The following is a 72,089-nucleotide window of genomic DNA, read 5'->3' as shown; positions in this document are numbered from 1 at the left end:
CTTTGAGTGAAAAAGAAAAATGAATGAGAGAGAGAGAGAGAGAGAAACATTCGTTGAGAGAGGTATAAACTTTTCTCACACTTTACTGGAGATTTGGGCATGAATTTACATTAAAACCCTGGAGGGCTACAGTCTGTGGGGTTGAAAAGAGTAGGACATGGCTGAGTGACTAACACTTTACATTATAAGATGCATCTCTAAACCTAGATGAAGTGCGCTATATGTTGGTAATGACCTCAGAACCCATGTTTTATTTGCTTCCTCTTCATTCTGTTGGTGAATAAGAGTTTTCTACCTTAGGGATATGAGGGTGGTTGAACATAGGACACTCAACACTGGACATGAAGATGGGTAGCCACATATATTCACAGCCTTGGGGAGGAGAACACCGTGTCATGCAGGCTCACTCAGAGGTTGCCCTTACAAACAGAGTGAACATACAGGGGATATGAGAGGCCATCTCTAAGGTATTAAGAGGCTAAGGGGACCCTTGGTTTTTGTGGGAGGATACCTCAGATATCCAGATGACACCACCGTTATGGCAGAAAGTGAAAAGGAACTAAAGAGCCTCTTGATGAAAGTGAAAGAGGAGAGTTAAAAAAGTTGGCTTAAAGCTCAACATTCAGAAAACGAAGATTATGGCATCTGGTCCCATCACTTCATGGCAAATAGATGGGGAAACAATGGAAACAGTGAGAGACTATTTTGGGGGGCTCCAAAATCACTGCAGATGGTGACTGCAACCATGAAATTAAACGACACTTGCTCCTTGGAAGAAAACTATGACCAACCTAGACAGCATTACTTGGCCAACAAAGATCTGTCTAGTCAGAGCTATGGTTTTTCCAGCAGTCATGTACAGATGTGAGAGTTGGACCATAAAGAAGACTAAGCACTGAAGAATTGATGCTTTTGAACTGTGGTGTTGGAGAAGACTCTTGAGAGTCCCTTGGACTGCAAGGAGATCAAATCCTAAAGGAAATCAGTCCTGAATATTCATTGGAGGGACTGATGCTAAGACTGAAACTCCAGTACTTTGGCCACCTGATGCAAAGAGCCAACTCATTGGAAAAGCCCCTGATGCTGGGAAAGATAGAAGGCAGGAGGAGAAGGGGCAGCAGAGGATGAGATGGTTGGGTGACATCACTGACTCAATGGACATGCGTTTGAGCAAGCTCCAGGAGTTGGTGGTGGACAGGGAAGCCTGGTGTGCTTCAGTCCATGGGGTCGCTAAGATTTGGACAGGACTGAGCAACTGAATTGAATTGATGATTGGCTTGTTTGAATAATTCTGCAGGCTGGTGGGAAACGTAAGCTGCTTTTCAGGGATCAATAAGCACTGTGCCTGGTCTCCATCATAAGGAGGGTTGTTTAGCTAGAGAACCTTTTCTAGACAGTAGAGAGGGAAGGTGAGTTGTGATTCGTCCATTTAATGCCCTCCAGTCTCAGATGTTAAGGCAGTATATACTACTGAATCTTAATTTCAGACTTTAACCATTTCCAGACAAAGCAAAAGCAAATCATCTCTAGAAAAATACAGCTAAAACTAGCCCCAGGGACCACCCACAGCTGAAATTCCAAAAGTATTAATATATCTAGAAACCGGAGAAACCAAGCTATCTAAATGAAGTCATATTAAACAAAGAACTACAGAATCAAATCCTTAATCTCTAAACATTAGAATTATCTGATAGAAATATAAAACAATGTCTTTTAAAAGATAGCATAGAAATATGACAGAGGAATAAGAGATTATGAAAACTAACCAGGGAAATTTGATAAATAAAGTAAATAGAGATTCTAGAAATGAAATTAGAAACTGAATGAACTGAGTAAACAGTGATTTAGAAACAGTTGTAGAAGGAATTCACAAACTGGAAGAGCTCGCTGAAAAAATGAGAGGTTAAGAGACTTGTATGATAGAGTGAGATACTCCAATAAATATGTCGTCAAGCTTTCAAAATCTAACAGGAAGAACAAAGGAAAAGAACTATTTAAATGTATAAATGAAACAGATTCAGAAAATTCAATGGCTCCCAGTGACTCATAAGAAAAAGAGGTTTAAAAGATTTTTTAAAAAGACTTAAAAAGCCAAACAAAGAAAGATTGCTTAACACGAGCCAGACAGAATTCAAAACAATTTGCATGTATTAACTCTGTCCTCACAATGTGGGAGATTATTTAGGCACAGAAAATTTAATTAATATAGCCAAGGTTTAATAGCTCACAAATTGTAGGAGCAATCTGGCTGCTGAGTTCATGCTATTAATCCTTATATGAGACTGTCTCTTGAAGAGGTCTTCAAGTAGGAACATCTTAATGTGATGACAAAACACAAAAAGTAGTGAGGCCTTAAAAGCGGCAGGAGAGAAAAGTCAGATCACCTACAAAGGAAAGATGACTAGATAACTGTCTTTTCAATGGAAACAGAAACCAAAACAAAAATGCTTGGAAAAAATAACCCTCAGTCTGGAATTATCTTTCAAGAGTGAAGGTAAAATAAGACATTCAGGCTAATAAAAATGAAGCGAATTTATTACTAACAAGTATACAACACACACACACACACACAAAGGCCCAAACAACAACACATTCTTCAAGATGGATCAAGGACAATGATGAAAGATGGTATATTTCTAAACTAGCATAAGGAAAACATGGGGTGAGGGCAGATAATTCAAAAAAACTCGATAAATCTAAAATAACCACATGAAAAAACATTTAAAGATACAAACATTCATTCAGGGATTATCAGACCAACAAAAAAACAAAATTATAGGCAATATAGGATATTGCAAGAAAAAAAAAAAGTCAGCATCTTAATCAGAAGGCACAGAAAGATGAAAGGATGGAAAAATATATGCCGGGCAAGCCTAACGGTGCCAAGAGACAGCTTGCTTGCTCTCACATCTGCTCCTCACTCTGTTGCCCTGCTGTTTATCACACAGCCACTATTCCCAGGTTCCCTTGCCCTCTGGTTTTGTGTAGTTTTGGCCAGTGTGAAGCTTGACAGGACAAAAGGGTAGAAAGAATGGGGAGAGAGTTATTTCTCACCTGTGCTCTAGCAGCTTTCTCTTCTCAGCAACTTCCTTTGGAAAGCCTCTCCCTCTGTGTTTTCATCTCCTGATGGGCAGCTCCTGCTGTGATCTAGCTACTGCTCTGATAGAACCAGCTTCTGGGCTCCAGAGCACCTGCTCCTCTCCTTGTCCTTCCAGCCCTGGGGATGCTAACACCTTCCTGCTGATGCTGCCCTAAGCTGCCTCACTGGCCCCTCTTTGCTGCTCAGTTCTTCAATCACATGTGTAAACAATTTTAAAGATTAAATATTGCCTGATTGGAATAACAAGAATGTTTTTGTTTGCTCATAAAAATCATGGAGAGTAGCTTTGTTAACAGGAAATAAAAGTTTAAGGCCAGAAATGAAGAAATGATAACTAGTGATAGCTACTAAATTTGATTTAAGTAAATTGACTTGAAATAAAAATTACATTTGTATGCACCTAATAAAACAGGAGTCCCTTGGACTGCAAGGAGATCCAACCAGTCCATTCTACAGGAGATCAGTCCTGGGTGTTCTTTGGAAGGACTGATGCTAAAGCTGAAACTCCAATACTTTGGCCACCTCATGCAAAGAGTTGACTCACTGGAAAAGACTCTGATGCTGGGAGGGATTGGGGGCAGGAGGAGAAGGGGACGATAGAGGATGAGATGGCTGGATGGCATCACCGACTCGATGGACATGAGTTTGGGTGAACTCTGGGAGTTGGTGATGGACAGGGAGGCCTGGCGTGCTGCAGTTCATGGGGTCCCAAAGAGTCGGACACGACTGAGTGACTGAACTGAACTGAATAAAACAGCGGGCTTCCCTGGTAGCTCAGCTGGTAAAGAATCTGGCTGCAATGCAGGAGACCCTGATTCAATTCCTGAGTTGGGAAGATTCCCTGGAGAAGGGATAGGCAACCACTCCAGTATTCTTGTGCTTCTCTGGTGATTCAGTTGGTAAAGAATCTGCCTACAATGCAGAAGACCTGGGTTTGGTCCCTGGGTTGGGAAGATCCCCTGGAGGAGGGCATGGCAACCCACTCTAGTATTCTTGCCTGGAGAATCCCTTGGACAGAGGAGTCTGGCAGACTGCAGTCCATGGGGTCGCAAAGAGTTGGACATGACTGACAGCACAATAAAACAGCATCAAGTGAAATCAAATAAAAATCAACAGTACCTCAAGGAAAAAGTGCAAATCAATTGTTATAATGGGAAATTTTAACACCCATCTTTCACAATTGGCCAAAACAAAAATTGGGGATATAGAAGATTTATTTTTATTTATTTATTTTTTTTGATATAGAAGATTTAAACAACATTAAGTCACAAGCTTGAATGAATGAACATTTAAAGATCAAACCATGGAGAACAATTACAAAATTTAAGCATGTATTATGCTAAAAAACATGCTTTTGTAAATTTTAAACACCATCTTTTCCTCTCATTTTATAGTTCTGCCTCAATTTACAGTTTTACTTATTTAAATATTTCTGGAATTAATTGAAATTTCAAAATTTTGTTCACTTCCTTAATAATTTGTAGAGAATCCGTGGACTTTTTAAAACAAAATATAATATTTGAAGAGCACAAAATTTAACACAGACATTCGCTACAAAGGCAAATTCTGTATCACATCAGTTTCATTTGTTTCCTTTGTTTTTTGATCTCTCAGAGACCAAGAGACGCGGTTAAAGTCTTCCACTAAATTCATTTTTCAGATTTTTTTTCCTCTGAGACAAAAGTCTTACTCTGAAGTGGGATCTGTGGGGAGAGGGTCTGGGTCAGGAGGGGGCGGGGTCTACTTATTGAATTGTGGTACAATTCTATTTAATATATAGTGTATCTTGTGCATAGGTTTTAATATTATGGTCAAGGAGGCCCTCTTGGAAGAGGTGCTGTCTGAAATGAGATATGGGTCATGCAAAGAAGGCAATCACGTGAGGATCTGAGAGAAAGGGGTCAAAGCCAAGATCATAATTAGGGAGAGAATTGGGGAAGTTTAAGGAAATGAATGAAACAATGAATCTAGGAATGAAGCGAAGTCCTACCCTCTTGAAGTTGCCATTGGAGTCATGACCTACTATAGAACATGACCTTTTCCGGTCTGTATTAGTGGACTCTCTCCAAAGGCAACTCCAAGAGGGTAGGACTTCGCTTCATTTCTAGCTGTATGTCCAGTACCCAGAACAGTACCTGACATATAATATTTCAGTAAATAAATATCAATAGATATGCATCAAATTGACAAATAAAAGAATGATAGTTTAGGAGCCCTGATTTTTTTTCCTATGACTAGTGTGGACTGGGAATATAAGAGTTAATATCATTTTTGAAATGAAGATTCTTCTTTAATTTAGCTACAGGGTTCCAGATTGTCAATATGTGTATAAGGCACAGCCAACTCTTTCTTTCTTTCCAGTCATATCTTATCAGTATCACTTCAACACAAAGCCCTATTGTTGAGATATTTTTCAAGACAGTTTGCTTCTAGTGATAACAAAAACATGAAAAGGAGAATTCTATCAACTTCAAGACTTTTCTTTGTGAAAACGCATCAAAGTCTAAGCTTTGTTTCAGTATAATTATTAATTAAAACTTCCAACCAAGGAAATAATTTTTCCCTTGTTAACCATGATTGAATTAGGAAGCATAAGGAAAGCACTTAAACCATAATAAGAATGTCATTTGGTAGTTTATTAAGCTTTGGACTCTGATGTGAAGCTCCAAGAAGTCATTGTCTTCATGGATGAAAGGACTGGAACTGACAGAATTCATGAGCATGAATGGGTCTGTATCATGCTTTGAGGAAGGCCAGTTACTTTGTCCAATTTCTAGCACTTTTAGGCAGTAGAAGGTAATCATTTTGAGTACCTACAAGCACTCAGCCCTCTGTTCTTAGTATATGCCTGCACTGACCTGTTGTTCAGTCGCTCAGTCATGTCTGATTCTTTGCGGCCCCATGGATTGCAGCACGCCAGGCTTTCCTGTCCTTCACCATCTCGCGGAGCTTGCTCAAACTCATGTCCATTGAATCGATGATGCCATTCAACCATCTCATCCTCTGTCATCCCCTTCTCCTCCTGCCTTCTATCTTTCCCAGTTAGGAAAGATAGCACGTGACCTAGAAGGAAGTAGAGACAATCTCCACTCTTGGTCTAAGAAGAGTTACATGCCCAAACCTTAAGAAACACCTTGTTGTTCAATAAGATCACACTGTTGTTCAATAATATTTTTAGCACTTTTGTCTTCAGCCAGATCACTTACAAAATCTTATGCTGCCCAGTTGGCGGAGGTGGTAAAGAACCCACATATCAATGTAGGAAACACAAGAGATGTGGGTTCAATCCCTGAGTCAGGAAGATTCGCTGGAGTAGGAAATGGCAGCCCACTCCAGTATTCTTGCCTGGAGAATGCCACGGATAGAGGAGTGTAGCGAACTACAGTCCATGGGGCTGCAAAGAGTCAGACAGGACTGAGCACACGCACACACTCACACACATACACATGCTGTCAAAACCCAAAGTACTCCATTAATGACTGACATTTAAAAGATTTTAGTATTATTTTCAGCACAGCTAGTGTTCACTGTGAATCTGCTTTAAAATCATAGTTTTGATGCATTTAAAATAATTTCTGTTAATTCTTTTTATTTATACAGATGCCAAGTGAACATGAAATAAATCTTTGTTGATAAGGATAAAACCAAAAAAATTTTTAGATGTGAAAAACACTGTCATGACTGTGATGTTAGTTTTAGCATATGAAATTCTACCTGAGAATTAAGATGAAAACTAAACAACCCAACTGGAAAAAAGCAAATGTTTCCAAAAACATACAGACTTGGTAAAAGCAAACTTTTTCAACTTAAATTGAGTGCTGAAATTGGTATAGATGTGAAATGTTCTTCCAAGCATTTTGGGACGTTTTCTTTTGTAATAATAAATGTGGTTCCTATTACATTGCTTCTCTTTTGGGACTGTATCACTATGACTCATGATGAAGTCAAGAAAATACATAATAACTACAGATGGAAAAACACAGAAGCACTCATTATACTGTTAGCAAGTCTATACTGAGAATAAAAGCTTAGCAGTGGAATCTCTTATTCTAAATTTTAATGTTGAGGTAAGAAGTTATCACTTGTCAAAATTTATTTGAATATAATTTTCTCTACTTCTGCAGCCAAGAGTCTCTACCACCTCCACAGCAAGAGTCATTCAACTTGTCTTTTCCTCCACTCTTGTCTTTCTACTGTCCACTCTCCAATAGCAACCATGTGGTGGCCATTTAGTCCCTCAGTCGTATCTCTTTGCAACCCCATGAACTGTAGCCAGCCGGGCTCCTCTGTCCTTGGGATCTCCCAGACAAGAATACAAACAAGTGGGTTGCCATTTCCTCCTCCAGAGGATCTTGCTGACCCAGAAATTGAACCTGTGTCTGCTGCATCTCCTGCTTGGCATGTGGATTCTTTACCTCTGAGCCACCTGGAAGCCGACTTTTTGCGATTCCATGGGCTATAGTCCACCAGGTCCTCTGTCCATAGGATTCTCCATGCCAGAGTACTGGAGTGGGTTGCCATTCCCTTCTCCAGGGGATCTTCCTGACCCAGGGATCGAACCCAGATCTCCTGCATTGCAGGCAGATTCTTTACCAACTGAGCTACTAGGGAACCTCTGTTAGCAACCCTAGTGGTCATCTAAACACATGGTTTGGAACAAGTCACTTTCCTGCTTCAAACTTCCCCTAATATCCCTTTTACACCAAAACGCAAGCTCATATTCCTGCCCCTGGCCTGGAAAGTCTCATCTGATCTGGCCCCTGGTGAACTTTCTTACCAGCCAGCATCTCCTGCTCACTAGACTCCAGTCACACCTACCTTCTAATCCTAAAACACACCAAGCTCTTCTATGCCTCAGGGCCTTTTCACTAACCCCCACCCCTGCCTGAGAGATTCTCCTTCTGTCCAGAGATTCTCAGAACTGTCTCTTTCTCTCCATTTAGCTCTCAGCTTAAACATCAACACTGCACAGGGGTCTCCTGTCTTCTCCATCTCAAGTCACTGCTTTGTCACTGTCTCACATCACCTGGAAATATTTTCATCATAGCCAGAGTTCTACCTGATTATTTCTTGCTTCTTAACCAGTTAGCTTGTTTACTGTGTAACCCATAAGACAGAATGAACTCTGTAAGTCCAGGGACATAGTATTCTCTTATAAATCTTCTCAAGGTTGCAAGACTGGTAGTGATATCCTCTATTTAATTCCTGATGCTGGGAATTTATATCTTCTTCGGTTTTGGTGTTGATAGTCTTGCTAGAGACTTTGCTTTTCATTGATTTTTTCCCCCCAAAAATCAGCTTTTAGTTTCCCTGATTCTTTGTTATATTCTTATAATAGAGGATTTCCTATTCCTAATAGGAAATTTTCAGTTTCCCTAACTTCTGCTTTAATCTATGCTCTTTCCTTTTCCTTTCTTTGAGTTTATTTTGCTCTTTTTCTAGTTTCTCAGTAGGAACTTGGGTTATTGATATAGTTTTCCTTTGTTTTAAACACTTTGTGTAAACACTCACTGCTATAAATTTCCCTCTCAGCACCACTAGAGTTACATTCCATATATTTTGATAAATTTTGTTTTCATTTTCATTTCATTCTATGTATTTTTAAATTTCTTTTGAGACTCCCTCTTTGACTGGGGACTGGAAGTGTGTCTTTGATTTCCAGGGGTTAAAAAATGTCCTCCTGTATCTCTAGTTATTGATGTCTAGTTTCATCCTACCGTGATCAGAAAACACATGCTTTTTGGTTTCAGTTTAAATTTGAGGTGTGTTTTATGGCCCAGGCTATGGTCTAACTCAGTGAATGTTCCATGGGCTCTTGGGGAAAAATATGTATTCTGTTGCTGTTTGGTGAAGTGTTCTATATATTTTAACTAGACACTGTTGGTTGATTGTATTGTTAATATCTTTTGTACCTTTGCTGATGATCTGTCTAGCAGTTCTCTCAGTGGCTAAGAGTGGGTTGGGAAGACTTAGAATTGTGGATTCATGTGTTTCTCCTTTGAGTTCTATCTGGTTTTGCTTTCTGTATTTATTTAAAGATTTTTTTTTTAAATGTGAGATTTACTTTTAAAGACTTTGTTGAGTTTGTTACAACATTGCTTCTGTTTGTATGTTTTGGTCTTTTGGCCATGAGGCATGTTAGATCTTAGTTTCCTGACCAAGGATCGAACCTGTACCCCATGCTCTGGAAGGCAACGTCCTAACCACTGGACCACCAGGGAAGTCCCTGCTTCTTGTTTTTCAAAGCTCTTTTTTTCAGTACCTACACAGGATCATTCGGAGAAGGCAATGGCACCCCACTCCAGTACTCTTGCCTGGAAAATCATATGGATGGAGGAGCCTGGAAGGCTGCAGTCCATGGGGTCGCTGAGGGTTGGACACGACTGAGCGTCTTCACTTTCACTTTTCACTTTCATGCATTGGAGAAGGAAATGGCAACCCACTCCAGTGTTCTTGCCTGGAGAATCCCAGGGACGGGGAAGCCTGGTGGGCTGTCGTCTAAAGGGTCACACAGAGTCAGACACAACTGAAGTGACTTAGCAAAATAGCACACAGGATCATTATGTTTTCCTGGTGGGTTAAACTTTTTATCATTGTGTAATGTTCCTCTGTATCTAGTTATTCTCTCTGTTCTGGGATCTATTTTATTATAGATCAGTGTAGCCACTTCTGGTTTTTTTTTCTTCCTTTTTTGCTAATTGTTCTAAGAGATGTAATTCATACATCATGCAATTCATTTGATTCAATAGTTTTTGGTATAAACTGTTGTACAGACATCACCACAATCATCTCCAGAACATTTTCGCAGTTCCAAAAGGAAATCCCATATCTTTTAGACATCACCACTCAGTAGAAAACCCTTAGTAGAAAACATGGATAAATCTTCGTGACCATGGATTTAGCTCATCTTTCTCTTATCATCTTTTAGAGTTCTCCTCTGGTTGTCTCTTGCACTGTATCAAGGATTTATACTTATGCTTAGCAGAGAGGAGCAGGGGAACCTGGTTTAATGTTATCTAGTCTAAACTGAAAGTTCTACCTGGTAAATACTTCTAAAGTGACCTAATAAATTCATCTAATCTTTGGATCTACTTACCTGAGCAGTCTGGGCTGGGTCATTTCAATGTAGTTCTGGGGGCTTGATCCATCCCATTTATCTTCTGCTTAATGGACTTTATCTCAGGTCATGAATGGGGGTAGCAATGAGTTATTAAGAAACATCTCATTTCTAGGTTCCAATCCAGTTAGATTCCTTCGACAAAGGGAAGTGTCATCAGTCGCCACTTTGTCAGGCGCATGGGGAGGGGAAAGCAGTGACACTCACTCTAGAATGAGAACTAGGGTTTCCCAATGCTGTGGCTCTTCTCAGGTCCCCGTTACAATTGTTAGGAATCTGCACTGCCAGTCAGTGTACAGATTCCCAGGAAGGTGTTTGTCAGAGAATCCATTGCCTTAAATTTTGCTGGGCTGTGAATCCCTTATATGCAATGCGGAAATCTAGTAATATGGGTGAGTATTCATTGTATGTGTATTTGACAGAAAAGGATGAGACAGGCGTGTTTGAAATATAAAGACATTATCTTTGCATTATCTGCAGATTAGCACTGTATTCGAAGTGGACATTTTGTGCTATCTTAGGCTTATGCTTCATTTGGAAAAGTGATATCCCAGTGCAGGATAAAACATTTATTCCTTAGTGTACAAAGGCTTTTGTAATCTAGACTGAGCATATCTCTCCAGCCTCTACTTGTTCATAATCCTACTTTCAGGAACTGTTTGCATTTCCCACACTCTTCTTTAACCTCAATCTTTCCCCCATCCTATACCATTTCCCTGAAATATCCATCCACACATCTTTATTCAGTCTCAAAAAGGATCTATCTTGCTTTGTATATATTTTGTGTAATTTCCTCATTAACCAGTACATTAACTATCAAAACTTAGAACTTTTTTAGTGAAATTTTTTTCTTGGATGACTTTTAGAATCTGAATCATTAATGTGATCAACACTGGCTTATTATACAATGATATGGGGTCATCTTCAGGCAATGGCTACAGCAGACTATCAAATGTCGGTATAATATCTGATGGTTTTCATTCTAATATATGAGCCAAAAGGAGAAACTGAAGTCTAACAATTCATGGGAAGTCATGAAATTGTATCTGTTTTATGGTAGACTGCATAGATGCTCGCCAAATCCATTACTTCTTTTTGAGCACATCATATCAGATTAGATCAGTCGCTCAGTCGTGTCCGACTCTTTTCGACCCCATGAATCGCAGCACGTCAGGCCTCCCTGTCCATCACCAACTCCCGGAGTTCACTCAGACTCACGTCCATCGAGTCAGTGATGCCATCCCGCTATGTCATCCTCTGTCGTCCCCTTCTCCTCCTGCCCCCAATCCCTCCCTGCATCAGAGTCTTTTCCAACGAGTCAACTCTTCGCATGAGGTGGCCAAAGTACTGGAGTTTCAGCTTTAGCATCATTCCTTCCAAAGAAATCCCAGGGCTGATGTCCTTCAGAATGGACTGGTTGGATCTCCTTGCAGTCCAAGGGACTCTCAAGAGTCTTCTCCAACACCACAGTTCAAAAGCATCAATTCTTTGGCGCTCAGCCTTCTTCACAGTCCAACTCTCATATCCATACATGACCAAAGGAAAAACCATAACCTTGACCAGACGAACCTTTGTTGGCAAAGTAATGTCTCTGTTTTTGAATATGCTATCTAGGTTGGTCATAACTTTCCTTCCAAGGAGTAAGTGTCTTTTAATTTCATGGCTGCAGTCACCATCTGTAGTGATTTTGGAGCCCAGAAAAATAAAGTCTGACACTGTTTCCACTGTTTCCCCATCTATTTCCCATGAAGTGGTGGGACCGGACACCATGATCTTCGTTTTCTGAATGTTGAGCTTTAAGCCAACTTTTTCACTCTCCACTTTCACTTTCATCAAGAGGCTTTTGAGATCCTCTTCATTTTCTGCCATAAGGGTGGTGTCATCTGCATATCTGAGGTTATTGATATTTCTCCGGGCAATCTTGATTCCAGTTTGTGTTTCTTCCAGTCCAGCGTTTCTCATGATGTACTCTGCATATAAGTTAAATAAACAGGGTGACAATATACAGCCTTGAAGAACTCCTTTTCCTATTTGGAACCAGTCTGTTGTTCCATGTCCAGTTCTAACTGTTGCTTCCTGACCTGCATACAAATTTCTCAAGAGGCAGATCAGGTGGTCTGGTATTCCCATCTCTTTCAGAATTTTCCACAGTTTATTGTGATCCACACAGTCAAAGGCTTTGGCATAGTCAATAAAGCAGAAATAGATGTTTTTCTGGAACTCTCTTGCTTTTTCGATGATCCAGCGGATGTTGGCAATTTGATCTCTGGTTACTCTGCCTTTTCTAAAACCAGCTTGAACATCAGGAAGTTCACGGTTCACATATTGCTGAAGCCTGGCTTGGAGAATTTTGAGCATTACTTTACTAGCGTGTGAGATGAGTGCAATTGTGCGGTAGTTTGAGCACACGGTTGACTGTTAAACTGCACTTCCTAGCTTCCTAACATTTGGGAGGGGGAGCATATGAATAGTTCTGACCAACAGAGTTTGAGAAGTGACATAAATCACTTCTAGACGGAGGGAGATAACAGTGATGGTCCCCACCCCCCACCCCCCCCAATCAACTCTGCTCCCACCACTTTCCAGCTTACTGAAAAGAGGCCAGCTTTTAAACTATATGATGAAGATAGTGAAGATACAATGTGAAACAACCTTGAACGGATTGGATCGCCCATCCCCCATCCTTTCAGTCCACACTGAAATACAGTGAGTTGGTTATTTTCAGCTATTACCAGATTTTAACTAATACATGTTTATTATTTAGCCAAGTACCCTCATGATTACTATCTCCCTGGGCATATAACATGATTTGAAGAATGATGAATAACCAACAATTCTCTTATTCTTATTTTATAATCTCTACATGAATGAAGCCATAAATATTTATTAATTTGTAATTCTATGTGGGATAACCAAACTCCGTGTAGTGGGTATGTATTCTCTAAGGAGTTCTTAACTTCTAAATAATAGTGAAAATGTCATAGAAATCTATGTGTGCTCATTAATTTTACCCAGACTTCTCTGAAAATGCCAAAAGTTGCCTGGAACAAGTGACACACAGCATTTTGAGTCTTTTAGAAAAGTCTCTTGCACTAGACCCCATTTCCTGTTCCCAACTCATGGATACTCTCCCACCAATTCTCTCCTTTCTCTTTGCATCATCAATATTTTTGGACTTGATGGACCTTCCTATCACTATACCAACATGCTAAATTATATTCCCATATTTCAGCTCTTTTGGGAGAGAGAACTTTTCAAAGAGTTGCTTATATATGTTTTCCTTCATTTATCCTGATCTCATTTTCTTTTAAGCTCCCACCAGTCAGGCTTTTGTTCCTACCTGCCCATTGAGCTCTTGTCAAGGTTAGTAATATCCGTGTAACTAAATTCAGTTGTCAGCTCTCTGTGCTGTGATTCCCTTCCTAACTGATACACTTGTATGGTTTTGAGGACATCAGTCTTTTTTTATTTTCTTGCTAAATTATTGGCTTTGTTGTTCAGCCTCTCAGTTGTGTCTGCCTCTCTGCAACTCCATGGACTGCAGCACATGAGGTTTTCCTGTCCTTCACCATCTCCTGGAGTTTGCTCAAACTCATGTCCATTGTGTCGGTGTTGCCATCCAATCATCTTGTCCAACCATATCCTTTTTTAATTTTTATTTTCTTCCCACAGAGTGAGAGTCAATCTTTTTAAAACTAATACAATTATGTAAAGTTTAAAAATGAAATAAAATTAAAAAATAAATAAATAAAAAAACTTTTTAGTTTGTATTGGGATACAGAATCCACCTGCCAATGCAGGAGACATAAGAGATGTGGGTTGGATCCTTGGGTCAGGAAGATCTGGAGTAGGAAATGGCAACCCACTCCAGTATTCCTGCCTGGAAAATTCCATGAACAGAGGAGCCTGGCGGGCTACAGTCCATGGGGTAGAAAAGAGTCAGATATGACGGAGCAAACACATGCACAGAGTCATTTAACAGTGTTGTGATAGTTTCAGTTGACCAGTGAAGGGACTCAGCCAAAATATACATGTGTCCATTCTCACCCACACTCCGCTCTCATCCAGGCTACTGGCTACTCCCTTTTAGTCTTAGCTGTTCCCCAGTGGGCTCTATAATGTCTTGGTAGCACAGTACCTTAGTTTTAGTTCTTGATATTCTTTCCTTCTCCATTTACACTCACATATTTACTCACATATTTGTTGTTCTCACCTAGTCTCATGTCTTTAAAACCACCTAAATGTTGAGGCTTCCCAGGTGGCACTAGCAGTCAGGAATCTGTCAGCCAGTGCAGGAGATGCCGGAGACAAGTGTTCAATCCCTGGGTCGGGAAGGTTCCCTGGAGGAGGAAATGGCAACCCACTCCAGTATTCTTGCCTGGAAAATTCTTGAACTTTTAATCTTGTAATATACTCTATAATATATACTCTATAATTTGTCCGTTTAGTATATGTATTTGGAGAAGGCGATGGCACCCCACTCCAGTGTTCTTGCCCGGAAAATCCCATGGATGGAGGAGCCTGGTGGGCTGCAGTCCATGGGGTCGCTAAGAGTCAGACACAACTGCGCGACTTCATTTTTACTTTTCACTTTCATGCATTGGAGAAGGAAGTGGCAACCCACTCCAGTGTTCTTGCCTGGAGAATCCCAGGGACGGGGGAGTCTGGTGGGCTGCCGTCTCTGGGGTCGCACAGAGTCAGACACGACTGAAGTGACTTAGCAGCAGCAGTATATATATTATTTATTGACAGCCTCCCCTTCTTCCCATCTCCACTAGAAATATAATTTCTACAAGAGCAGAAATTTTAGCGTGTTTTGTTCACTGGTGCATTCAAGAACCCGAGACAATGCCTGGCACAAAATACATGCTAAATATATATTTCTTAAATGAGTAAATAAATGAATCTTCCATTTGAAAAAATTAAAATCATCATCAGAGATACCAAAAATGATAACTTCTAATTGTTACAAATTAGTGACTTTGATCTTGTTTATACAAAAAATAATAATAATAATAATTCATCATCTAACAGATCATAGAAAGATTCAGAAAACAATAAAATATGTAGACTGACAATAAACTTGTGAACGGCCAGCATTATTTTTCCAATCTAAATCAGAGGAACTGTACTGAAAATAGAAGGTCTTTGATGCTGAGACATAAATAAAAGCCAACACTCCAGCCTAATTATATTTTGCAATTCAGAATATAAGCAAATCAAGTCTTTGTGACTATTTTCAATGGTTATTAAAATACATTATTCATATTAATGTCATAAATCATACTTGGAATGTATTCTTGATTTGCTTTATTAGTCCTGTGGTTGCATAAATGTAACTATTGATTGCTTTTAAATTATTATCTGAAAATTGCTTAAACTTGTAGCTACTAAGCTCATGTTTCTCAAAATGTTCCAAGAAATGTTAACAGGCATTTCGTGAAAATGTGGAGTCCAAGCTCATGTAAGTTTGGGAGCTTCTGAATAAAGCAGGTTTCTTTATTATGGGATTGCATCATGGGTTTCAATTTTCAAATTTGGGGCACAGAATTTCCTAAATGTACTTGATCACAGAGCCTTTTAATCAATGATCAGTTAAACTTTGGGAAATCATGCTACCCACAGGTAATGCTGCCATCAAGGATCAGCTTGTGGTCATTTATGATTGAGTCATTAATTTTTTCTCAGAGAATTACTTGCCTGCTTGCTAAACTGCTTTACTTGTGTCCGACTCTTTGCAACCTTATGGACCCTAGCCCGCCAGGCTCCTCTGTCCAGGGAAGAATATTGAAGTGGGCTGTCATGTCCTCCTCCAGGGGATCTCCCGACCCAGGGATTAAACCCGTATCTCCTGCAGCTTCTGTATTGGCGGGCAGGTTCTTTACCACTAACGCCACCCGGGAAACCCTAATGATTACTTAGTGATAGCAAACTGTAGAATATCAGCAGAATGAGTGGAAAAGATTGAGGATGTCTGGATAGAAGACATGTAACCTAGGTGGAAAAATAAACACTTAAATACACTAAAGAAGAGGGCCTGGGGTGTCATGACAGACAAAATTTGAAGGAAATGGTAAATAGAGAAGGAATAGAGATTGAGGAAACGATGGAGAGAGGGTTAAGAAAAAAACATAATTAATGCTTTCCTTTCTGATATGCACCCAGAATCCAGATTTGTGTCTTATTGCAAGGGAACAAGAGTGGGAGCCCCTACTCTATTCCTTCCTACACTTGTATGGAAATGATTGAGAGTAAGCAAAATGTGCATTTCATACAATACAGTTGCTTTTTTTCCCCTAAGGAAAGAGAATAAAGCCTTAAGAAATCAGATTCTTTTGACATTTGTTCTTCTTTATCACTGAAATAGTGTGCATTCTCAGATTTTAAAGGCCATCCGATTAACAACACATGGATGACATCATTGAAAAAGCACAACTTATGGGTCATGAAACATTTCTTGAAAACAGTAACAGAAAAGATGAGTATTTTTCATTTGGAGAAAGATGTCAATAAATCTTAGTTACTAGTTGCATTTATTGGCAAAAAGGGACACAATTTTTCTAGTTTTATTTTGATTTCATTTTAGTTTGATTTAGCTTTATTCAGTATTGAATAATTTTGTTTGGGGCTATAAAATCACACAGCATTGAGATATCACTTAGCTTTTGAAAACGATCACTTGTCTTTGACTACGTTGCTAAATGATCTGTAAATAATTATATAAATTTGATGTTTAATATGTTCAATTAACTAACCCTGTTTGTTGCATGTGTGCTAAGTCACTACAGTCATGTCTGAATCTTTTCCACCCTATGAATGGTAGCCCACCAGGCTCTCTTGTCCATGGGATTCTCCAGGTAAGAATACTAGGGTGCGTTGCCACTTCCTCCTCCAGGGGATCGTCCCAACCCAGGAATCGAACCCCACTCTCTCATGTCTCCTGCATTGGTTCTTCACCATGTTCCTTAGGATGATCCATTTTAAGCAGTTGTGCTCAATATTTATGGAGAGAGATTGTTTAGGAGTGAGGTGTATCATTTGAATGGGAGTTCTACTCTGATCAATTGATTCTCTCATCATCAACCTATAGTCAACTATTGTAGTTTAGAAGGTTATTTACTTAGTTTTGATGTCTATTTTTGGTTTAATATCTTCAGCACTCTGTGTAGATACTAGGGGAGATAGAGTCAGTTGGGTGCCTTTTCCTGCTTGGGTGCTAGTCTTGACAGTAGCTTCTGCAAAGTCAGAGCTTGCAATGGAATGGAGCGTTTTTCCAGCCCACTGGCTTCTGCTGGGTTGTAAACTGTCGGCTTGCTTTTAAGGGAGGGAGCAGAGCCTATAATGAGGACACTAGTCCCAGCTTAGTTCATTGCTTCTGCCACCTGCCTTCTGGCTTAATGTTGGAAGCAAGAAGCATGCAATTAAGTATGAGGAAATGAAAATAAATGACACCGTTCATTGCACATTACAAAGTGCCTGGCAGAAAGAATGCTGTTTGTAGCGACCCAGTGGCCCTACAGAAAATGCAATTCTGCCTGAGAAAATGCTGGGGACTGAAAAGTAACCCAGGTTCTTCCTGTTACCTATTGTGACCATAAACCAAATACACTACAGGTGCAACTCTTTAAATGCCCAGGACATTCACTGTTTAATGATTTGCAGACAGTCAATAATTAAATTTGAGTATAAGGGGATATACTCACAGTGACACGTTTCAGCTGATTTTGTAAGGTAACTCCTATAAAAGTAATGACTTTGAGGTAAATAATTGATTCCTCTTGGAAGACCAATCACTTGGAAATTGTTTTATAAAATAACAAATACTTGTTATTGAAGCCCAATTTGTTTTCGAAATCATTTCCTTTTCTTCGAATTTACTGATTTTATTTTTGATTGTGCTGAGTCATGGTTGCCGTGCACAGGCTTTCTCTATTTGTGGCGCAAGTGGGGGTTGCTGTTCATTGTGGTGCTCGGGCTACTCATTGTGGTGGCTTCTCTCGCTGCAGAGCACAGGCTCTAGAGCTTGGACTCAGTAGTTTTGGTGCAGGAGCTTGGTTGCTCCCAGGCATGTGGAGTCTTCTTGGACCAGGGCTCAAACCTGTGTCTCCTGCATTGGCAGGTGGATTCTTATCCACTGGATCACCAGGAAAGTTCCTCAAAATTGTCTCTTAAAAAGCATTTAAGTAAGCTGTATTGAGCTCACTGAGTAAAGGAACACACGGTTCATTCGTGCTAAATGGACATCAAAGAATAGGTTCAGGATATTGTCCATGGTCACTTCTACCCCCTTTCCAATGAAGAGTTGAGAATAGAAGGCACTCGCTCTTGGACACGGAGCTTAGGAGAGTACCACTGAGCTGGCTGAGAATCTCAGAAGCCTTCAGTTTTGTACTAAGATTTAATCTAGTTAATAAAGGCATCTTTCAGATGTGTATATCATTTCAAAGAAGAGAATAGTGTTACAAATCATTCCACCATACACGTTTAGTACATGCTGCAGAGAAACTGCAGAGCAATCTATTATGTGTGATATTTTAAAAACACCATGAGGGTTGGGGGAATTTGCTGAGTATTCAAGAAGCTGAGGGATGGTTCTTACAATAAGCCAGCCCATCATTGCTATCTGGAAGAAGCCCAGGTGACAAGAATGGAGCTGGTAGGTCTTTTCATTTTGTAGAAATCTGCCAATGGTGGGGTGGGCGGGGCAGGGTGGTGGTGGTCGGAAGGCTGGAAAATAAGCTCTGGCCAGCATTCCAGTGATGATTGGCATGGGAGACTGAGCAACATAAGAGGATAAGAATTACAGGAATTAACTGATACCTGACTTAAAAAATTTTTTTTTATAATTCAAATCGCTGATGTTGACCTTGTTCGTATAAATAGCAACTTAATAATTTATGTTAAATATTGTTTCTTCGAATTCTCATTTTCATGTCAAATTGCTCAGCAATTAGTGTTAAGGATCTAGATGGTGGATGCCATGATGGCCTGGGATGCACTGCCCCGACCCGACCCCTTCATCAATGAAGAACTTATTCCCTCGGCTGCTAGGAATGCTGCAGGAAGAGGGCTCTCTGTATAGCTCCTCATTGGGGTTGCCTTGGTTCAAGACAATGGCCTCCCTGAAGAACACGTCTCCTTCCAATGACTAATCAACATCGGTGCACAAAGGCCTGGCTTTCTCACCCTAAGGCAGATCTAGGGATTTGGAAGGAAGGCAGTTAGAAAATTGGTGACAACAATGTTTGGGAAAATATGTGGATAAATATCTCCAAGTGGTCCCAAAGTGTAAAGACAGCTGTGTCCCACATGATGTCGGCTAAAGCGGACAACAGGTTTGGTTTTGCTGCTGTCAGTCATCTTTCCCTAGCTACTCCCATCACTGCCCATTGGCTCATGAACAAAATGGCCATGGTAGAAGGGATCAAGGGTACTCATGGGCACAGCAACATAGGTGTCTACTCATCAAAGCTAACCTGGCCATGGCCACTGCTGAGCACTCTGTCTGCCAGCAGCAGAGGCCAGCACAGAGCCTGCAATGTGGCACCACTCCCCAGGTGACAGCCAGCTACTCAGGTGCAGGATGGTGATGCTGGAGTTCCTCCATCACAGAAGGGGCAGCATTTTGTTCTTGCTGGAATAGATTCTTACTCTGGTTATAGATTTGCTTCCTCTGCTGCAATGCTTCTGCCAAACCCACCTTTTGTGAATGGAATGTCTTATTCACTGTGATAGCATGACACACGTTTTCACTTCCCAACAAGGAACTAATTTGCAGCAAAAAAAGGATGCCAGTGGGCCCATGATCTGGGCTTTTCTGGTCTTACCATCTTCCCCACCTTCCTGGAGCAGTTGGCTTGATCAGATGGTGGAGTAACCTTTACTAGACTGAGTGATGGCATCAAGTACGTGACAATGTTGGGGGAGGGGCAGTGTCCTACAAGAGGTGATATATGACCTAAATTGGCATCCAGTACATGGTGTTGTTTCTCCCATAACCAAAAGTCCTGCATCCGGAATCCAGGGGTGAAGATGGAAATCCTCCACCCACTGTAACACCACGGTGTCCACTAGCAAAAGCTCTGCTTCTCATTCTGCTACTTAAGGTCCTGCTGTCTAGAGGCCTTAGTTCCAAAGGGAAGAATGCTTTTGCAGGGGGTCCAAGAAAGGTTCTCTTGAACCAGAAGTCAATAGTGTCACTTGGTTTAGAAAGGATTTGTGAAATTCTAAATATATGGTCTTATCTAGATGCAAAACTGTCTTCCATCTCTCTGACCTCTAACTAACTCGTTTGTTTTCTATAACTGTACTTATATTTACTTACAGTACAGAGAGACAAAGACAGATGGAGGGAGGACATGAGAGTAGCACACTCCTTTGTCAATTTTTAAGAGAATGACATGATTTCTGTAACTCATAACAGGCAGTGACATGGCAAGAAAAGCCTAGGCTTTGAGCCAGATAGACAGCTGTGTTCAAACCCCAGTTCCTTGATTTACTAAATCACTTAATTTTGCTGAGACTTTGTTTTCTCATCTGTCAAATAGGGATAACAGTACCTGCTCTCCATCTCTGCTGCGAGTGTGAAATAAATAAATATGGCAAAGTGCATCTTGAACTCAGCATAGCGCCTCCAAGGTCATCACGAGGGAAAGGCTTGACTTATGCTTCTTGTCCTGCAGTGTTTATCCTTAATGATATTAATTAGTACTTGATTAATATAATAATTGTTAATACATTCTCTTTCAATTTAAAAAGTCAGGATGATAAATTATAGGTTTATTCTAAGCATCATCAAGTTTTAGTTTGGTGGGACGAATTGGGAGAGTAGCAGTGACATATATACACTACCACGTGTAAAATCGGCAGCTGCGACAGATGGCGAAGATGGAGAAGCTCTGTGCAGTCAGCAAAAACAAGACCAGGAGTGGACTGTGGCTCAGATCATGGACTCCTTATTGCCAAATTCAGACTGAAATTGAAGAAAGTGGAGAAAACCACTAGACCATTCAGGTATGACCTAAATCAAATCCCTTATGATTATACAGTGCAAGTGAGAAATAGATTTAAGGGACTAGATCTGACAGACAGAGTGCCTGATGAACTATGGACAGAGGTTCATGACATTGTATAGGAGACAAGAATCAAGACCATCCCCAAGAAAAAGAAATGCAAAAAAGAAAAATGGCTGTCTGAGGAGGCCTTACAAATAGCTGTGAAAAGAAGGGAAGTGAAAAGCAAAGGAGAAAAGGAAAGATATACCCATTTGAATGCAAAGTTCCAAAGAATAGCAAAGAGAGATACGAAAGCCTTCCTTAGGGATCAATGCAAAGAAATAGAGGAAAACGATAGAATGGGAAAGACTAGAAATCTCTTCAAGAAAATTAGAGATACCAAGGGAACATTTCTTGCAAAGATGGGCTCAATAAAGGACAGAAATGGTAGGAGCCTAACAGAAGCGGAAGATATTAAGAAGAGGTGGCAAGAATACAAGAAGAAGTGTACAAAAAAGATCTTCATGACACAGATAATCACGATGGTGTGATCACTCACCTAGAGCCAGACATCCTGGAATGTGAAGTCAAGTGGGCCTTAGGAAGCATCTCTACGAACAAAGCTAGTGGAGGTGATGGAATTCCAGTTGAGCGATTTCAAATCCTGAAAGATGATGCTGTGAAAGTGCTGCACTCAATATGCCAGCAAATTTGGAAAACTCAGCAGTGGCCACGGGACTGGAAAAGGTCAGTTTTCATTCCAATCCCAAAGAAAGGCAATGCCAAAGAATGCTCAAACAGTTGCACTCATCTCACAAGCTAGTAAAGTAATGCTTAAAATTCTCCAAGCCAGGCTTCAGCAATGCGTGAACTGTGAACTTCCAGATGTTCAAGCTGGTTTTAGAAAAGGCAGAGGAACCAGAGATCAAATTGCCAACATCGGCTGGATCATTGAAAAAACAAGAGAGTTCCAGAAAAACATCTATTTCTGCTTTACTGACTATGCCAAAGACTTTGTGGATCACAATAAACTGTGGAAAATTCTGAAAGAGATGGGAATACCAGACCACCTGACCTGCCTCTTGAGAAACCTGTATGCAGGTCAGGAAGCAACAGTTAGAAATGGACATGGAACAACAGACTGGTTTCGAATAGGAAAAGGAGTGCATCAAGGCTGTATATTGTCAGCCTGTTTATTTAACTTATATGCAGAGTACATCATGAGAAACACTGGGCTGGAAGAAGCACAAGCTGGAATCAAGATTGCCGGGAGAAATATCAATAACCTCAGATATGCAGATGATACCACCCTTATGGCAGAAAGTGAAGAAGAATTTAAGAGTCTCTTGATGAAAGTGAAAGAGGAGAGTCAAAAAGTTGGCTTAAAGCTCAACATTCAGAAAATGAAGATCATGGCATCTGGTCCCATCACTTCATGGAAAATAGATGGGGAAACTGTGAAAACAGTGAGAGACTTTATTTTGGGGGGCTCCAAAATCACTGCAGATGGTGATTGCAACCATGAAATTAAAAGACACTTACTTGACTCATTGGAAAAGACTCTGATGCTGGGAGGGGTTGGTGGCAGGAGGAAAAGGAGACGACAGAGGATGAGATGGCTGGATGGCATCACTGACTCGATGGATGTGAGTTTGAGTGAACTCCAGGAGATGGTGATGGACAGGGAGGCCTGGCGTGCTGCCATTCACGGGGTCACAAAGAGTCGGACACGACTGAGCGACTGAACTGAACTGAACTGACTCCTTGGAAGGAAACTTATGACCAACCTAGACAGAATATTAAAAATCAGAGACATTACTTTGTCAACAAAGGTCCGTCTAGTCAAGGCTATGGTTTTTCCACTGGTCATGTATGAATGTGAGAGTTAGACTATAAAGAAAACTGAGCGTCAAAGAATTGATGCTTTTGATCTGTGGTGTTGGAGAAGACTTGTGAGAGTCCCTTGGATGGCAAGGAGATCCAACCAGTCCATCCTAAAGGAGATCAGTCCTGGGTGTTCACTGGAAGGACTGATTTTGAAGCTGAAACTCCAATATTTTGGTCACCTGATGCAAAGAGCTGACTCATTAGAAAAGGCCCTGATGCTGGGAAAGATTGAGGGCAGGAGGAGAAGGAGATGACAGAGGATTAGATGGTTGGATGGCATCACCAACTCGATGGACATGGGTTTGGGTGGACTCCAGGAGTTTGTGATGGACAGGGAGGCCTGGTGTGCTATGGTTCATGGGGTTGCAAAGAGTCGGACACGACTGAGCGACTGAACTGAACTGAACTGATGTGTAAAATAGCTAGCTAGTTCGGGAAGCTTGATTTAGAGGGGTGGGATGAGGGAGTGAGAGGGATTCTCAAGAGGGAGGGGATATATGTGTACGTATAACTGATTCATTTTGTTGTACAGAAGAAACTAACACGACATTGTAAAGTTGTACTCCAAAAATAAAATAAAACAGTGTTAGTTTGCATTCACCACGATTTTATTGCCTATTGTTGAGACGATTGGCATAAATTAGAATTCAAAAGTCGTGCTACCTGTTTTTGGTAAACTCAGATTTTCGATGGTGACTGGAATTCCTAGTTTTATTCTGAATAGAAGAGAGTGTAGGTATTGAGATTTGATTGATGATGAAAGTGCTAATTGATTGTCTCTTTCTAGGAGCTGTCTTTATTCAAAGGAATGATAAGGCTGCTGCTGCTGCTGCTAAGTCGCTTCAGTCATGTCCAACTCTGTGCGACCCATAGATGGCAGCCCATCAGGCTCCCCCGTCCCTGGGATTCTCCAGGCAAGAACACTGGAGTGGGTTGCCATTTCCTTCTCCAATGCTTGAAAGTGAAAAGTGAAAAGTGAAAGTGAAGTCGCTCAGTCATGTCTGACTCTTAGCGACCCCATGGACTGCAGCCCACCAGGCTCCTCCATCCATGGGATTTTCCAGGCAAGAGTACTGGAGTGGGATGCCATTGCCTTCTCTGAATGATAAGGCAGATACCTTCTATCCCAACAGAGTTCTCGAGGAAGACAAGAAAAATACAATGTAACCTATCACTTAAACACTGTGATGTGAAAGGCTAAAAAATATTCACGAGAACCATTGTGGCCACATATGTTTAATCACTTTTCACCTGGGATTTCTTGTGCATTGTTGCACACGGGATAGTCTAGTGGGTAGAGTCTTCAATGCTTTTCTAACCATACTCACCAGAGATGGGAAGTAGGCTCATGGCCTCCTTTGCAGCCTCTGATGACACATTTCTTGTCCTCTCTTTGTTGGACAGTTTAGAGAAGAATGACCTGCTAGAGCATTTATAGAAGCCATTAGCATGATGAGTGAAGGCTGCAAGTAACTGATGGCTCTTTAAAAATATGGCCTTAAGAAGAGAAAAGAGAAACTTGTAGGGTGTCTTTTCCAAATAGCAGAGTGCTATATTTGGGTGGTCTGAGGATTATGACAAATGTCAAGGACCACACACCGCAGGAAAGCAGCTCGTTAGAGTTGCACACACCGAATGCCATGTTCAAGGTTGAGTGCCCGATTTTGCTGCAAACACTAATTTTCAGATTATACAATTTGAAATTTTTAATTAGCCATGAATCCTTGTAGGATAACTTCCTACACCTCTTTATAATACTGTAAAAATAAGTCGGGCTCTGCTTCAGCGACCTGAGAGCTCAAAATAAGGGTTTTTGTGAGATAGTGACTGTTTCCTCTTCAAACGTTAATTTTGAAAATTCATATTTCAGAAGAATTAATGGCCCAATTCTGTGGCCATTCTGCATTTCTAAATGTCATTAAAGTTAATGAATTCTGAAAATGAAAGGAATAAAGACGATCTTTTCAATTTGAATGAGTTTTTACTGTTTAACATCAGATCCAGTAAACCGCTTAAATATGTTGGTGGTTTACCCCTTTTAAATGACTGTTGGGTTCAGACTCAGCACCTTTACTGTTGGGAATGTGGTGTAAACCGTATGGGGAACAAAGTATTAAAGACTCATGTAAACATACTGGGCTATTTAGACTCAGTGTAGATCCTATGTAGTGAATGTGAAAATTCAGTGAATAGCCAAAAATACAATCCTTCCTAATGGTGGTGTTGTTTAGTCACCAAGTTGTGTCTGACTCTTTTGTGACCCCATAGATTGAAGCCCGGGCTTTCCTGGTAGCTCAGCTGGTAAAGAATCTGCCCGCAATGCAGGAGACTCTGGTTTGAAGGGATAGGCCACCCACTCCAGTATTCATGGACTCTCCTCATGGCTCAGACAGTAAAGATTCCATCTGCAATGCAGGAGACCTGGGTTCGATCCCTGGATTGGGAAGATTCCCTGGAGGAGTGCATGGCAAGCTACTCCAGTATTTTTGCCTGGAGTATCCCCATGGACAGAGGAGCCTGGTGGGCTACAGCCCATGGGGTCAAAAAGAATTGGATACGACTGAGAGAATAAGCACAGCACAGACTGTAGCCCACCAGGCTCCTCTGTCCATGGGATTCTCCAGGCAAGAATACTTGAGTTGGTTGCCATTTCCTTCTCCAGGAGATCTTCTCCACCCAGGGATCAAACCTGCATCTCCTGCTTCTCCTGCATTGGCAGGCAGATTCTTTACCACTGAGCTACCAAGGAAGCCCTTGCTAACGGAGTGTCAGTGTGTGTGTGTGTGTGTGTGTGTGTGTGTGTCTAATCGCTCAGCCATGTCCAATACTTTGGGACCCCGTGGACTGTAGCCCACCAGGCTCTTCTGTCCATGGAATTCTCCAGGCAAGAACACTGCAGTGGGTTGCCATTTCCTCCTCCAGGGGATCTTCCCAACCCAGGGATTGAACCCTGGTCTCCTGCGCTGAGGGCAGCTTGACCATCTGAGACACCTGGGAAGCCCTGCTAATGGAGACAGTTCCACAAAATATTGCATTCTTAGAGATGATGCCCTAAGTATATGTGTATACAATAAAAATACATAAGGTAGGTAAACAAAAATTATAAATATATAAAATATAAGTATGTAAAATATATACTATATATGGATTTATGTATTCATGTTTGTATATGTATGTGTGTGTGTGTGCGCAAAGTTGCTTCAGTTGTGTCCCACTCTTTGAGACCGTATGGGCTATAGCCTGGTGGTCTCATCTGCTCATGGGATTCTCCAGGTCAGAATACTAGAGTGGTTTACCGTGCCATCCTCCAGGGGATCTTTCCAACCCAGGGATTGAACCCACATTTCTTACCTCTCCTGCATTTGCAGGTGGGTTCTTTACTACTAGGTCCACCTGGGAAGCCCTTTGTACATATATACATTTCCATATATATTTTTAAAATTAGAGCTTTGCAAAGGACACAGAAAATATAATTCTATGGGCTCTTAGTTCCCTGACCAGGGACTGAACCTGAGTCTCCCCAACTTACACAGGCCACCTCAGTTGTAAAAATATGCAGGATTCTTTTCTGCCTAAAATGGCATTCAATTTTGGTTATAAACTATACCTAAACTATTAAAGTTAACTAGTCCTTCAAAAATTTTGCAAAGTTGAATCTGTACTTACCCATGTATTCCAAAAGTATCTATTTGACTCAGCACAATTATTCTGTCTTTTAAAACCATGTGAAATTGAGAGCCAGAGTTATGTAAGTATTGGGAGGTCCTGTGCTTTTGATTTTCTTGTAATTACTTACATGACTCCCCAGCATTGCAGGCAGATTTTTTACTAGCTGAGCCACAAGGGAAGCCCAGGAATACTGGAGTGGTAACCTATCCCTTCGCCAGCAGATCTTCCCGACCCAGGAATTGAACTGGGATCTCCTGCATTGCAGGCAGATTCTTTACCAACTGAGCTATCATGGAAGAATCTTGTAATTACTTACATGACTGAAATAATGGAATATTGTACATTGATTGATTTTACTTAGGGTTTTCATACATTTCCTTAGAAGTGTTAACATTTTGTATGTAGAAAACTTTTATTATAAATAATTCGGATATACTTACAATCAGAAGAAGAGAATTGCTTTCCTAACTGGATATGTTTTCTGCCATGGTGTAGGTGTCTTATAAGAGCTAAATAAATAACAAGTAACATCTTATATTTACCTTGCTGCAGGTGAATAAATAAAGTGACAGGGAAATAAATTATTTTCCCTGCTAGCTAAGCACAGAGTCAATCTTCCTTAATAAGGTGATGAAACAACAGAGCTATACTTTATTTACTTTTTACCTTTATTGTGGGAGAATCATATCTCAAGGGAAATCAGCTTTCAACTCTAGAACTGAAGGAAATGTAATATCATTGTCTGTTTTTAATTCATATAGTCAACCTACATTTACTGTTTTAGTTCCTACTTAAATATTCCTTGTCTTAAAAATGCTTTGCTGCTGCTGCTAAGTCTCCTCAGTCGTGTCCGACTCCGTGCGAACCCATAGACGGCAACCCACCAGGCTCCCCCGTCCCTGGGATTCTCCAGGCAAGAACACTGGAGTGGGTTGCCATTTCCTTCTCCAATGCATGAAAGTGAAAGTGAAAGTGAAGACGCTCAGTCGTGTCCCACTCTTCGCAACCCCACGGACTGCAGCCCTCCAGGATCCTCCATCCATGGGATTTTCCAGGCAAGAGTACTGGAGTGCGTTGCCATTGCCTTCTCCAAAAATGCTTTAGGTCCAAACTATAAGGCTTTAAGATCAAATTGTAAGACTCTAAAAGATAGGTTATTTTAAGGCCTATGGCACATCACATTATATATATATATATTTATTAATGTATATGCATATAATCTTCTAGCACATTTTATTTTTTAAATTGTCTTTGGACACAATTTTTAAAAGTTAAGTATTTTTAAAACTTTTTTTAATTTTTAAAATTGTGTCCAAAGACACAATTAAGAAAGATAAGTCTTTGCATTGCCACATCTGTCTGTGGTTATTATTTTTTTAATGTGTTTTCAAAATATTTTTTATTATAATAAAATATATGTAATATAAAATGTATCATTTAAGCCACTTTTAAGTGTACCTTTCAGTGGCATTAAATACATTCATGTTGTTGTAGAACCATCACCACCATCCTTTCCAAGAACTTTCTAATCTTCCCAAACTGAAACTCTACATTCATTTAAATAACTCTTTATTTCCTCTTACCCCAGTCCCTGAAACCACCATTCTACTCTGACTGTCTATAAATTTGACTAATATAAGTACCTCAAATAAATGGAATCATAAAATATTCTTCCTTTCATGACTGGTTTATTTTATTTAGCATAATAGATGAATGTCAAGATTCATCTTTATTGTAGCATGTGACTGAATTTCCTTTCTTTTCAAGGCCGAATAATAGCTAACAATAGTAGACGATTTAAAAATAACTATCAGCGATTTCCATAATGACTTCCAACATCATATTCAGAGGGACATAAGGGAATTTAACAGTTGGATGGAGGTCGGAGGAACATATGCAGAAAATATCTCTTTCATATGCATATTGACTCTCTGACCACCCTGTAAATACCCATAGCTTAGCAATTAGCAAACATGATTTTAATTGCTTATTTACTTGTTGCCTTTGAGCACTGGACAGTCCACTTGGAAGGCAGGATTATGTCTTATTAGCATGATATCTCCTAAAATTAGCACTGGGCTTGGTACAAAGTGGGCATTTGTTATTTCTTTGCTGAAAGAATGGACTGAGGAAGTCAGAGAGGGACTAGTAAATTTACCTCTAACTGGTGGCTCAGATGGTAATGAATCTGCCTGCCAATGCAGGAGACCGGGGTTTGATCCCTGGATCAGGAAGATCCCCAGCAGAAGGAAATGGCAACACGCTCCAGTAGTCTTGCCTGGGGAAAACCCATGGACAGAAGAGCCTGGTGGTCTCCAGTCCATGGAGTCACAAAGAGTTGGAGTCAGACACGACTTAGTGACTAACACTGTGTTTGCAGTACTTCCTGCTGATATCTTGATCACTGTTAGATTTGAAAATAGCAGCATCTTATATTTTTCGTATGTCAGAATTGATCACAGTTTTGAACAATGCTGGTCTAAATAAGTATGCTTTGATTCATAGTTTTGGGGAGGCAGTAAAATGTGGGCAATATACTTATTTTATAAGGATGTGATAGAAATTGTGGTTGTTGTTGAGTTGCTCAGTTGTTTTTGACTCTACAATCCCATGGACTACTGAATGTCAGGCTCCTCTTTCCTCCACTATCACCTGGAGTTTGCTCAAATTCATGTCCATTGAGTTGGTGATAGAAGTACACACACATAAACCTACATAAGTGCATATATGAAGCTTTTGGCCTAACCTCCATATATGTTGTTGTTCAGTACCTGAGTTGTGTCCAACTTTTTGCAACCCCTTCGACTGCAGCCTGTGGATTTTGTACCACTGAACCCCCAGGGATGCCCATCCCCCATATATAGTAACTGTTATTTTTATTGCAACTGCTGAGTAGGCTGCGATAATGAGAAAACTCAGCTATTTCTATTTTTTGCAGTTACCTACCTTAGAAATTTCTTTTTTTTGTATATTATTATTATTTTTTTAATTTTATTTTATTTTTAAACTTTACATAATTGTATTAGTTTTGCCAAATATCTACTTGGAACCTTTTGATAAATAATACAAGGAAAACAAAATCACTTCAGCCCTAACCTCTTTGGGATGCCGATTCTAATTGTGACATTTCTTAAAGCAGGAGCAATGAGAATTTTTGGACTAAAGAATCTTATATTTCTCACCCTTTGTTGTCCTCTCAAGGTTGGCATAAAAAGCAGGATCAAGAGATGGAAGTAGGTACCAGTCCACTCACCATCCAGAACCTTGATGTGCCAGATGTTTTTGGTTGGAAGTAGGTAATATGAGAGCATGGACTTGCACCTGTTTGTTCATTTCCAAGTCCCAAGAGCATGCCTCAGAATAAGCCTTCAATTCATAATTTTCCAGCAAATGAGTGCATCACTGTTTTTTAAATTTTAATATTTTATAATATTACCTGCACTAATGCTTGTGGGATTTTCTGATGGCTCAGAAGTAAAGAATCTGCCTGCCAATGCAGGATATGTGGGTTCGATTCTTGGGTCAGGAAGATCCCCTGGAGGAGGAAATGGCAACTCACTCCAGTATTCCTGCCTGGGGCATCCCATTGACAGAGGAGCCTGGCGGTGTATATCCCTGGGGTGGTAGAGTCAGACATGATCTAGTGACTAACCAATAACAACAACAACTGTAGGTTTTTATTTCAGAAAATGATGTTGTACAATAATAATGTTAGAAAAAAAAGGAGAGAGAGAAGAGGGGATTGTGGTAATGGGAGGAGCAGCCACAGAGACGTTTATGTAACCAAAAGGGAAAGTATAAAAAGGCATTTTAAAACATTTTGTAAAACTTGTGTTACTAGTATAAAAGTTTGGCTAAATGGCAGTTGTGACCAGGGATTGGGAGGAGGGAGAGATGAAAAGGCAGAGACCTTTTAAAGCAGAGAAAGTACTCTAAATGATAATACAGTGGTGGATGCTGTGCTGTGCTTAGTCGCTTAGTCGTGTCTGTCTGTGACCCTATGGACCATAGCCTGCCAGGTTTCTCTTTCCATGGGGATTCTCCAGACAAGGATACTGGAGTGGGCTGCCATGCCCTCCTTCAGAGGATCTTCCCAACCCCAGGATCGACCCAGATCTCCCACGTCATGGGCAGATTCTTTATAGTCTGAGCTACAAGGGAAGCCCATGAATACTGGAGTGGGTAGCCTATCCCTTCTCCAGGGGACCTTCCTGACCCAGGAATCGAACTGGGGTCTTCTGCATTGCAGGCTGATTCTTTACCAGTTTCCCTGGTGGCTCAGATGGTAAAGAATCTGCCTGTGATGCAGGATGCCTTGGTTTGATCCCTGGGTTGGGAAGATCCCTGGAGAAGGGAATGGCTACCCACTCCAGTATTGTGGCTTGGAGAATTCCATGAACAGAGGAGTTTGGCAAGCTACAGTCCATGGGGTCGCTGAGAGTCGGACACGTTTGAGCGACTTCACTTTCGCTTTTTACTTTCATGCATTGGAGAAGGAAATGGCAACCCACTCCAGTGTTCTTGCCTGGAGAATCCCAGGGACGGGGGAGCCTGGTGGGCTGCCATCTCTGGGGTCACACAGAGTCGGACACGACTGAAGAGACCTAGCAGCAGCAACAGAGCGACTTCCACTTCACTTGTTTACCAGCTGAGATACCAGGGAAGCCCCACAGTGGTGGGTACACTTGTTAATACGCATTGTGTGTACAGCACCAAGAGTGAACCCTAAAGTAAACTGTGGACTTTGGGTGAAAATAATGTGTCAGTAAAAGTTCATCGATTGTAATGAGCTTACTCCTCAAGTACCGGATGTAGATGGTGGCAAGTTTGTCCATGGAGTGGCAGGGGTATTTCGGGAAATATGTATTTTCTGTTCAATTTTGTTGTGAATCTAAAACTGCTCAAAAAAATATAGTCTGTTAAAAAAGAAAGTTAACCTGATGATAACTTCATGGTAGATCTTCCACTGAACATTATAAAATAAAACCACTTCCCCTGGAAAATTAATAAACAAAGTCTCTTTTGCTTTCCATCTTTGGTATAATGGCTTAATCATTTCAGCTACAATGGAAAAATTTGTAACTTTTATTTTCCCAGAAATTATAAGTTTCATTTTATAATAAATGCATAAAATGGTATATGAAACGACAGTACATTTTGGCTACATAAATCCAGCTATTAATTAAATAATCAGTTTGTTTCATAAACAATAATTTAGAATCCAGATTGCCCAGGGTCCCATGCCAAGTGCTCTAACAAATGCAGAGATTTTTAAAAATAATACTCTGCTTAATTTGTAAGGTCACTTGCCATTTTCAGATATTTATAACTATATTTTTTCAGCTGTTCCTCACAGCCCCAGGCAGTCAACAGGGAAGATCTGAAACTTGCACTCAAGAAGTCTCTATTGCCTGAAAAAATTTATATATTTTTTTGCATAGTAATAAAAAGAAAGCGAAATATAAGTTTAAAATGAAAACAATGTCCATGTACCCAATTATCTTAAAACATCTTTCATGAAAAAAATGAAAAAGAGACTTTCAGACTGTTCATATATGAAAAGTAATCACTATTGGTTCAAAGGTGGTATTCATAGAAATGACTTACCATGGCAAAAAAAGTTATCAAAGTTAGATGCTAAAAATAAAATGTGCTGCTGTTCAATTTGGGGAAAGGTGCAGTGATCAGCAAGACCTTAGCAAGTAACAGGACACAGGAACAGATCTGGTAAGAACACAGTTGTTAAAACAACCATAGTGTCTTTTGAAAGGCTGAATTTGGATTCCTCATGTTGATGGCGTTTCCCTTGTTAAGGCTCCCTTTACAAACCTCTAGCTTACAGAAGCAAATAGGAAAAAGAAGAGTGATCTGCTCTGGAGAAATCCAGGGAGGAGCTTGAGAGGAATGGGGTCAACTTCCTCTTTTCCTGTGTTTTCACAGCTCTCCATGCTGTCTGGGCTGTCACACTGCTAACCCTCCTTCTCTTCCTCGTGTGTTCCAAGTTCCTGGCAGCCACATTCAGGTTACAATGAACCAGGATGCACTAGAACAGCTATCTAGTTCAGGTTCCTTTGCTGCCTGGTTTGAGTGGATGCTGTTTCTTTCTTCTCGGCATTTATCTCCTTCATACCCTCTGCAGACTCTAAACCGATTTTATGAGAGCCAAGGCTCTATCTGATGTTGTTCCCATTGTGTTTCCAGACACCATCTCACTGCCTGAAACTCAGTCACTATTTATTAACTTAATAAATGAATGCATTTCCAATTCAAATGGGATCATGTTCCCCTCACGTTTAAATCCTTTAGCTGACCTTCCATTGTGGTCAGAATAGTGTTCAAATCCCTTAACATGGCTTGTGATTCACCTCATGCTCTGCTTCCTGGTCCATCCCCAACCTCATCTCCATTCAGTCTCATTACACGCATATTTGCTGAGCACCTAGAAAGTACCACACGGTGCTAGTGAGAGGATTCAACAATGAACAGGACAGACGCTGTGTTGATGCTTATGGAGCTTATGGTCCAGGACAAACACTAAATGAACAATGACAATTTTGATGAACTGAATGTTATATAAGTAATAAAACAGCGCTTCCTTCACACTTTATGTGCCAGAGGCCATCGCAAGTTATTTTTATTTCCTGCCCACACTGCAGGCACTTGTCTTGTGGTCTTGGCACATGCTCTCCCTTGTCTTTCTTAGATCAGCACGCTTGTGCTTTCGTTGTTGTCCTTTCCCCACTTCCCACCCGCCTTTGCCTGACTCGCTCTTCTTACTTAAATTAGTATCTTTCCAATCTTCCCTTTCGTACGAGCTCCGAGAGCACCTTGTGCTTCCACTGCCTTCACACCTACAGCTCTGTGTCTCTTACTTGAGCCCTAGGAGGACAGGCTTGCATCTGCTTTGCTCCTGTGTCAAACACACGATAGGTACTCATAGGTGCTCAATAAATAAATCTTGATCGAGTGAATGGCTGAGTGTCAAATGAATGGGTGAGCAAAGTGGGATGGGAATTCTGAGTCCAGGGATGTTACTATGTGAGGAATGATTTATGAAGCAGATGTCTTATTTTACCAGAAAAAAAAGGTTGCTTTGTGCTATAGCTTTGTCAAAGGCAGATTTACAATTGCCAATGTTTGATTTCTCCCCATTGGAGGCCATTATTACTGTCAGCAAGGACTCTGCTATCAGCAAACATCCTCTCTATCACATTCCTACCACCACCCTTCCAGGCTGGGTATTAGTAAAAGGCTAGAGATTCCTGGGAAGAAACAATTTAGGGATAAATATTTTGGTGTTCTTATCCCTGACTGCCTAGGGTCACATCATATCTCATTAAAACCAGGTAAGGTAGCAAATTGAGATTTGTTGGAAGCACGGGTGGAAGCCATCATATTAATCGCCCAGTCCTGCGAAATGGCCCTGGAAATGGTTTTTCTCACTGACAGAGCATGAGAGGCTCTGGGAAACTTGAGTGCAATTTCTCACTTGAAAAACACAAAGATACCCAAAATAAGATGTCTATGAGACAGGAAACAGGTCAACACATACCATATAAGTGTCAGTAAGGAGCCACGGGCAGAGGAGACTCTAAATAGTGCTGGGAGAATTCTTAAAGACTTGGGTACCTAGATTTGGGAAACTTGGCTCTTTCCACATTTGTTTTTTCTCTGATCATTTTCACTTTATTCCCCGTTGACATTTAATGATGTTCTCTTTGAAAAGAAGTCTTCCCTGGTAGCTCAGATGGTAAAGCGTCTGTCTGCAATGCAGGAGACCAGGGGTCAATCCCTGGGTTGGGAAGATCCCCTGGAGAAGGAAATGGCAGCCCACTCCAGTACTCTTGCCTGGAAAATCCCATGGATGGAGGAGCCTGGTAGGCTACAGTCCATGGGGTTGCAAAGAGTCTGACTTCACTTCACTTTGAAGATGCCAGCTGGTCCAAAATGTATAATGAGGACCCCCAGAAGAGTGTGTTTTGTGTTGTTAAAAGGTAAACTGGGGTAACTCAGATTTTGGAGGAGTTTATTTGAGCAAACATTGACTAGATTAAGCAGCACCAGAATGAAAATAGTTAGGGGCCTCAGCCAACAGGAGTCTGGGAAAGGCTTCTATAGACAGGACAAAGCAGGTGGCGATTTGACTGGCTGCGGCCAGGTCGCCTTCTCTGGGAAAGCTTGGTTGGCTGTTTGTGATTGGTTGTTCTTCAGCTATGATTTCTCAGCCTGGAGGCATTTATAGAAATTGACTCTGGCTGAGTTTTCAGTTTGCTGCTGGGGTGTTAGAGCTGTCCTGCTCTAAATGACATCCTAATTTAGTTATTTAACAGTGTTTTCTTTTGTTTGTTATGATATGAGTTATCAGATCTGGGCATGATATGAGAAATGATATGTTTTCCTGGGTGGTCAAACAGAAGGACGGCAGTAAAAATTAAAGCAAGTGACTAGGACACAGTGAAACAGTAAAGAAGAGTCAACTTTACTTGCTCCCACCAAAATTTGTTCAATTTGAGATAATTCTTGCCTTCCAGTTAATGAAAAATTTGATCTCTGAAGTCTGATATTGAAGCATAATCTATGAAGACCACATGCTGCAGTTTGTCCCTTTATTTTCTTCACTACAAAGAGGGTTCCCAGAATGATGATGATGAAATTAGATGACGCACAATTGCACTCATCTCACATGCTAGCAAAGTAATGCTCAAAATTCTCCAAGCCAGGCTTCAACCGTATGTGAACTGAGAATTTCCAGATGTTCAAGCTGGATTTAGAAAAGGCAGAGGAACCAGAGATCAAATTGCCAACATCCGTTGGATCATAGAAAAAGCAAGAGAATTCCAGAAGAAATTCTACTTCTGCTTCATCGACTATGCCAAAGCTTTTGACTGTGTGGATCACAACAAACTGTGGAAAATTCTTAAAGAGATAAGAATACCAGACCACCTTATCTGCCTCCTGAGAGATTTGTATGCAGGTGAGGAAGCAACAGTTAGAACCAAACATGGAACAATGGACTGGCTCCAAACAGGGAAACGAGTACGTCAAGGTTGTATATTGTCACCGTGCTTATTTAACTTATATGCAGAGTACATCATGCTAAATGCTGGACTGGATGAAGCACAAACTGGAATCAAGATTGCCAGGAGAAATATCAATAACCTCAGATATGCAGATGATACCACCCTTATGGCAGAAAGCGAAGAGGAACTAAAGAACCTCTTGATGAAAGTGAAAGAGGAGAGTGAAAAAGCTGGCTTAAAACTTAACATTCAAAAAGCAAAGATCATGGGATCTAGTTCCATCACTTCATGGCAAATAGATGGGGAAACAATGGAAACAGTGAGAGACTTTTTTTCTTGGGCTTCAAAATCACTGCAGATGGTGACTGCAGTCATGAAATTGAAAGATGTTTTCTCCTTGGAAGAAAAGCTATAGATTCAATGCAATCCCTATCAAGCTACCAACAGTATTCTTCACAGAGCTAGAACAAATAATTTCACAATTTGTATGGAAATACAAAAAACCTCGAATAGCCAAAGCGATCTTGAGAAAGAAGAATGGAACTGGATGAATCAACCTGCCTGACTTCAGGCTCTACTACAAAGCCACAGTTATCAAGACAGTATGGTACTGGCACAAAGACAGGAATATAGATCAATGGAACAAAATAGAAAGCCCAGAGATAAATCCACGCACATATGGACACCTTATCTTTGACAAGGGAGGCAAGAATATGCAATGGATTAAAGACAATCTCTTTAACAAGTGGTGCTGGGAAATCTGGTCAACCACTTGTAAAAGAATGAAACTAGAACACTTTCTAACACCATACACAAAAATAAACTCAAAATGGATTAAAGATATAAACGTAAGACCAGAAACTATAAAACTCCTAGAGGAGAACATAGGCAAAACACTCTCTGACATACATCACAGCAGGATCCTCTATGACCCACCTCCCAGAATATTGGAAATAAAAGCAAAAATAAACAAATGGGACCTAATCCTTAAAAGCTTCTTCACATCAAAGGAAACTATTAGCAAGGTGAAAAGACAGCCTTCAGAATGGGAGAAGATAATAGCAAATGAAGCAACTGACAAACAACTAATCTTGAGAATATACAAGCAACTCCTACTGCTCAACTCCAGAAAAATAAATGACCCAATCAAAAAATGGGCCAAAGAACTAAATAGACATTTCTCCAAAGAAGACATACAGATGGCTAACAAACACATGAAAAGATGTTCAACATCACTCATTATCAGAGAAATGCAAATCAAACCCACTATGAGGTACCATTTCACACCAGTCAGAATGGCTGCGATCCAAGTCTACAAGCAATAAATGCTGGAGAGGGTGTGGAGAAAAGGGAACCCTCTGACACTGTTGGTGGGAATGCAAACTAGTACAGCCACTATGGAGAACAGTGTGGAGATTCCTTAAAAAACTGGAAATAGAACTGCCTTATGATCCAGCAATCCCACTGCTGGGCATACACACTGAGGAAACCAGAAGGGAAAGAGACACGTGTACCCCAATGTTCATCGCAGCACTGTTTATAATAGCCGGGACATGGAAGCAACCTAGATGTCCATCAGCAGATGAATGGATAAGAAAGCAGTGGTACATATACACAATGGAGTATTACTCAGCCATTAAAAAGAATACATTTGAATCAGTTCTAATGAGGTGGATGAAACTGGAGCCTATTATACAGAGTGAAGTAAGCCAGAAAGAAAAACACCAATACAGTATACTAACGCATATATATGGAATTTAGAAAGATGGTAACAATAACCCTGTGTACGAGACAGCAAAAGAGACACTGATGTATAGAACAGTCTTATGGACTCTGTGGGAGAGGGAGAGGGTGGGAAGATTTGGGAGAATGGCATTGAAACATGTAAAATATCATGTATGAAACGAGTTGCCAGTCCAGGTTCAATGAACGATACTGGATGCTTGGGGCTTGTGCACTGGGACGACCCAGAGGGAGGGTATGGGGAGGGAGGAAGGAGGAGGGTTCAGGATGGGGAACACATGTATACCTGTGGCGGATTCATTTTGTTATTTGGCAAAACTAATACAATTATGTAAAGTTTAAAAATAAAATAAAATTTAAAAAAAACAACAAAAAACGTGACTCAATAAAATGATCTATACAAAGAGGCAAAAATAAAATTGAGTAATTATTTTATGAAAATTCTGAGCATTAAACAGAAAATGATATAAGAGAAATCTATGTGTATAAATCATGCATACTTTCCTCAATAATATATGAAATACACTGAAGTATTGTAGCATTTGTGTTTTAAAAAAAAACTAAAAGTACTTAAAGGCTAATGATATCATTCACAGAAACACTGTCTGTTATTTTTGTTCATTGCATGCTCAGTCGTGGCCTACTCATACTGTATTTGGAATTAAATGTCTTTGTTTTTGCTTTGATTAAAAAAAAAGTAAAGACATGCTATGAGCAACCCCCCAAAAAAAGAAAAGCTATGGCAAACCTAGACAGCATATTAAAAAGCAGAGACATTAGTTTACTGACAAAAGGTCCATATAGTCAAAGCTATAGTTTTTCCAGTAGTCATGCATGGATGTGAGAGTTGGAATATAAAGAAAGCTGGGCACCAAAAAATTGGTGCTTTTTGACTGTGGTGTTGGAGAAGACTCTTGAGAGTCCCTTGGACAGGAAGGAGATCAAACCAGTCAGTCCTAAAGGAGATCAGTCATGAATATTCATTGGAAGGACTGATGCTGAGGCTGAATACTTTGGTCACCTGACGTGAAGAACTGACTCCTTGGTAAAGACCCTGATGCTGGGAAAGACTGAAGGCAGGAGGAGAAGGGGACAACAGAGGATGAGATGGTTGGATGGCATCACCGACTGAATGGACATGAGTTTGAGTGAGCTCCGGAAATTGGTGATGGACAGGGAAGCCTGGTGTGTGCAGTCCATGGGGTCACAAAGAGCCGGACAAGATAGAGCGACTGAACTGAAATGAAGACGAAAATTACTAACAAATTACTGATGCTTTTTGTTGTAACTGAAATGTCTGACTAGAGTATGTTTGCTGCTGCTGCTGCTACTGCTAAGTCACTTCGGTCGAGTCCAGCTCAGTGCGACCCCATAGATGGCAGCCCACCAGGCTCCCCCGTCCCTGGGATTCTCCAGGCAAGAACACTGGAGTGGGTTGCCATTTCCTTCTCCAATGCATGAAAGTGAAAAGTGAAAGTGAAGTTGCTCAGTCGTGCCCAACTCTTAGCAACCCCATGGACTGGAGCCTACCAGGCTCCTCTGTCCATGGGATTTTCCAGGCAAGAGTACTGGAGTGGGGTGCCATTGCCTTCTCCAAGAGTATGTTTAACTGTCACTTATTCAGCAGTTTTTAATCACTTATCTTATTGCATGCACCAACACGGACCAGCATGGAGATGTTGCATCTCATTTGATGGTTTTGATATTTTGGAGGGAAGTTACAAACTATTCAGGAAGAACTTAGTGTGCCATTAATTTAAAAAAAAAAAAAAAAGAAGGAAAGAAGAAGAAAAAGAAAGGAAGAAGGGAGAAAAAGGAAGAAATTGTCTTTCTCCAAAATGAAACATAGCAACTGTGAGCCAACAGGAGCATGACAAGGTCTTCACCTTTGGGTTCTTGCTTTGCATTCAAATGCTCATAACTGTTTTAGCAAGCTCGACTCCCACACAGCGGGCTCTTGCTCCTCTTTAATTTTCTCTAATTTGTGTAGTGAATAACCAAATACTCATAATGTAATTAGAAGATAATCAGGCTTGTAATTATGTTAATTGCTGGAGACTTACATCAATCCTCCAGCAAAGTGATAGGATTTCAGGGGAACTATTAACATGGCAAGAGGGTGAGGTTGAGACCAGGATGGGAGCAGAGTGATGAGTGCCTGGACTAGCATCATTTAACCACATGATGGAGAAGAGGACGGAGCCTTCAGGGGAGATGCTTAGAAACTCGAGCTTTACGTTCCAGAACACCAACCTCTTTAGTTGGTTTTCTTCCCGTAAATAATCACATGGCTCGCCTGTATTTATTGTAAGAAGCCTATTTCAAAGGAAACAAGAAAACAGGTGAGAGAGGAAAAGGGAGAAAGTGAGAGAGGATTACTACTTGCCCTTTATCCTGGTCTTCCAGGTTACTGGAAAAAAACAAAAAACAAAAACAAGACATGACTGCCAACCCTTCTGCACTGGAGGGTCCTTTCCTCATGCCATGATGATCGTTGTCACATTACTTAAGTGTAACCATCTTTAGATCGCCATTCACCCGTTCAATCTGCACGGCCCTGACAATGAGTTTCTCTCTAAATACAATGCATTAAAATATTCATTCAGATCTTCAAATTTCTTTTAGAGCTGGAGAGAGCTAAGCTGGGCACCTAGGAGCCTGCTCTGACTAGCTTTCTTGCTCTCTTCACGAGTACCAAGTCTGAGAAGCTTACCCTTGCTTTAACCCACTTTCTTTTCCTTTCTTTCACCTACATCTGCTGTGTGGTGTGGCAGGTGAGAAAAGCGTGTAGTGTGGTTTAACTGTTACTTAAAAAAGATTTATACCACCACATTTTTACCACCTCATGAAGTTAAAATTAAAATTACCTCACAAAAGCAGGCAGAGAAAAGGGAATCCCTGCGCACTGTTAATGGGAAGGTAAATTGCTGCAGCCACCGTGGAAAACAGGATAAGGGAAAGATTAGTTTTCCTGAAAAATTTAAAAATAAAACTACTATATAGATCCAGAAATTCCTCTTCTGGGCATATATCTGAAGGAAATGAAACCGCTATTTTGAAGCTGTATCCATACCCCCATGTTCCTCTGAGCATTATTTATAATAGCCAGGACATGATAACAACTTAAGTGTTCATAAACGAATGAATGGAACATGTGAAAAAATACACACACACACATATATATTCAGCTATAAAAAAGGAGGAAATCCTGCTATTTGAACAACATGGATGAAACCTGAGGGCATTATGCTAAGATAAGTTAGACAGGGAAAGACAAATACTGTATATCACTTATATATGGAATCTAAAAAAAAAGAAAAGAAAAAAAAATTTCATAGAGAGAGCACAGATTGGTGGTTGCCAGGATAGGCAACCTGGCAACCACGTGAATGATGGCTGTCAAAAGTACAAACTTCCAGTAATGAGTAAGTTCTGGGACATAACGTCCAGCAGCCTGATTATAGTTACCAATACTGTATTGTATACTTGCAAGTCGCTAAGAGAATAGATCTTAAAAGTTGTCACCACAAAAAAATTTTAACTCTGTGAGGTGTTGGGTGTTAACTAAACTTATTATGGTAATCATTTCACAATGTATACAAATATCAAGTCATTGTGTTTTATACTTGAATACAATGCTATATGTCAATTATATCTCATTAAAACTGGGAAAAAATAAACAGGGAAAAGCAAAAGGACCACAGGGCTCCTCCAGGCATGGAATAGAGAGCTTAGTTAGAGCTGATGTTACAATATGTTTAATTACCATCAACCTCCTTTGTCAAAATGGAGGGGAGGAGAATTCGCTCACCCAGGTTTTGTTTATTATCTGTAAATAAAAGGACCAGGAGATCCTCTGTATATTATTTAATTGAATGCCACCTATGCATTATAAGGTAAATTGAAAAGCCTCTGTTTTACAAATGCACACAGACTGAAATAACCCTATGCAACAAAAGTAGGATCATAAACATCAAATCTTTACTACTGCTACTTAGTGTGAATACACACAAATGCTCATTTCCATCATAACTTATATTTCATATCCTTAATGTCAAAATAAAGTGACAAATTTGAATTTGTACGTCACCATATGTTTACTGCTTCTTGGCCATTTGGGAGGCGTATTGAAACTATATGGTATATAATGAAACTGTAAGAATACTGTGAGCTGAGTTAAATAAGGTGTGTTACATAACATTCACTCATTTTCTATTGTATTTTTGATAATTGTTAACCATTAAAACAAACACAGGTTTTTTCAGGTTTATGAAAAGTTGAGTCATTAAAAGGACCCACATGATTAGATTTCCCCGGCCACTAGAAAGCCAGCCAGACAGGAAAAATCTATGATGAACCCACAACTATTTTTAAAGGATGTATATGTGCTCAGTTGTGTCCAATTCTTTGTGATCCCATGGACTGTACAACCAGGCTCTTCTGTCTACGTAGTTTTCCAGGCAAGAATAATGGAGCGGGTTGTCATTTCCTTCTGCAGGGGACCTTCCCAACCCAGGGATCAAACCTGTGTCTCTTGCATCCTCTGCACTGGCAGGTGGATTCTTTGCCACTGCACCACCTTGGAAGCCCATTTTAAAAGAGGTATTTCTATAAAAGGTGCCAGTCAACCATCAATTTATTTTGCAATAAAAAGATGATGCTGTCATCAATAAAAGAGTAATTACCAGTTAAAGATATTCAAGAGTAAATGAGGAATTTGAGAAAAGTTCACATTTCATGATATGGAAGGATAGGAAAATATATTACTCACAGAAACTAGAAATTTTTCCTGTAACTTATTTACAGTTGGCAAATTGTCCAAAAACCTAATTAGACAAGCAAATGTTCTTGGAAGAGATCTCAGACTAGCTCATTACATTAACTCCATAAATTTGTTCTTTCAGTAGGCAACTAATCATACAGAGAGTTTCTTACTTTTTCTCTTTCCTTAATTTCAACTTTTGTCATTGACTAGAATTGTATTTTTACTGAGCTTTGGAGTAATTGACCCAGAAAAATTCATTTAGCTTATAAACCATCACTTCAAATAAGATGTAGATTTGAAGATAATTTAGTTAACATTCTACTATGATTTCTCATCAATATAAAAATATGGATTTCATCTCCAACCTCTTTAGTTTATGAGAATAGAATTTATGATAGTCTTGTTATATAAGGAAGGAAAAGACATTAATCCTAAAAACTGTACTCCTTAAGATTGAAATTGGTTTTATAAACATTTTTTTTTTTCCAGTCTCTCTCAAGGCCATGGAATGATGGAAATGCTAATGGTGGAAGACGAATCCAGTAACTGTGGTCAAACTCACGATGAATAGACAGCATACATTCTAACTACATGCAGGTAAATGCACCATATACTACTTATAAATAACTTTTATGTGTGAGGTAAATGGGATACAGTATTTTCTATATTAAAACATATTTTAGTCCAATTAGTTTCATAAGATGCTATAAAAAGAAATAAAAAACACATTTTTTTCTTTCACATTCCTTCCTTTCCTTTACCAATGTGCTTTTTTCTATGTTCCAATTTCTCTTATAATCAACAAATTTGGGTCTGTGCAGATTTTCCCCAAATTGCATCCAGCTTTCTATTAATTCTGTAGCAAGATTTTAGTTTATTCCACTTCATGCTGATTTATTTCCTTACTTGTTAAAATACTTCAAATGAGTGATTAATGCAATGGAGAGTAGCTAAAACCTGTATTTAAAATTTAAACTATTATTGGACCCAGACATCCTGAAAGTATTAAAAAATTGAAGGAAAGTGGCTAGACATGAACACTGAAATTACCTTACTTAAGAACAAGTATTTGTCAAAATTCAAGCTTATGGCTCTGGACAGGACATTCAAAACATGTTTTAAAATAAAATATTCCAGCTGTATAGCCTGAAGTCCTCTGTGAACACTTTGGAAAGAATTGCCTTAAGGTATAACTAAATTATTAAAAGCTGGTTCATTCTGAAGTTTAATTTGTATCCCTAAATGATATTAACAGTCAAAAAGAGATTCAGAGTTGAAAATGGATATATGTCATTTATGTGATAAAAAACCAAAACTAGGAGTATGTTTGTGTACTTACATAAACATTAACTTTATATGCTTTAAATGGAAAAAACAAACTAAAAGAACTGAGAAAAATAGGGAATTTTGTTTTCACAAGCTCAGTCCTATAATCATTATTCTGGTTAAGAAAGGCCCCAAAGGAAAAAGCATGATCTGAAAAGAAACATGCACCCCAATTTTCATTGCAGTACTGTTTACAGTAGCCAAAACACAGAAGCAACCCAACGTGTGCATTGACAGAGGAATGGATAAAGAAGATGTGGTACATATATACAATGGAGTATTATTCAGCTATAAAAAAGAATGAAATAATGCCATTTGCAGCAACATGGATGGACCTAGAGAGTGTCATGCTGAGTGAAGTAAGTCAGATAGAGAGGGAGAAATATCATATGATATACCTTATATGTGGAATCTAGAAAGAAATGATAGAAATGAACCTACCTACAAAACAGAGACAGATTCACAGACTCCCAGAACGAGCTTATGGTTGCAGGGAGAAGGGGATGGGGGGATGGGGGATGGGATAGTTAGGGAGTTTGGAATAGGCGTGTAAATGCTACTATTTATAAAATGGATAACCAACAAGGACCTACTGTATAGCACATGGAGCTCTGCTCAGTGTTACGCGGCAGCCTGGATGGGGGGAGTCTGGGGGAGAGTGGATGCATGTATGCGTATGGCCGAGTCCCTTCACCGTGAACCTGAAACTGGCACAACGTTGTTAATCGGGTGCGCCTCAATACAAAATAAAAAGGTTTCTTAAAAAAGAAATGCCTCAAAGATTATGTCAAGTATCTGAGTTCTTGAAGAAGAGTATGGTTGATGATCACTTTCTCTATTAGGGCTAGAGAAGAATTAAATATGTGGTTTCAATTTACTGAATAAAAACTGTTTTCAGGAAAAGAATGTAGAAGTAGTAAAACAAACTTTTGAGGATATTTGATAAACTATTGCTACGGTGTGTGTGTTTGTGGAGAAATTTAAAAGTAATTTAAGCATCCAACTGTAGATAAAGGTCAGCCTTGAAATGAATCTTTAAAAATTTGATCAAAGGGGCATGTTAGTTTAGAGACAAAAACCTTTTAGTGGTTATATGGTCATGGAGGTGAATAGATTGAAAGATGAGATAGAAAATTCGATTTAAAAATATACGCAGTAAATGTGAGTTCATTAAACTCACTGTTGATGTTATTGGGAAGGTTGTAAATCTTTGATGAAGGACCATTATTTTCAATACAAAAAGGGCATGTAAAATTTAAAAAAGAAAATTTAAACAAAAAATATACATAAGATGGAAATAAATCTTATATACCAAAATTACATGTAAAGGCTAATATATAAATAAAATATTAATTTTCATTTCACAAAATGTTCAGAATATGCCATTGTGCAAATGGCATTATAACTATGGAAAGGTGTACCCTCTGCTTTTCAACAGTTAGAGGCTTAAAATAACACTTTGATTGTTATTAATCATCTGTTGGCCAGTTATATTAAAATCAAATGAATGTTGGGCTACAAAAGTGTATTTTTCACAGGAGTGAAAATAAAAGTGCATTCATTTATCAGTTAGCTATGAAACCATAAGTTATATGGAAGTTATTTAAAGTGAAGTTGCCAAATGATACCTAGAGAGAAATTCCAAGAAAAGGGAAAATTAAGAAACTAATGAAATAATTAAATTATTAGCATGGCACCTTTGAGGAGTAGAAATTGCCAAACAAGCTTCGCCATTAACAAGTTCTCCTTAAAGGGACAGAAGAGAAAAGCCTCCTTGTGGTTATTCAAATGAATACTTTAATTATTATTTTTGTTAAAGCATCATACTGTTATGGGTATGGAAGGAAGAATCCATAAAGCATTTTGATTAAGCACACTAGAATTGTGTTTCTTCAGATAATATATGAACCGAATTAGAAATTATTGAAGATAAAAATGTCACTTTATATATGTAATAACTCCTGCGGTCTCAAATGAATGGTAATATCTCAAATGGATGATAAAAGATTAAGTCCATTTTACATAATAACTCATGTAGTTTAGAAAGCAATTGACTGGGTGGAAAAGGGCTCTTTTTAATACTTCTGATTTTCCTATAAATGGAATACAGTAGAGGTGCAAATATAATCCCAAATGGTAAATAACTTTCTTGGTCCTCAAATCTATACTTTTCAGTGAGTCGTGATTTATATAAGTCATTCTTGATCAAATTTTAGGACAACTGGTAAATGATATCCCCCTTCTCTGATACCTCTGGGTATCTTTTTCTTATCTGATTTGTAATATTCCTAAACAAGTTCACCATAATCATGATATAATTTATATTTATGGAAGGATCTTCTTTTTCTCCATCTCACCAAAAGTAAGTCACGTTTCACATGAAATAAAATCCTAAAATGTCTGCAATCTGGCACATGTGGGTATTTAATAAATGTTCACTAAGCAATAATTGACTGAATAAATAACAAATAACATGTTATTTTAAAATTAGTTTATTTGGCTGCATTGAGTCTTAGTTGCGGCACATGGCCTATCTGTTGTGGCGCACAGGCTCTAGAGTGCATGGGCTCAGTAGTAGCTTAGTTGCCTCATAGCACATGGCATCTTAGTTTCCTGACCAGAGATTGAACCCTCATCCCCTGCATCCAAAGGCGGGTTCTTAACCTTTGGACCATCAAGGAAGTCCTGAGTAAGATGTTTTGGATCCATGTGACCCTTGGGTAAATGTTACTTATAGGTCATTGGATGCTTACTTTATGAATGACAGTGTGTTAGGTGGTCTAGGTGAAGCAAAGATGAGAAAATTTGAAGCTGTGTAGCTCCCTTTGCTCTCTCCAGGTTGTCAATTGATGTGTCCTTCCTCAGTTACAGAGAACCCCTGATACTAAGATTATGGGCTTGGTGATCATCATGATTTTCTGTATTCATCTTGGGAAAGATATTTAACTTCTCTGAGCCTAATACACTGTGGGAATAATGATACCTGTAGCACAGGTTATAGTGAGATTATATGAGGCAAAAATATGGGAAGGGCCAAGTCCAGTACGCTACCCTTGATTTCACTTTAAACCTTATTTATGTTTAATTCACACACATTTTTACTCCTTTGTCTTCTCGTACCACGGTATCTTTGCTTCCATTTCCCTTATTCTTTATCTTGATGATATCAGTCTGTGTGTCCATTGCAAGCTTTGGTTTATGTATTTTTAAAATACAATAAAACCAAGCTAATTCAGCCAAAACCCTCAAGGATCTAGGATGCTGAATAAAATTATTGACCATGGCTTTCAGAAGAATTGTGAACTTCCACCTCAGTTTCACAGTTGGTTGGTGATGGCATAAACCAGATTCTGTAGGCTTACCGAGTAGCTACATGATGAGGAAATGCAAGTAGACATTGTGGATTACATGTTACAGATGATCAGAAAGAGGAAGAAAGAAAAGGTGTTATGAGGTCTCTAAAGAATGAGACTCTACAGAACAAGGAAATGGGAGCCAAGTAGGAAAGTTAGAGCAGGCAAGGTTCACGTGGGAGAAAGGACTATAAGAAGGAAAACAGATTTGAAGGCACAAAGAGAGGAAGTTAATTATTTGCTTTGGAAGTTCTTACTTAAAAGTTCACTGCAGAAGTAGAGCCAACTTTTTTTTTAAAGATTCTTCTTTCATTGTAAAATATGCAAAGATGTAACTAACTTACATGAGGACCAGTAACGTGAGGACCAGTCAATTTCTTTTTAGTCTTTCACATATTTCCTCATTTTTATTGTAAAATATACATAAAATAGAAAAAGCAAAGTATATATTTGTTGTTGTTCAGTTGCTCTGTCATGTCCGACTCTTTGTGAGCCCATGGACTGCAGCACACCAGGCTTCCCTGTCCATCAGCTACTCCCAGAGCTTGCTCTAACTCATGTCTATTGAGTCAGTGATGCCATCCAACCATCTAGTCCTCTGTCTCCTCCTGCCTTCTATCTTTCCCAGCAACAGTCTTATATATGTGTGTGTGTATGTGCGTGTGTGTGTGTGTAGTTAAATGTATAATTATGAAAAGGCTACTCATGTTACTACCATTCACTTTAAGAAATAAAACTTTGCCTCCCCAGGGTTCCCCTGTTCTCTCCCCCATGGAGAAGCAAAGATGTCATTACTTTCAATGCAATTAAAAAGTATTATCTGACTGCATAAAAATTTTTGCATCATCTTTGGTGTTTGGTAATTTCACTAGCATGCATCTAAGATTAATTTTTTTATTTTTAAAGAACTTGTTGTTAGGGTTTGTAAACAAACCCTAGAATCTATAGATTGGTGTTTTTCCATCAATTATTGGAAAATTCTCAATACTTCTCAAAATATTACCTTAACTTTTCTTCTCTTCCCTTCTCTTGTCTTCTCTTGTTTCATGTTGTCTTCTCCTCTGCCCCCTCTGTGTCTTCTCTTTGAGGAACTTGTTAATACAAATTATGTTAAGTGAAAGGTATTCCATGTTCATCATGGGAAGATTCAATATTGTTAAAATGTCAATTCTTTCCAAATTGATGTATAGATTCAATGCAATCTCAGTCAAAACCCCAAGGTTATTTTGTTGTTGTTGCTGTGTTGAATGTGCGTGTGTTTTAAATGATTAAGGTTTTACTGGGGGCCAGATGGGCTTCCCAGGTGGTACAGTGGTAAAGACTCTTTCTACCTGCCAATGCAGGAGATGCTAGTTTGATCCCTTGATCTGAAAGATCCCCTGGAGGATGAAATGGAACCCCATTCCAATATTCTTGCCTGGAAAATCCCATGGACAGAGGCGCCTGGTGGGTTACAGTCCGTGGGATCACAGAGTTAGACATGACTGAACAACTGAGCACACACCAAGGGGATCGGACAGGACTGGGTAGGAAGCACGCTGGGAAGCAGGGCTGCACACCAGGCTGGTTCTGTCTGTGCTGGGTGACCAGAGCAGAGCTCCAAGGCCGGAGGTCTGGCTGGGCTCCTCGCAGCAGAAGCTGTTAATTCCTCCATTGGCAGTGTACACACTCGGAGTGAAATCAGTCCTTTGAAATTCTTCAAACTTGTTCTATAATACAGCATATGGTTATTTGGTAAGTACTCCATATGTAGATGAAAAATATGTATTTTGTGGTTGGTGTTGCAATGTTATATATATTTCAATTAACTTAAATTTGTTAATTTGTTAATTAGGTTTTCTGCCTATTTATATCTTTTTATCTTCCTGTTCTATCAGATATTGCGAATATTTTGTCTCTCACTATAAGTGTGAATTTGTCTACTCTGTTTTAATTCATTAATTTTGTTGCATATATTTTCATTTTGTTATGAAATACATACTGATTTTGAATTGTATAACTTCCTGGAGGATTGGTGCTTTTATCATTATGACATATTTCTATTTCTTTCTAGAAATGCTTTTTGTACTAAAGTAGTCTCTGATATTAAGACAAAAATAATATATTTCTTTTGGTTAGTGTTGTCATGGCATGTATTTTTCATCTCTTTTCTTTTAAATATTTTGTTTTTTATACTTAAGATATGTGTCTCCTAAGGAGCATTCTAAAATTTTAATTAAATGTATCTTTATTTTGTTATTAAAAATCAGCATCATCAATTTTTTTTAGTATGGTTTTGCTTTTCTACCTAGCAAAAATTTCTCACATTTTGTTTATCTGAAAATATCTTTATTTTCATATTTCTATTGAGAACTTGGCTTTCCAAGTTATTGTTTCTTCTTTGAAGGCAATTTCTCCTTATTCTTTTGCTGCTTTTTAAAACAAATTATTTATTTTTAATTGAAGATAATTGCTTTAAAATCTTACTGCTTTTAAGATACCACTTTCTTTCTGTCTGTGTCTCTGCTACTGCCTTCTACCTGCCCCATCTCTCAGCTTTTATATTGTGATACCTCAGGAGAATGTTTTGTTCTTATCCTGCTGAACTTTACAGAGGTTCTTCAACCTGGGGTTGATATCCCTCAACAATTCATAAATAAGTTTTTGGCCATTATTTCTTCAATTTGCTGTTAAATCCATGTTAGATATGGTACATTTTAATTTTTAATATCCATTTCTTTTATTCCAGACTTCTGGTGAAATTCTCCCTCTTTATTTTATTTTCTTCACCTTTCCCTACATTTTAATGAATAGGTTAAACATGGTTATTTTAATATTTTTGTTTGTCCTCAGCATCATGATTGTTTGTAAGTCTGTTTCTATTATCTTTTTTTTCCCCCTCTTGATTTTGGTTAATTTAGTCTTGTCTCTTGGTATGTAAAATGGTAACAGCTTCAGATGATATGAAACACCTCTTTCCTAGCTTGGATGATGATCTTAATCCAATCAGGGATGGTGGGAGTCGGTCCAGGATTGAATTTTGGGTTAGGTTCAGTCTTCTCCTGGCTTCTGCTATGATTCTAGGGTGTAGCTCTCCAGTATTTTCAATTGGCTAAATGGTGCAATGAATGAGTCCCTCCTACAGTGGGGTCTTGAATCCTATTTTTTCAGTTTATTTATTTGCCTTCTATCTGCACTTCTTCATAATTTTGTAAAAATCCTGAAGGAAAAATGGCCGGATGTTTGATGCTTCTCCAATCTTCAGTTGACTCTCTCACCTCATGAAACTGCCCAAAGCACTGGTATTTTTCTCTTCCCAGAGGTGGACTCTGCTGGGATGAAGTCCACATTATTAGCACACAGAATCAGCAAATGCCTTTAGGGAAAAAGAAGCTGCAAGTCATTAGTAGACATCTTTTTGGTTCTCCATCTTGCTAATCCTTCTTTCTTGGATAGGTCTCTGACATTCTGAAACAAATTATTTTATAGCACACTCAGTTTTTTCAGTGTTCTTGGTAGGTGGCTTGTTGGCAGACTCACAGCACTAATTTCTCATCCTCTCCCAGCCAGTGTTTATTCTCCTGCTTAACTCTTCCTCAGGAGTGTAATATGAATGGGATAATACACTTGAAGTTTTTGTTTCTTTACCTTTACTCCATTTATTGCTTCTTAGAACTGTTCTAGAACCCAATATGAATTCAACATCTGCTAATAATTACTTTCAAATGCATGACTTTATCTTGCCTTTTTAAAAATTATAAATCATTCTTTGCACTTTGAATATAATCGCAAAAACAAGCAAATAAGTAATCTTTGTAATTACTTATTTAGCTTATAGCAGCACCTGTAATTTCAATAATAAAGTCAGGCTAGTTGGATCAGCTCAGTTCAGTTGCTCAGTCGTGTCTCCAGAGTAGCCTGAAATGTGTGTAACTAATATAGCAGCTATCTACACCCTACCTCTATTTCCCTCCCTTCCAATTTTGTTGTTGTTGTTCCACTGCAGCATGCAGGATCTTAGTTTCCTCATCAGGGATTGAATCCTTGCCCCCTGCAGTGGAAATTGAGAGTCCTATGGGGTCGCACAGAGGCAGACACGACTGAAGCTACTTAGCAGCAGCAGCAGCAACCACTGGACTATCAGGGAATATCCCCTCCCTTTTAGTTCTCTGTTGACCTTGCACATATGCAACAGCAACTCTTAGAAGCCACAAGATTTTGGCAGTGAATCGTTTTCTAGCATTTGTTTTATTTTTCACAATATGGTTTTTAGCAAGAAAATTTTCACTTACCAGGACTAAGTTGTTGTTTTTTTTTTTTTTATTTATTGAACTTGAGAAAAGTGAAGTGAAAGTCGCTCAGTTGTGTCTGACTCTTGCCACCTCATGGACTATATAGTCTATGGAATTCTCCAGGCCAGAATAATACTGGAGTGGGCAGCCTTTCCCTTCTCCAGGGATCTTCCCAACCCATGGGTCAAACTCAGGTCTCCTGCATTGCAGTCGGATTCTTTATCAGCTGAGCCACAAGGACCATGAGAGGTACATGGCAAATTTACATATCTTTTACAGAGAGGAGAGATATGATTTATAAAGATTTTTTTTCTCAGTCTCTGAACCGTGGATGATATTTGGGTCAAGATGAATCCTAGGTCAGTTTGAGTTACACATACAAATGCCTGGTTGGGAAGATTTCCCATGACAAGCCCAAAGAGTTTGCTTCCTATTAATCCCTGCTTCTCCGGGCCGCTGTTGGTCTGGCAGTGGTTATTTGATGGCCTGAGACACCTCCTGAAATAGAATCTGAATGTACAAGCCAGGCTGTCAATCCCTACATTCAGGTGGGCAAACCTGATCATGTCTGCATGTTCTCTGAAAGTGGAAAGAGTCAAGTGTCATGGCTTAAGTTGGGGGTGGGGGTCATGACACACATGGTTTACTCTCTGAGATTAAGGAAACCCTCCTTATCAGGAGGGTTGGACAAAGCAGAATTGAGGGTGAGGAAGGAGGGTTCTGGGGGCGTGTATCTCTAGGGGTAGTGTCACTCTAAATCAGATTATCTATTTGGCAAAGAAGTTTTGTTCCAAAACGTGCGCACAATACTTGGAATATAAGCATAAAAACATCCAGCCACTGTGACTAGAGATTTCCTCCCCCCCCCACCCCGCCCCCGCACCTCCGCCTTTACGGACCTAATGAATTAGGTTTTTGATTGCATGGTTGTTAATGACAACATTTTGAAGACTTTTATCAGAGTTTAGCTTTTTTAATGCATTTCTCCTTATCCTGCAATTACTACAAACAGGAAAAATAATATGGTTTCTATTTTTAAAGGATTCAGTGCATACCTATGTTGCTGCCGCCGCTGCTGCTGCTAAGTCGTTTCAGTTGTGTCTGACTCTGTGCGACCCCGTAGACGGCAGCCCACCAGGCCCCGCCGTCCCTGGGATTCTTCAGGCAAGAACACTAGAGTGGGTTGCCATTTCCTCCTCCAATGCATGAAAGTGAAAAGTGAAAGTGAAGTCGCTCAGTCGTGTCCAACTCTTAGCGACTCCATGGACTTCAGCCCATCAGGCTCCTCCGTCCATGGGATTCTCCAGGCAAGAGTACTGGAGTGGGGTGCCATTGCCCTCTCCCGTATACCTATGTGGCTATCTGTAATTTCCAAATGCATGTATTCAACAATCTTTACCCAAAGTTTTCCAGTCTGATTTTTTGTGTGTCTATTAATAGTTCAATGGTGCCACTATCCACTTAGGTACTCAAGCCAAAACCTTGGGAGTCCTGTCCTCTTCTACCCTTTCATTCACACACCTGACATCTAACATATTACCAAAAATACATCTCTACCACTAAAATATGCCCCATATTCCACTTGAGTCTAGAGCTTCACCAAGAGCTATTGGCTTAATTTAATAACTTCCTTACCTTTTCTTCCCCTAGTTTTCATTCTTGTTTTGACACAGTCTGAGGCCTGTTTTTATTTAGAAGAGAATTTATTTTTTTATTTTTATTTATTTATTATAATTTATTTATTTAGAATATTTATTTATTTTATTATTAAGAAGCCAGAATGATCCTCTAGAAACTTCCATCAGGTTGTGTTGCTCTTCTGTTTGTCACTGAATTTAGCAAAAAAAAAAAAAAAAAAAAAAAATCCTACCTCTTTATCACTGCCTTTAATTCTTCTATGAGCTCATCTCTGCCACTCTCTGTGAGTGAGCCTTAATGCTATTCCTGGATTTGGCCAAGTCCATTCTGAATTTGAAGCATTTATACTTGCATTTTCTCCTGAAATCTTCTCATGGCTAACTTCTACCTGTCAATCAGAACAGAATCAAATCAGAGTTTTCTTTGTTGGAAGATTAACTTTCTGCCTATTGAATCTAAAGTGGCTTCCTAGTCACTGTCTATAATACCACTATCTTTTATTATTTTCCCAGTACTTATTGTAATGTAAGCATATCTATTTTGTTATTGGTTTAGCCATTTACTCATTCGAACTCCATAAGAAGGAGCATCTTGTATGTGATTGATCAGTGCCTTAACCCCAGCACCATGAAGAGTGTCTGGCACACAAGAGTGGCTCAAGAAACAGTTCTCATATAAATAAATGAATGGGTATCCAGCACACTTATGTGAAAGAGACTTAATTACAGTAGTGGCATTGAATTTAAAAGTGTCAGTTGATAGCAACAGGTCCCAAGGAATACAGAAGAAATACAGTGGAAAAGAGTGTTTTCAGAGAAAGCCAAGGTTAATCAGGCTGGATTTAAGGAAGAAATAGTTTTAAGAGTTGGATTTTAAAGATTTGGGCTATAGGAACTGTTTATTCTCAACAAAGCGCAGCTTTTGAAAGTTCCCACTTCCAAATTCAATACTATTATTAGTAGTAGTACAATGGTAGACAGTGGAGAAGCAGGTGGTTTTAATTCTATCTGTAATAAACCTCAACTATTAACCATTTGATGATACAGGGAATCTTTGTGGTACTGACTGCTCTTACCGATAATAGATTTCATTTTTAATCTTCTCAGAAAATGTAGTCAGCTCTGTCCTTGCTCTTAAGGGTCATTCAAAAGGATGGATTATAAAGTTACAGCTCCTGCTCTGAGCAACAACAATCGGGTGAACCCTGATTCACTGTTGTCAGGGCAGGCAATTGAGTTGCTGCCATTACTTCTCCCATATGCAGCTGCTGAAAGGTGAAAAGAAACAAACACATTTCTGTTGGAGCACAAAGTTCCAACCCTTTCAACTAAGCTTTTCTCTTAAGGGTCTGAGTCATAAGTCCTGTTCAAGTTCTCTTGATCATTTTCCCTCATAGGTAATAGATGAGAGAAAAATGGGTCTCTAGAAGATCAAAATTCAAGAGTAAATAACTTTAATGAAAAGAGCAGCAGGCTGAGAAAATGAATTAAACTAGTATGTGAAGTCCTGCTACATGTCTATCTTGGGGTATAAAATAGAATAGGGCATGCTACTTTCCCAAGAGAAGTGTAGTTCTTCTTCTTCTTTTTTTTTTTTTTTTTCTGTCTTTTTTCAAAATTTTAAAGTCAGTTTTTAATTGAAGGATAATTGCTTTACAATGTTGTGTTGGTTTCTGCCATACAATAATGTGAATCAGCCCTAAGGATACATATATCCCCTCTCTCTTGAAATCTCCCACTCACCCTACCCTCATCCCAGCCTGCTAGGGCATTGCAGAGCACCAGGCTGAGCTCCCTGTATTAGATAGCAACTTCCCACTAGCTATCTAGTCTACATATGGTAATGTATATATTTAAATGCTACTCTCTCAATTTGTCCCACGTCCCACCCTCTCCTTGCCCCATTGTATCCACAATTCTGTTCTCTATATCTGTGTTTCTATTCTTGTCCTGGAAATAGGTTTAGGACAAGTACCAAATTTGATATTTGATTTGGTACCAAATTTGGTATCAGTACCAAATTTCTAGATTCCATATATATGTGGTAATATACAATATTTGTTTTTCTCTTTATGACTTACTTCACTCTCTATCAGTCTCTTGGTTCATTCACCTCAGTACAACTGACTCAAATTTGTTCCTTTTTATGACTAACATTCCATTGTTTTTGGTACCACAACTTACTTTTCCATTCATCTGTTGATGGACAGAAGTACTTTTATCTTAGGTTAACTAATTTACACTCCTGGATAATGAGAAAATAGGGACTGCCAAATAGATAAGTGACCCAAAATAATTGCTAATAATTTTATACATTTCTACCTTCCTTTCATTCCTTTCTACCTCCCTCCAGCTTCTTTCCCTTCCCACTTCTCTTTCTTCTGCATAAACAACCATTCAGGAAATACACATAAGAGGACCAATGAATAATATCTGAAAACTAAATTTTGGATTAGCTGTTCTTTTGGCTATTGTTTCCAATGACTTTGTAAAATATTTACAAACAAAAGACTTCAATGTGTTTCAAATTTTCAGAATGTTTTCCTTCGCGATATCCTCTATGGCTTCACAGGTTAAAGAGACATTTGTTCTAGATCAGATCAGTCACTCAGTCGTGTCTGACTCTTTTCGATCCCGTAAATCGCAGCACGCCAGGCCTCCCTGTCCATCACCAACTCCCAGAGTTCACTGAGACTCAGGTCCATCGAGTCAGTGATGCCATCCAGCCATCTCATCCTCTGTTGTCCCCTTCTCCTTCTGCCCCCAATCCCTCCCAGCATCAGTCTTTTCCAATGAGTCAACTCTTCGCATGAGGTGGCCAAAGTACTGGAGTTTCAGCTTTAGCATCATTCCTTCCAAAGAACACCCAGGACTGATCTCCTTTAGAATGGACTGGTTGGATCTCCTTGCAGTCCAAGGGACTCTCAAGAGTCTTCTCCAACACCACAGTTCAAAAGCATCAATTCTTCGGCACTTGGAAAATATTCAGAATTATTCTTGTCCATTAGGAAACTTTCTTGAGTCCTATGATGAAGTCCGTGAGCTCTCTCATCATTTGCAAACAAGAAGCAGTGATGAGCCTAGTAAAGTATTTTGAAGTAGAATAAGTACTAATTGATAAATGTTATTAGTAAACGTGGAGAAGTTACCAAAGCTAGAGGTATCATTTAAAAGTATATTCTTTGGGTTAAAAATTGGTACAAGTCACAGAATTAATAACAGACTTACAAATCAATTTTTTGTGTGTATTTTTAATTGAAAAATTCATGCTTTGAATTATTGTGGTCTTGAAACATATTTCCTACATGGGCCAATTTCCTCTCATTTATTTTTCCTTTAGGAATTTCTTAAATATCATTTCCTGTGGGCTCTTCCTTATAAACTTTAGAAATATTCTCCTTTGTGTTAACAAATTTTGTGTGAAGTTTAATTAACTTTATAATTTTATCTAAGAACAGTTGTCAAATAATATTATTTCTTATTCAGCAGAAATTATATATCTTCAAAGTAGTGTGACTTTCTTTATAATGTCATACATATTCCTGAAATTTATCCCTAAAATGTTTAAAATTTTTTTCCTATTTCCAGGAGTAAGATCTTTTGGGTTCTGACATGTATTCAGCCAAGTATGTAGAAATTGAAGAATATATTGATTTTTGTATATTTATCAGCAGTATAACTAGAATGTTACAACTCAACCCCAAAGAACTAACCAAGTGTCCACACTCTGCTTTATTACTGTATTTATTTTTTAAACAAATTCTTACAGCTCCTGTTGATACACATCCGATAATGAATTTAATACTGTGTCTTCTTTCCCAAGATTAAGAATTCTGATTTTTTAATGATGCATGGTATTGTGATGAGTGAGTACCATTTTTTGTTGCTGATTTTAAATTTGGTGAAATTGCTTTTAGAGTTTTTAATGTTGAACTTTTGGTTTAAGATATTCTTTGTTAAGAAAAAGATTCTGTTCTCATTAAAATTAAAAAAAATTGGAGTATGTACTTGAATAAACTACTATTCTGATACTTCTCTTAAAATTGCAGCATTCTTGCATTCTTAGGATAAAACTTACCTTCTTGATCATGGTATAACATAGCGTTTGGTTGAAAGTAATCTGATGATAAACAATTAATGAAATGTCCATGAAAATAAAATTAGCCATAAAATAAATATTCCCCATCACTGTTATTTTAAGTAGGATTTATCCTGAGTGTCAATGTTCAAATCTGCATCAATTTCAATAAGTCATTTAAAAATTTTTTATGACACTTGCTTCACATAAAATAATTAAAATATTTAGTATGTTTTTAGTTGAGAATAAAAATTTAAAAGAAATTGTTGGCAAATGGCAAATTATTAAAAACACTTTTAAAGGAAAAGAAGCATAAGTAATTGAAATTAATTGAATTTAAAATGCTTTAAAAATTTAAAAACTTGGAATTATATAGTGTTTTAAATGTCTTTTCATAGATTTTCATTTTTTCCTCAATGCAGAAATAAAAGATGATATAACCCGCCAAGAGTCTTTCACTGTTAACATTTTCTTGTATGCTTTTCCTGATATTTTTCTTTCCAGTGCACATACAGTCACATTATTATTATTATTTTTTACAAACATGGAATGAATATCAAATGTATATAGGGGTCTGTTTTCATGGTTATGTTTTCAGAGCAATGGGTAAATTTCTCCAAGATAGTTATTAATAATTATATGCAAATCCACTCACACATATTGTATTCCATTCTGCCATCATTTATTTAGTCATTCTCCTATTAGTTATTTGTATTTTTCCTAACTTTTAATTATTATAAACAACACAGAACAAAAATTGGTATAAGAAATTGATTGTTAACAAGAATGAAATACATTTTGAACCAAACCACATGAAACAATATTATAAATTAGATTTTACTTGCTTTTTTTTTTACATTTTTGTCTTTTTCCTTTTTTTATTTTTTTAATATCCCTTTTCTTAAAGACAAGCTATTATAGTAAAAATTAGATTTTAAACAAGCTAACTCTAACTTTCTAGAATTTAAAATGCTTGTTTCTATATTTCTCTGCTCGATATATTAATTAATTTTAATTATATTCATAACTTGTTTGATATCTTTATCAAGCTTAAGGTTTGTATTAATATTTTTCTCATTGAATAAATTAAGTGGTTCCTACTATTTTTCAGTGTTTGTAATTACCCAAGATTAAAATATTTTATTTTCTGTCATCTCAAATAACTATTTAGTAAATTATCAATATTTGGTATGTTTATATTATCAATATTTGGTATATATATATATTGATTTTTAATAAATGTGTCACCATTTCTTTTATATTTATGGGCTAAGAGTTGGACACAACTGAGTGACTTCCCTTTCACTTTTCACTTTCATGCACTGGAGAAGGAAATGGCAACCCACTCCAGAGTTCTTGCCTGGAGAATCCCAGGGACCAGGGAGCCTGGTGGGCTCCCGTCTATGGGGTGGACAGAGTCGGACATGACCGAAGCGACTTAGCAGCAGCAGCAGCATATAGGTATTTTAACTTGTCAACTTTTACACTTCGTAATACTTTATAGAATTTAAACCATTTGCAGGAGTAATTAAAATTAAGTGCGACTATTACATCATAATACTTAAAAAAAAAGTCTCTGGATTTCCCTGGCTGTCGTAGTTAAGACTTCATCTTCCAATGTCAGGAGTACAAGTTTGATCTCTAGCTGGGGAGCTAAGACCCCACATACCTCATAGCCAAAAACACAGAACAGAGCCAAACACAAAATAGAAGCAATACTGTAACAAATTCAATACAGTCTTTAAAAGTAGTCCACATCAAGAAAAATCTTAAAAAAAAAATCTTATCTTCTTTTGCATTCTTATTTTAACTTAGATTTGTCTTCCTTCCATTATTAGATTTGCCATTTAAGTTTTGTATTACTGATTGACCTGCAAAATTACTTTCTGGATTTGTCATCCATTATTTTTCAACTGTCTAAATCATTTCAACTGTCTAAATCATTTTATCCTACTATAAGCATCAACATTTCTAGAAATAATGGTGTGGCCGAACTATAGATTGCTGGAAAATATTACAATTCTTCAGTGGTCAACTCAAGCATCTAAATTTTAAAAACCCTTACTCTGGCCAACACCACACACACACTGACTTGTGAAAGGAGAGGTAGCGTAGCTAGGAAGCATTTTTTTACTTAGAAAAAAAAAGTGTTGGATTTATACTCAACCATGTAGAAATAAATTCCTCAAATTTCTTCCACCTGTATCTCTTGTGATCAGATTTGTAGTGTTTTCATCTGAAATATTCTATAAAGCGATCTTGCATTTTTCTTTGAATAATTGCTACTTTGGGAAATATGTCTTTACGAATTTTTGTACTTTATGATGCATGAAATATTTGATTTTATCATGCTGGATCTTGAGACAATTATCCATATAACTTTTGAGTGTTTTGAAGCTATTTATTTTTCCTTTTTTGGCATGATACAGTATCAGTGTTTGTGTATTATCTGTGGACACTTGACAGTTAGGACAGTGGGGGAGAAGGTTGTTACTGATTTTGAAGTACTTCCATAGAAAAAGGTCTTCCCTGGTGGCTCAGTGGGTAAAGAATTTGTCTGCAATGCAGGAGACCTGGGTTCCATCCCTGAGTTGGGAATATCCCCTGGAGAAGGAAATGGCAACCCACCCCAGTATTCTTGCCTGGGAAATATCATGTACAGAGGAGCTTGTCTGGCTACAGTCCGCGGGGTCTCAAGAGTCGTATATGACTTAGCAACTAAACCACCACCACCATAAAAAAATCCTTCCAATATTTATGTCATTTAATCCCCAACAATCCAGCGAGGTAAGAATGATAATCTACACATTTTTTGCAATGGAAAAATAGACTGAAAGTTAAGTGCCCTGCCCAGATCACATCTTAGTAGAGTGTACTGCTAGAGCTCAGAGCTGGGTGTGCTAGACGCTGAAGCCTGATGCCTTTTTTACTAAATTAGTGTCTTTCAAGGAGATGTAATTCCTATTAGGGGTGTACAGAGTTTGACGTATATCTAATTGTTGAACATTTACTGTATTATTCATTTCTTTGCTGTCCTTATTCAATTTTTAATGGGGGCTTACCCAGGATAATTGGATGCAGTAATTTAATAGTAGAGTTTTTGAAATATGGGTTCCCCAGGCAATCCATCTCATCTATGCTGTGCCTTCAACTACCACACTTCTGGCTGTCAGCTTCCAAACTTCTTTAAGCTCCAGGCTTGAGCTCACAAAACGTTTTTAAAAACTCAGATTAAATATTGTACCATTTGGACTCAGTATTAAGAATGATTAATAAACATTTACTGCGGGACATTTGAAAAACAATGAGAAACATGAAAAATATAATAAAAATCATCTCAAATTTCACAAGCTTGGAGAACCACTATTTTTATGATTTATTTTTTTGCTGCTCAATATCTTTGTTATAGGCACACACATATATTTTATTTATCAATTGGAATCAAGTCAACAATTCTGGTTTTGAACCTACTCTTTTTTTCTACTTAAGAATATAATGTGAACATTTTCACATCATCAGATATTATTCAGCAGTGTGATTTTTTTTATTAGCCATTGTATTGTATTGTATGGATATACTATAGGGTAACAATTCCATATCATTGGGCATTTATGACTACAACTGTAGAAAATTTTTATGCAAAACACAGGATGGATATTGATGTGTACAGTATTTTAAATTGCACCTCATTACACAATAAATGAACTTTTGATAAAATTTCATCAAGCAGGGTGGCCATGGAATTGAGTAGTCAAGAATCAATCTTAGTAAAATCTGCAGCATACCTTTGACATTATCACAGTTTCTGCTAATGGTACACTCCATATTAGGCTGGATTTCATCTTGAGATACCTCTCTAGTAATATCCCAAAGCTTTCACCTCACAGAACTTGCATTCTTTAATGCAAATTTAATTCTTTTCTTTCAGAGTTGTCAAATACTGCCAATATTTTTTTTCTGCTGATGACAACAGATATAAGAACTAAGGTGAATTCTCTAGATAAAGATCGTCTAAAGACAGGTAAACTTAGATACATTTTAAATGGAATTAAATGCAATAATGTAAACCTTGATGCGACTCTTCATTACTAATGCTGTTTCAGTTCTTGGCATCCCCTGCATTTCTTCTCACACGTTCTCAAATCTGTTATCTGTACATTTTTGCCTTCCTGTAAGTGGTTTGTGAAATAAAGAGAACATTTACTTCCCATTTGACTATTTTATAATAGCTTCTAAATAGGAAAGTTGTGAGAAAATGTTCACGTATAATGTGAAGCTATTGAATTTTTTCATAAAAGGCGAGAAAAAGCAGGAAAAAAAAAATCTCATTTCACCTAATGCATTTCACAGATTGCCATAAACTAAGACTCTTTATCATTGGAAAGAAAATGCAGCTTTTCTTCAGTAGGAAACAAACATATTTGCGTCAAAACAGAGCTGGGAAGCTGTAAATAGACGGGTAAATTTCGGTTGTTGCCAGGCAGACTGAGCTGTCACAACGCTTGGAGACATTTGGAGAATATTTTCACACAAAAGGTGAGAATCTAATCATTTATTCATTGGAATCTATGATTTACTTCCCACATATAAGTAAGGACTTTTTTTTTAAAAAAATTAAAATCTCAATGACTTTAAGTTTTCTATCTCATTTCCAATAACCATCTTAGGGCACCTTCATCATCTGTCTTGATGATCCTTTTAAAACCGATTTTACATCTTGTTTCCAGAAATGTCTACATCCACTTGGCTACAGTCAACACTGGCCATGCTGTTGATCTCTTTTCTCTTTGACTTGCTCCAAACCCCCTTGCCTTCTAGAGAACGCATTCTTTATATCCATTGGGTGATATAATCCTGATTCAGTCTTGGTACATTTCCCATGTCCATTGTCACTTTCTCAGTTGCGATGGCTTCTCTTTCCCAGCCTCAATTTGCTGACTTCCTGCCATTCCCACCTTCTAGTAGATTAATAAATGTAAGTACTCACACTGGGCTCCCCTCATGGATCAGATTTTAAAGAGATCTGCCTGCAATGTGGGAAACCTGGGTTCGATCCCTGGGTTGGGAAGATCCCCTGGAGGAGAGCATGGCAACCTACTCCAGTATTCTTGCCTGGAGAATCCCCATGGACAGAGGAGCCTGGCGGGCTACAGTCCATGGGGTCACAAAGAGTCAGACACGACTGAGCAACTAAGCACAAGTACTCACTTTACAATTTCTATTGCTACTTATTATGCCTGAACTGTCGAGAACTGATACAGTGGCCATGATGTGCTGATGTGCCACCAGTGGGTCACAGGTGTACTGATAATGGGTTGGCCAAAAAGTTCTTTTGGGTTTTTCCATGAGATGGTACAAAAAACCCCCCAACAAACTCTTCGGTCAAGCCAATACGTGGATTTCCATCAGTCTCAGCCAGTTCTCCCAGTCACCAGCTGCCTTTTCTCCAGAGTGCCTAACAAACATGTGTGCTGTGATGGGGTAATGATTAGGAATTGCTAATTGGAGGTTAACAGTTGAATACATGAGCTGATAGTTGTTATTTACTAATATTTAACCCTGAGTGAATTGCTTAACTTCTCTATCAGTTTCCTTGCAGGATTGTTCCCAGGGTGAGTTGATCTTATTCATGAAAGCACTTTGCATTATTTCATTATTATAAAGATAATGATGATCATGCAAGGAATCATGGTGCGGATTATGGATGACACAGAAGTGAGGTACTCTATCCTTAAAGAGATGTCAGTAAAGTTGGGGAGACAAAAGCACTAAGAACTACCAATGTAGTCCGTGATAGGTACCAAATACATATCACAAAGTGCTCAAGGGTTCAGGAGTCAAGTGAAGGGAGGACTACCCAAGAAATTAAATAAGAGGTGAGTCTTAAAAGATGGTGAAAAAAACAGGGGGAGTAAATGCACTAATGGAGACTGAGCAAACCTTCAGATTCACATTTTGTTGAAATTAGGCTTTGTTAAAATTAGGTTCTTGTGTCAAATGTAGCCTGACCAGATGCTGGTTGAAACTGTTTAGTAAAACAACCATTGATCCGTCAAAAGAAAAAAAAAAAGATGGCAAAGAGTCCCCTAGGTAACTGGGAACCTGCCTGACATCAGTAGTCTAAGGAATTACTCCATTACAGGAAGGCAATTCGTTTCCCTGGTGGCTCAATGGTAAGTAATCGCCAATGCAGGGGGCTTGAGTTTGATCCCTGGGCCAAGAAGATCCCTGGAGAAGGAAATGGCAACCCACTCCAGTATTCTTGCCTGGAAAATCCTATGGACAGAGGAACCTGGAAGACTACCATCCATGGGGTCTCAAAGAGTTGGACACAAATTAGCAACTAAACAACAACAAGAAGGCAATTAAGACATAAACCAATTCGTATTTTCCAGGCTAGAATCATCGGCAAGAGGCAAATCTCAAAGTTGATTTACTTGAAGTTTTTGACTTATAACTTAAAAATATTTAAACTAATGTGTCCTATTTCTCCCCACTTGAAATGACATGATTTAAAAAGAAGTCTCCATACATTTAATTTCTTATGTGTGTGTTTACTTTTGGTGGGGCAATGTGCCCTTGGGTGCTTTTGTTTAATGTAGTCTTTCTTGTCTCTTTCTTCTTACTTCTATTTTTCCTGTTTATGATCAGAATGGCTTCAGATAAAGAAGGGAGAAATCAGGATTCTCAGGCCAGGGACAGAGAGTCCCTCTGTGATAGCAGCCACTTGCAGTTTTTGATCAGCCATAACAAGGAAAATGATGCAAAGGGAAAAGTGAGAGTGAGGGCAGTCTGTCGAATTACTCTCCAGCTCCCAACTCTATGACCTCCGTCTAGCGGTGTCTTTTCCTCCAAGTACTTAGTCAGGATTTAAAACTAAGGAAAATGAGCTGAAGAACTGGCAAGTAGTACCTGCTTTTTCAAAATTTCCTAAATTGGTCTCAGCAGCAGCAGCTTTAATGTGATGCTGGAAATCATTTCCTTCTAAGCAACATTAGCTCTACTGGCTTGTGGTTTATCTTAAAATGAGTCAACCTCACTGATATCTTAAAAAACACTTCAGTATTACAGAATTAGCTCTCTGCTCTAACCTGAGTACACAACATTAGTTTCCTGTAAATTACTATATAAGCTCAAAACCATTTAGAACACGGAGTACTTGATTCTTTCCAGGCACAATCAATGGAATGCCATTATTCCTCCCTGGGAGAGATACAGTCAAGATTTTGTTTCTCTACATGATGCATTATTGTGTTATAGTCCAAGTTATTGTACAAATACAAATAGTACATTAATGAAAATAATATTTCAGGAGTAGAAATAAGTTTTCGTACTTATTAGGAGGGGCAATGTGATTGTTGAGAGCTTCCCAGATGACTCAGTGGTAAAGAATCTGCCTGCCAATGAAGGAAACATAGGAGATCCTGGTTCGATCCCTGGGTCGGGAAGATTCCCTGAAGAAGGAAATGGCAGCCCACTCCAGTGTTCTTGCCTGAAAAACCCCATGGACAGAGGAGCCTGGTGGGCTACAGTCTTCGGGGTTTGCCAAAAGTTGGGCATGACTGAGCGACTAAGCACACAGCAATGTCATTCTTAGGCAACTGATAGATGGAAGGTTTTCACTGTTGTCTTAAACAGAGCAAGGTTTCTGGAAAACTAGATTAGAGATTTTCAGGAAATTGCTTAGAAGACAAGAAAGTTGCCTTCATTTCTCTCTGAACCTTCCCCTGGTGACCTTCCAATTATTTTCAGCAGTATCATGAGATCAGAAACTAGTTCCTTTTTTTCAGCACATGATTCCCATTGCCTAAGAGTACCCAGTCCATAGCAGGGTCAGGATATGTGCTGACCAACTATGAGCTGTGTTCTTGGAACTGGTGTGCTTCTTTTGCTTTCCTTTTTGTATCTCCATCAAAATTTATTCACCCTTTATTTGAATCCTACTTGTCCTGGGTTGTGCTAATTAACACTGAACTAAACAGGTGAAGTCATTGAGAGAACGTTTCAAAGGACAGCCATTATAAAAAAGACACAGTGGTAAGAATTTTAGACAATGTGCAAGTCTATAGGGAAAATATTTTCATTAATAATAACAATTTACATGAATTGATTAGATAGTTCTCTTGGCATTTCACAGATGACACGGTGTAGACAGGACCTTCCATGGAAGCTGAGAATTGGAGAAGTTGTGAATGTGACTCAGAGCAACTTCAGAAGGAGCAGCATGGTCAGAAATAGCTTACCTTGGGTGATGTAAAACAGTGGACATAAATTCACAGATTCACAAATATTAATGATAATAATAAATATGGCAATCAACTGTTGTAAGCACAACCAGATGGCTTAATCTGAATAGACAGCGTATAGATTTTTGAGGACAAATGGAAAAAATAGAAATGTAGGGAGCATCTTAGTTGGCTTCACTATTATTGGTCACACAATAGGAAAGCTTACAGTTTTTAATAATCAGTACTAAACAGGAGCAAAATGAAAAACATAGAAAAGTAAAAATGGGAGCAATTCAATAATTTACTTAAGAATGCAACATTTTTAGTCTACCTATCCTAATTTTTGTTATAAGAACTATGAATTAACAGCAGCATGCATTTTGTTTCTTTTTCTTTCTTCTTTATCCAATTTTGGTGATATGTCATATGAATATCTGAATTATCAAATGTTTCCTTTTATTTATTTTTAAAAATAGTTTTGCTTATTCATTTATGCTGTGCTGGGTCTTCGTTGCTGTGTGGGCTTTTCTCTAGTTGAAGCGAGCAGGGGATACTCTCTAGCTGTGGTGCCCTGGGTTCTCATTGCGATGGCTTCTCTTGTTGAGGAGCACAGGCTCTAGGGCACACGGGCTTCAGTAGTTGCGGCTCTTGGGCTTAGTTGCTCTGCGGCAATGTTGGATCTTCCAAGACCCATGAACATGAAATATCTTTCCATCTATTTGTGTCTTCTTCAATTTCTTTCATTAATATCTTTTAAGTTTTCAGTGTTCATGTTTTTCACCTCCTTGGTTAAATTTGTTCTCAGGTATTTCATTCCTTTTGATGCAACTGCAAATGGGATTGTTTTCTTTACTTCCATAGCTTCTTTTTTTATTTTTTTTAAATTTATTTATTTTTAGTTGGAGGATTATTGCTTTACAGTATAGCATTGGTTTCTGCCATACATCAGCATGAATCAGACATAGATATACATGTGTCCCCTTCCTCTTAAACCTCCCTCCCACCTCCATAGCTTCTTAACACGTGAAAAAAGAAACAAAACTGTTGTTGTTCAGTCACAAAGTCATGTCTGACTCTTTGCAACCCCATGGCCTGCAGCATGCCAGGCTTCTCTGTCTTTCATTATCTCCCGGAGTTTGCTCAAATTCATGTCCATTGAGTTGGTGATGCTATCCAACCATCTCATCCTTTGTTGCTCCCTTCTCCTCCTGCCTTCAATCTTTCCCAGCATCAGGGTCTTTTCCAATGAATTCGGCTCTTCACATCAGGTGGCTAAAGTATTGGAGCTTCAGCTTCAGCATCAGTCTTTCCAATGAGTATTCAGGGTTACTTGGTGTTAAAGCCAATTTCTAATCCAAAATGATCGTAAACAATCTGAACAGTAACAAACAGATGGAAACTAGCATGAAAGGCTTCCCAGTCTCTGAAAGTGCTTCTTGGGTGGCAGTCATACCTCTGGTAATAGCCTGGGGCACAGGAGGCTGAGCCAAGGCACCTGAATTTTAATGCAGTTGTAGAAGCTCTATCTATAGCTTGTCTCCTGCTGGAGCAGCCTGGGATATTTAAAAAAAAAAAAACTTGTATTTCAATGCTTCTCTATCTTGTTAACAGATACTATCTCTATGTAGGGGGGAGTATGATGCATAAGAGGGAGGAGAAATTACTTAACATATTTTTCTTCTTTTAAATATTTCATTTGTTTTCTGGTTATAAAAGCACGATATACTCATTCTAGGGACTTGGAAAATATAGACAAAATCAAATAAGGGTTAAAAAAACCCTCTTGTCGTCATTCTATCAAAGGTAAAAACTTTGATTTATTTCCAATTCTTCCTTTATTTCATATCCCCTCTTTGTCTACTGACCTCTTTTTCTGCTTTTCTTTACAGAAAATGTCCTCGAAAGAGTTGTCCTTTCTGTTTCTAAATTCTTTCCTGCCGTTCTCTCTGGAGCCCAATCCCGTCATCATTACACTGCGCCCTGGACTGCTGTCGTTTGGGTCACAAATGAAGCCCTGGTTCTAAATCCAGTGACTGGTTCTCAGGCAGGATTTGGCACATCTGTTAATTACTTCCTTCTTGAAACTGGTTTCATTTGAATCCCAGGACACCACTCTCTGGTCTCCTCTCACACTTCTAGCTTTTTCTTCCCAATCTCTTTAGTATTTGTTTCTTCATCTTTACAGCGTTTGCACATCAGGACACATCTGGGCTCACTCTCAGTTCATTGTGTGAACTCATCAAATCTCATGGCTCTAAGTTTCAAATTCACCTATGCAGCCAGGACTACTTCTCTGAACACTATGCTTACATTTCCAGTTGACTATCTTGGTAGGTAGCTTCCCTAGAGGCTCAGTGGTAAAGAATCTGCCTGCCAATGCAGGAGACGCAGGTTCAATCCCTGAGTCAGGAAAATCTCCTGGAGGAGGAATTGGCAACCCACTCCAGTATTCTTGCCTGGGAAATCCCAAGGTCAGAGGAGCCTGGTGGGCTACAGTTCATGGAGTTGAAGAGTCAGACATGACTGAGGACACATGCATACAAGTTTCTTATATGATAATATAGCTTGGCTATTTTTGATGAAATAAAATTAAGAAAAGCACATGTTTATAAACTCCAAAGAGAACAGAAATAATAAAATGCAAAGTAAATTTCTTTTTCATTGGCTTAATATATGACCAGGCCCTTGCCCAAGGTTAAATATTGTTATACTTTTTTTGGTACTACTCTTGTGCCTTTACTAGAAAGTTTTGATATATCTTTTTATCTCACTGTATTACATGCATTTATTTAGTTTCTTTGATTAGAATAACACATAAATAGTTCTTCATGATTAAATGTGTGTAGCTTATTCTATATTTAAATATTAATTATGAATTTCTTTTGTAACTTTATTAAATTATCAAATTGAGATTTTTTTCATTTCCTTCTAAAATTAGATATAAGAAAAATATTTTGGAAATATGCTCAAAGAATATAGATTTTGGTCTTATTAGACTCTGTGTTTACATTTAGTCATTTAGTCTTCCTGAGCCTTAGTTTTCCCATCTGTCATTAAATTGCATTGAATTAGATAATATCTAATATTAATTCCAACTGTGAAATTTGAAGTGCATAATTATGTCTCTTCTTTCAGTTCAGTTCAGTTCAGTTGCTCAGTCATGTCTGACTCTTTGCAACCCCATGAATTGCAGCACACCAGGCCTCCCTATCCATCACCAACTCCCGGAGTTCACTCAAACTCATGTCCATCGAGTCCGTGGTGGCATCCAGCCATCTCATCCTCTCTTGTCCCCTTCTCCTCCTGCCCCCATCCCTCCCTCCATCAGAGTCTTTTCCAATGAGTCAACTCTTCACATGAGGTGGCCAAAGTATTGGAGTTTCAGCTTTAGCATCAGTCCTTCCAATGAACACCCAGGATTGATCTCCTTTAGAATGGACTGGTTGGATCTCCTTGCAGTCCAAGGGACTCTCATGAGTCTTCTCCAACACCACAGTTCAAAAGCATCAATTCTTTGGGGCTCAGCTTTCTTTATAGTCCAACTCTCACATCCATACATGACCACTGGAAAAAACATAGCCTTGACTAGATAGACCTTTGTTGGCAAAGTAATGTCTCTGCTTTTGAATATGCTATCTAGGTTGGTCCTAACTTTCCTTCCAAGGAGTAAGCGTCTTTTAATTTCATGGCTGCAGTCACCATCTGCAGTGATTTTGGAGTCCCCCAAAATAAAGTCTGACACTCCACTGTTTCCCCATCTATTTCCCATAAAGTGATGGGACCAGATGCCATGACCTTAGTTTTCTGAATGTTGAGCTTTAAGCCACCACTCTCCTCTTTCACTTTCATCAAGAGGCTTTTTAGTTCCTCTTCATTTTCTGCCCTAAGGGTGGTGTCATCTGCATATCTGAGGTTATTGATATTTCTCCCGGCAATCTTGATTCCAGGTTGTGCTTCTTCCAGTCCAGCATTTCTCATGATGTACTCTGCATATAAGTTAAATAAGCAGGTGACAATATACATCCTTGACGTACTCCTTTTCCTATTTGGAACCAGTCTGTTGTTCCATGTCCAGTTCTAACTGTTGCTTCCTGACCTGCATATAGCTTTCTTAAGAGGCAGGTCAGGTGGTCTGGTATTCCCATCTCTTTCAGAATTTTCCACAGTTTATTATGATCCACACAGTCAAAGGCTTTGGGATAGTCAATAAAGCAGAAATAGATGTTTTTCTGGAACTCTCTTGCTTTTTCGATGATCCAGCGGATGTTGGCAATTTGATCTCTGGTTCTTCTGCCTTTTCTAAAACCAGCTTGAACATCAGGAAGTTCACGGTTCACGTATTGCTGAAGCCTGGCTTGGAGAATTTTGAGCATCACTTTACTAGTGTGTGAGATGAGTGCAATTGTGCGGTAGTTTGAGCATTTGGCATTGCCTTTCTTTGGGATTGGCATGAAAACTGATCTTTTCCAGTCCTGTGGCCACTGCTGAGTTTTCCAAATCTGCTGGCATATTGAGTGCAGCACTTTGACAGCATCATCTTTGAGGATTTGAAATAGCTCAACTGGAATTCCATCACCTCCACTAGCTTTGTTTAGGTCATGATAAATACGCAAAACAGTTTTGCTGAAAGCCTGGCCTATAGGTGACTATAAGGGACATTCACCTGGCCTTCATATTCACTAAGGTCTTAAATTTATGTATTTAACCTTATTTCCAAGTTATGTTAAACATACTACCTCAGAGAAGCTATGACAGAAATGAAAAAAGTGCTAACCATGGTGCTCTTTTCTTCTCTCACTACTAGACCACACTCTTTGTAAGTTATGGTAGATTCTTAACTTTTCTTTTCCAGGGGATCTTCCCAACCTAGGGATTGAACCCAGGTTTCCTACATTGCAGGCCAATTCTTTACCAGCTGAGCCACAGGGAAGTCCAAGAATACTGGCATGGGTAGCCTATCCCTTCTGCAGAGGATCTTCCTGACCTAGGAATCGAACCGGTGTCTCCTGCATTGCTGGCAGATCCTTTACCAACTGAGTTATAAGTGAAGCCCTATGATAGATTCTTAATGAATATTATGACTATCCTGTGGAAAGCATATTTATACTGCATTGCATTTTTATGTTAAAATGTTAATTTGTTAAATACAAACATTTAAACTAAACTACAAGTTTTGCAACTCTGTTTTGAGATTTCTTTACTTAATTATTAATTATTTTTAAGTATAATCATTTAAGGTATCTCCACTCCAGTATTCTTGTCTGGAAAATTCCATGGACAGAGGAACCTGGTGGCCTACAGTCCATGGAGTCGAAAAGAGTTGAACAGGACTGAGCGCGCGCACACACACACACACACACACACACACACATCTCTTGACATGAGGGTCTGTGTTTGGAGTATGTGTATCTGAAGTATTAAAGTTAATATGCAATACTTCAGTTAAAGGGCTGAGATTGGCCCTTGCATTCCTACCAGCAGAGGCTGTATTTCGAGTTTGTTTTCCTTTTACTTATATACACATGTACATATGGTAGGCCTGAGATAATGAGATTCTTTTCAACTTAAAATGCCTGTAGCTAGACATATGAACAAAACACCTCCATATAATATGCCTTCCTTAGTGGCGTTTACATGGGAGATGTGTTTTGATTTGCTTTTGTGTAGCAAATACTATGTTATCTGGGCCAAAAACATTTCACCGTCAGAATTAGAGACTGTAAGCACAGCTGATTTTTAAGAGTATTTTGGGCAGCTGCAGAATTCTGATGACTATCCACCAGGCACTTCATCTCTTCACTGCCCAAACTGAGTCACTTTCTATCTTAAGTCTAACTTTATATAAAAAGTGTCATCTCTTTCCTACTGATGAAATAAATATACAGAAACAAAACTAAATGAAATAGGAGCTATGTCTAGTTTAAAAGCTTTATATTTAAGAAATGCACAAATACTTTGAAAGTAAGTCAATAACTATCTATGTGTCTTTGGGCCAGAGGTTCATCTTTAAGTTCCACCAGAAATTGTCATTAAATTTAAAGATTTACATACAACTAGATATTTTTTCTGCTGTTACAAAAATTAGATGTTTGGGATAAATGTACCTTTAGATAAGGACATGATGAGGGAAATAAATACTTCATTTAAATTTGCACTAGGAGAAAACTTAGTCTGAGATGAAAAGTGATGTTTGGCTAAATTTAGGGTTGTCCATGAAGACACTTCCTAAACTTTCTGTCAGAGATTATTATGTAGTTTCTCCTACTTGTTAAATAGTATATTAGTTAGTTTAAGAAAATTAGTTTATTTTATAATTTTATAAATCCTACATTAATATTATTCATCTTATGTCACACAAAAGAAACAAGACTTAAAGGACATGTTGTATAGCTGGATTTTAATCCAGTCCTGTTTGAACCAAAAAGCCTGTGCTTTTCGCTCTAAGATACCACCCCCTGCCATGAATTAGGCTTTTTATTTTTTAATTGAAGTATAGTTGGTTTAAAGTGTTGTGTTAGTTTCAGGTGTACAGCAAAGTGATATTCCGTATATATATACATATATAAAACATTTTCTACGTATATTATATTCATTGTTATATATACATATATATATTGTTTTTCAGACCCTTTATCTATATGAAATTAAAAGATATTGAGTATATTCCCTGTGCTATAAGTAGGTCCTTGTTATCTGTTTTATATTTAGTGGTGTGTATATGTTAAACCCAAGTGAGTTAATCGTTTTGATCTGCAGTCCAGTCACTCTTTTCAACAATACCTTTCAGTTTAGGACTGGGGCTCATGCAGACATGGCCATTTGCTTACTCTTGAATGACCAGACGTCCTTCTGTGGAGTCAGTGTTACCTGTCTACTCATAGGGCCACACATCACCATCTGA

The sequence above is a fragment of the Bubalus bubalis genome, chromosome 15, assembly GCF_019923935.1.
Source record: "Bubalus bubalis isolate 160015118507 breed Murrah chromosome 15, NDDB_SH_1, whole genome shotgun sequence".
NCBI classification, from domain to species: Eukaryota; Metazoa; Chordata; class Mammalia; order Artiodactyla; family Bovidae; genus Bubalus; species Bubalus bubalis.
Note: the sequence above shows the minus strand (reverse complement) of the source record.